The 72089-nt window shown below is 40.0% G+C and overlaps 1 protein-coding gene across 1 annotated transcript; it reads left to right on the plus strand.

Annotated features, from left to right (window-relative positions):
• The first annotated feature begins 21793 nt into the window (after nt 1-21793).
• BMP2 (bone morphogenetic protein 2) lies at nt 21794-33848 on the plus strand. Its single transcript, XM_082428233.1, has 3 exons — nt 21794-22980; nt 24133-24482; nt 31873-33848. Exons 2-3 carry the CDS (start codon nt 24140-24142, stop codon nt 32715-32717), a joined length of 1188 nt encoding a protein of 395 aa, XP_082284359.1. The 5' UTR covers nt 21794-22980; nt 24133-24139; the 3' UTR covers nt 32718-33848.
• Nucleotides 33849-72089: the final 38241 nt, after the last annotated feature.

The following is a 72089-nucleotide window of genomic DNA, read 5'->3' on the forward strand; positions in this document are numbered from 1 at the left end:
GAGGTCAATGACTCTTTCCTCAACTCACTCCTTATATACAAAATTCTGTGGTTATTCACACAATTCACTAAGGATAGTATCATTTACCCTTTAAAAGCTATTTCCAGAAATTATTTTTTACAAAAATGAAAGTGGAGGCTTGATGGTTCAAATAAATCCTAATGATCTGAGTAGATAAATTCTTGAGCCCAGCCATCTCATACATTTTTATGTCTAGATCCATATGCTGTCTACAGAACAAAGATGGAAGTGATAACACTCTCCACAAGTGATCATGTATGTACCACAGATCGACCACTGTCAAACTCACTGTCATTTGCACGCTTCTAGTATAAATAAGTATAATTCAGGCTCTCAAACTCAAATGCCTACAACAGCCATGAGTGAAGTAAAACAGGTATAAGAAAACATTCCTTGGCATTCATAAAGGCTCTCGGTCTCTCTTTTTCTTACAGTTGATAGAAATGTTCATACAAAACGTATTTTACTTTTATCTTATTCTATATTTAAAAGGAACAATATGTGAGTGTGTTGATAAATGGCCACAGAGACCAAGGACAATAGGGAGTAATAGGGTCTGTGGAAAATTGGGGAACATGTATCCCCAGAGAGACACCCCACTGTGCTGGCCCAGCATGCTGGAGTTATATGGGAATGAAGACTTGGTGTTTTCAAATCTCTCTCTTTCAAAAAGCAGGAATTCTAAGTTTTTACGGAAATTTTTCCAAATTTTAGATATTGGCAACAAATTTGCAAAAGTTATTATGTTCTTCATAGGCCAAATCTAACACTTCTTAAGCTAGATAGCACCTACTGCTACCAGTTAGCAGCTACTAGACTCAATGAGTCCATGAATGAAAAGCCACTGGGCAGAGTTTTACATGCAGTAAGAAGAGGGCTGGCTGCTCCAATTTCCTTCTACAATGATAAAAGTACAGAAACTGTAGAATGTTCTAGAAGCCACTAAGAAGTTACTCAACTGCTTTTTGGAGCAATCCTGACTCCTGATCACCTTCTTCCTATGCCTCAGGGTCCCTTCTTCCCCAACATCCTCATGCACAAATACTCCACTCTTACATACATACATACACACACACACACACACACACACACACACACACACACACACACACACAGCATGGTTATCTAAGGATACCATCCTTGACATCCAGTCTTTGTCTACACGATGTAACTCCCTTCTTGTGCGTTTTGCCATTACTATGTGAAAATATCTCTAGAATTATATTCCCATTTTGCCAAACTCTAATTTATCCTTGATTCAAAGTCGTCTAGGCACAGTCATTGAAAACCTCTGGCTCACGTGATCTGTAAGCATTTCCCAGGTGCCTCCTTACTAGCAGTATAAGTCGACGGCTGATTTATAAGCATTTGCCTGGATCTCATTGACAGCAGCATAATGTGTGCTAAACACAAAGGAGAATCTTGGGATTTCACAATCCATTGATCTGGTAAGATAATCCGTCTAAATGATTGTTTATCATTGTACAGATAAAGGCTCCTCAAATGAGGGATAAGTATAGGGGACTGTGTATGTCAGAAGACATTCTTCAGTACTTTAAGGCTTTCCACAGCAAGCCTGTGGCTCCTGCTCCTAGGAGGGACATGTCACAACCCTACAGTATCTGAGTGCCATAAGGAAACAGGATAACTCTGAAAGTAGCCCATGAGACAGTCTCTTGCCTCTATTTCCCCTCCCTCTGTCTCTAGACTGTCTGATTGGGGTTGTTACGGTTCTGGCATTGGCCTGCTGGCTGGACTCACATCCTCTGGCTTTCTGAAGTGGTCTGCGTCATGTTTGCTGCATTTGCTTTCCTCAGGTTCTGTTGTCAGTTTTTCCAACCAAAGTGCATTAACTTTGAACCCTTGACTTCTTTGCTAAGAGGATGCTGTCCTTGACAGCATGAGGCCAATTTCTCACCCCCTCCAAGAGCATCTACCTCATGGAAGGATACACAAATTTTTTCCCCTGACAACAACCCCTCTTGCCAGACTCCATGCCTTGGAAACCCTGCCTGAACATTGCCCATTATTTGCACTGAGTTACATTGGCTGACTACTTGTGCACAGGGACATACCAGAGTCACAGCATTGGAAATATTATTTTATGTCTTTCCCTTTGGTTTTAAAAAGAGATTTAAAAACAAACTGGTTCCATAATGAACAGAAAGCATGACGTTATTGACCTGAAAATAAAAAAGGCAAATGCTTATTAAGGCATGTTGGTCACTATGTGTTAGAGGACAGGAATTCCCAGTGATGCAATCTGCCTCATCCAAAAACTGAGCACAGAAAACCTTTTCATATGTGCTAAGTCTGCAGCTGCAATAAAGCCTCCATGCAAACAGTCAGCTCTGACTGCAGATCGTAGCCTCTCTACTGAGGTTCAGATCCCTGGGGGTGCAGTGGCATTTCCTGATGGAATCCAGCATGCACGTTCTATATGCAGGCCCCCAGATTGATACCTTGCAAGAAAATAAAATGGTTTATGGGGAAGTATTGCTACCAGGTCTTAGTGGTCCTGAGGTCAATAAAAAATGTTATTTGAGGAAAAGAATCATCAGTGTTAAAGATTAATTATCTGTTAAATCATGGTAGTGAGAGTAGCTTTTTCTAATGGGTGATGAGTTTTTACGCATTACATGCCATGCATGAGTTTGACGTACTGCACACTTGACAAAACAGAGAATGTACAGTGAGGACCCCATAGAAAGGTAAATTAAAGAGAATTTGATTGCATCTGAGTATATAATTCATTCTCTTGAGCAACTCAACTTTCATGTCCTCTAAATGAGCAACTAGAATTATATGTCCATGTGTATGAAAAACAGCTCATTTAGCTCAGGAGAAAATAAAAATTAACATAAGTGTCATAACATCCTTAATTTAGGCAAATGGTACAGTCTGTCTATAAAAATGCCAGGCCAATAAAACAACACTATTCCTGCAAGCTTTATATCAGAAACAATTAAAAAAAACAAACTGCTTATGGGTATCTGTGAGAATTCAGTCAGGAAAACTGGAATCATTTTAGGTGTTTCAGACAGAAGGGATTTAATAGAGGGACTCAATGACAGAGATGAGGAGGAGGTAAGAAGCCCTACAGGGGATAGTGAGGCAATCCAAAGATTAATAGCGAGAAGCAGATACGATCTCTAAGGTTAACAGAAGGAAAAGTGATTCCCAGGACCAGCATCTGGGTTCATCTATTGGAAGCTAGAATTCATGGTGAGGGTTTCCCTGTGAAAGCTGAAATCACAGAGATGATGTAGTCTGAAGCAGTGGGAGTAGGGGAGAAATATCCTGGCTTCTCGCATCTTCCATCCCCCAGTCTTCCATCAAAGCCTCCCTTTGGCTGAACCTACCAGGAAGCCAGGGTGCAAGAGAGCCTGGGAAATGTAGTTTCCAGAGCAGAGTGTGGGAAACATTGATGACTGGCAAATGACTAGTACATTTGGCATCTCTGAAGACATGTATATTTGTATATTTGCATTAGCTAATTGATCTATATCTTAAGTGGGCTTTGATGAGCAAATTTTAGCTCCCCTTTCATTCATTTTCATTCTGAAAAATGAATGAAGGAAAACCACACACGATCAGGCTGTGATGTGTTTGCCAGTAATTTACCCTGCGAGATATCTAGTGAGGTCTCTCTGTACCCATATATCTTCATTTCTCCTTAAATGTTCCTTGCTGTCTCCCCAGTTACTTTTTTTATTTTAGCTTTGGGATTATCCAGTAAACAAGAATGATGATTTCATTCGTTTTTATAACCTAATCCCTCACAGGGAGAGGCAAGCTGCGGAGTGGGGGAGTACATGCTGGTAACTATATTAGACTTGTAAATTTTATAAGTTCAAATATCTTACTCAGTGCTAGAACATGAGTAGGGAAATGCCTGGTTCAATGATGTAAACACAGCAAACATCAGTCTAGAATGTAAGAAGGGAAATACAAGCTAAAGAGTTTTTCAGAAGCATCCCTGCTTTTCAGACACTAGCATTTTCTTTGGCCTCAATTGCTCAAGTTCATTAGAGCTTTGAACAACCTTTTTACTTGCTACCATGGGGATCCATTCTCTGAAATCCAAAATGCAGAACGGTTTGCTTTTGAACTGTATTGAGTACAATCTGCTTCTAAACCTATAAGGCACATTCAAAAGGACGTGTGTGTTTTATTTAACAAATGCTACCATTTTTGTCTATTATTTGCCAGCACTATTCTAAGCTATTAAGACATTTGACCCTTTAAACAATTGCATAAGGTACAGGTAAGAAGACAGGTGTTTGACCCTAGACTATTATTTCTCCTCATTTTATGAATGAGGAAACTGAGACACAGAGAGATTAAGTAATAATCCTGAGGTTAAACAGCCAGGAAGAGCCAGGATTTTCAGAGTTACTGCTTGGCAATTCTGGGCTCCAGGAATGAGTGTTTCAGTGAACAAGGTGGAAGCTACCTGGTCTTTTAGGATTTGGCAACAGAAGTCACCTAGTGTAACTTCTTCTGTATCTTGTTTGGAGCAGTGACAAGTCCAATCAGATCCAGCAGTGCAGGAGGGGTATCCAAGTGTCAAAGTATTTGCAACCATGCTTTGAAGCCATCACAGTGAGCAAAGTACCAGCAGCAATGACCACAATATATGATACCCAGATGGTGGGTTGGTTTTTATTTGCTGAAATGACCTTATGGTTTCCTATATTTGGTCCTCATTTATCTACAACAGGAAATGGAAGGAAATAGAGTCTTTCCTTAAGGCAGTTTTCTGTTCCAATTGGTATTCTTCTAACGCCTCCCTCTGCTCTGACAACTTTCTAAATGGCATCGGACAAGACTTCCACTGACTCAAGTTTCATTGATGTAGTTGTACCCAAATAGAAAATGTTCTGTTGCCTATATTCAAAACACATTGCTAAGCCAATTTTCTTTAAATTCTCCTGAATTTCCTCCCCTGAGAGGATCAAACAACTGCCAAGTTTGAGTTTTAAACTTTCAGATACTTTTGAGTAATACTCAGTGGAGAGAAAAAAAAAGCATTTCGGTAAGGTGATGTTGGTGTGTGTGCGAGTGTGCTGTACTCAGAGAAAAACTCAGGTTTTCTATTTTAACTTAACTGTAAAATGCTGAACTAATTTAGCTCAAATCTTTTGAAAATACGTTCGATTTATGGGGCCAGTGACTATCAAAATTTCTAAGCTGAAAAATATTGGAAAAACCACTCAACTCACCAGAATTCTGTTTTTGATTAAAATCTGAGTTTGTGACCAAGTGTTGCTTTTTAAAAAATAGCTCTGGTGAATGCCTCAATTAGAGTATTCAATGACGTTTCTTTATGATGTGTCCCGAGGGAACAATTTGATTGGTATACAGAGAAAATTTTCAGAAGAGGAACATTTCCTTCTGTGCCATGGTCTAAGACAGGAATTGCACATGCAAAGAGGCAAACGTTGGAGTGATCTGGCTGGGTCATCTGTTGTGCCTTCACGGCCAATGTTAATTCTAATTACATGGCTGGCTGCCAAATCTGTCCTTTTCTCCCTCACCAAGGCATAAGTAGACAAAAGATGGCTCACTGCAACCTAACAGTTCACTGTTACATTTTCTTTGTCAACCTCTAAATGTGCAGACAAAAAGGAGCTATCAATAAAATTGTTTTTATTGATTAAGGATGAACCAATATGAAGTCGAATCATCCAAACAATTCAATAAGAACTTTGTAAACCCAGTCACCAGGAGTATTGTACATGGAGTATCTAAATGAATGGACGGAGTTGACTTAATTAGAAAGCTAACACAGTCTTCTTAGGACAACCAAACTTTTTTTAGGGTCACATGTGCAATACAGAAAGCCTCATGTGACTTGGCAGTATAAAGTAAGGGTTAAAATCACCACTTCTGGGACTGGACCCCCAAGATTTGAGTACTATTTCTACTACTTGGAGCTGGGTAGCTTTGGAAAAATTACTTTACCATCCTGTACCTTTTATTTTCCCTCTATAAAAAAAGGATAACTAAAGTACATATTTTATGGTGCTACTGTGAGGAGCAAATGAGTTCATTCATGCTCAGTGCCCAGTCGGGTATCTGGCACATTGTACATGCTCAATAAATATGGCTATCATTTATGCTATTGTCTGCTTCTGATATTCTTACCAATTTATCGACATGCTTTCTCTAGCCACCAAAACTGAAAAAGTAGGATAAGTCCTACCTTCAACATAATCATCTGGTGGCCATGGGGAAGTTATTTATTGTCAATGAACTTCGTGGGATTTTAAGGCTATTCTTACACAGTGGCATCTGCTTTTAAATCAAGCAAATTAAAACACATGACATAGCACATGGTAAATAAATAGTTGATATGCAGAATCTAAAGTAAAATGGCAGAGTGAAACAGAAAAATAATAAGTTAAAAAAAAGGAAAAGAATTAGAAAAAAAAAAGAAGGAAAGAAATATACCAATAGGGATCAATAAAAGGAAAAGGCACACTACCTAAAGGAACACCTTTGAAATGTAACAGTCAGAATCAGAAAGAAACGAGAAACTCTGGCATCCCCCCACCTCCCAAATGGACACTTAACTTCTACCCAAGCTCAAACAGATGGAAGAAAGACTGAGAGTGGACATCTATCTCAAATTTGTAGTGATGTGCACTCAGAGGGTGTGAAGGCAGTCCATGGAAAATGTGAAGAAAACTTCTCATAAAGAAGTCATGGGTTGAGGGTCTTGAGCATCACCTTCTGGGGAACCCAAAGATCCAGGAGGAGTCAAGCTGTGACTAGACTTCTGATAGACTCATCACAGAAGCTGAACCCAACCTGGATCCTGTCTTCTCAGATGCCCAGTGAAGAAGATTCCTGGGAAGGTTCCTCACAACATATCTCAGGAGTATTAATAAAGAACCTTAGTAACTTTACTCTCAAAAAAAAAAAAAAAATTCCAATTACAAACTCCCAAGAGATAAACAGGGGGAGCTCCATGTATCAAAGCCCATAGCCTAGTCACTTTTCAGAAGAATGTCTGTGAACTTCAGTTCATTTTAAACAAAAGGCTGAAAGCAAGCAAACCATATGCAACTCAAGAAACTAGAAGAAATGAAGATGAACAGCACTTGATCAATAAAAACAAAAAATGGCTGTTAAAAAGGGATGTTTGCTCAAAGAAAAGATACCAATAGGCCAGGGTTTTGAATCTCGCCACTACAACCATTTGGGGCCAAGTGATTCTTTGCTGTGCCCTGTCCTGTGCACGTAAGATGTTTAGCAGCATCCCTGACCCTTTCCACTAGATGCCAGTAGCACCTTCCTCCCCAGTTCTGAGAGTCAAAAATGTCTTCAGATATTACCAAATGTCCTGGGGGAAGGGGGATAAAATTGTACCTGGTTGAGAACCATTTTAATAGACATTGGAAAGGAGAAAGGGGACAACAAATAGACAAACTCAATCATGATTATTAAGTAGGACTTTACCCCAATCAATTTAGAAGACTCAATAAAATGGTGATCATCCAGGAAGATATAAAATTACAGTCTGAATCATGAAAGAAAACGGAGCAATAACAATTTAGAAAAACTGCTATGTCAGAGACGTACCCCAAGGTAAATTGTTTATTGTTCAAATATGCACTGTCCTTCCCAGAAGAATTATGCTGCATGGTCCCTTCACTGCAGGCTTGGACGTGTGACTGGCTCTGCCCAATGGAAGAGGAGCAAAACTGATGAGTCACTGTTAGGCAAATGCTTTTAAGAACCAGTGCCTTGGGAATTCCCTGGTGGTCCAATGGTTAGGACTCCTGTTCGATCCCTGGTACAGGAACTAAGATCCTGTAAGCCACTCGGTGTGGCCAAAACAAAACAAAAACAAACAACAACAAAAAAAAGCCAGTGTCTGGTTGGCTACACTGGCTTCTCTTGCCCAAGATGACCTGTAACGTTCCAGATCAGGGGTTGTTTGGTTTTTTGTTTTTTTTTTTTTAAGTATACTTGATGTACAATATTATATATTTCAGGTGTACAACATAGTGATTCACACTTTTTAAAGGTTATATTCCACTTATAGTTATTATAAAATATTGGCTTTATTCCCTGTGAAGAGCAGGGGCTCTTTTTTTTAAAATAAATTTACTTTATTTATTAAAAAAAAAAAAAAGTCATGGGGATGTAATGTACAGCAAGGTGACCATAGTTATAGTACTGTATTACAAATTTGAAAGTTACCAAGACAGTAGATCTTAAAAGTCCTCATCATAAGGAAAAAAAAATTGTAACTGTGTAAGTAACAGATGTTAACTAGACTTATTGTGGTGATCATTTTGCGATATATACAAATATTGAATCATTATGTGGTATACCTGAAACTAACCTCAATTATACCTCAATTATACTTTAATTTAAAAAGTTTAAATTTTTTTTTAAATAAAGAACCTGACAAGTAATCCTAACAGATGGAAGAGAGAAGGGGATTAAGACATACACAGGAGAAAATGTCACCTAAATGAAAATGATTTAAATTAACAAATTTATTAAAGGGGTTATGTAGTGTGTTCTAAGATAAACTAATAAATAATGACAAACACAGGCACGTCAGCTAAAATTTGAACGTCAAGGATCAAGATGATTTTCTTCAGGAATACAGATAGAAAAAGCAAGTAAAGTATAAGGGTAAAAGTCAGCTGGCTTCAGACTTCTTTACAGCAATATCTGTTGTCTTCAAGTTATTTGGGTTGGAGGAGTTGATACAAAAATCCTAAACCAAGCCAAGAGGGTATATAAATTTAAGGTCAATTAAATTATATGCAAAAGTTCAAGAACAATACCTTTTTGTGATTAAGTTACTTAATATCTACAAAGCACATAGAACACTGCCAGGCAGATAGAAAGTACTATGTAAGCGTTAGTTAATTCATTAAACAAGAATAAAATAAATCTCATGAAACCCATGAGCTCTTTTTAATAAAATCTACCTTAGGAGAAGCCCTGATCAGACTACAGGTGGGTGCACTGAACCTATTTACACATAGAACAAAAATTAAATCAACGTGGGAAATATGATTTCAGAAAGTCCATATTCTAAATATTGAAATTTAAAAAATAATAATAGAGCAACAGGAAATCCGGAGATGAAAGGCAAAGCTAAGGAGATGTGTCTGTGTACTAATCTCCCATTTTTATATGGACAATCAAAAGATTATATCTAAAGTTGATGAATGAAGAAATAGAGCTTTTTATTATTCATGTGTTAAACTAGTATTTTTGAAAACCTACTATGTGTCAGCAACTGTTCTAAGTGGTATGGATTTAACTGCAAACAAGGCATATAAGATCCCTGCTCCTTCACAATTTAGTAGGAAAAGACTAAGCCATGCAATTAGATAAGAAAAAAAGAAGAGGGTGAACAGATCAATGAAAGATTCTTAAATATAAATGAGAAATTACATGATAAAGATGTCATTTCAAACCAGTAACAATAGATGGATAACAATAAATGTTATGGGAAACTGAGAAGTCAAAAAAAATTCCAGATGAGTCAAAGATTTAAAGATAAATATTGAAATCCATTAAAATATTATAAGAAAGCATTGGTGAATCTATGATCTTGCAGTATGAAAAGTCCTTTTGAAGTAAGACATACAACACAAAAGTCACAAAATTAAAGTTTAATTCATTTAATTACAAAAATATTTGAACTTTCTCTACATAAAAAAAAATGCATCATAAAATCATAAGCCATCAACAGATGGAATAAATATTTATAACACATTTCTGACAAAAGACTAATTTCTTTAATATGTAAAGAACATGTAAAAATTAATTTAAAAATTTAAGTGTGATAATAGTATTATAATATTTTTCTGTTTGCTTGTTTACGTCAATGAGAAAGAGACAAGCAACCTAGAAAAATAGGTAAAGAATGTGACCAAACATTGAAATATAATAGCCAGTAGCATAAGGTAAGACTTTCAACCATGCATAATAAGAAATACAAATTGTAATATAGTGTTTGTACCTAATCATTTTACCAACAGTTGATGACACACAAGATTGACGAGGATTCTGTTGATGGTAGAATAAATCAGTATATACTTTTTTGAAGGACAGTTCAGCTACACTCTTTCAATTTTTTTTTTAATAAACATATTCTGACCCAGAAAATTTATTGTTAGAAATGTACCCTCTGAATATACTTGCCAACTTTTACATGAATGTCTTATTAAACCATTCTTATAAGAGCAAACAAAACAAAACAAAACCTGAAAATATCTAAAATATCAGGAGGGGGAGATTAAAGAAATCATGGCAATAATACTACCTTTATAGTAAGACAGATCTGTGTGGTCTGTCTTATATATATACATATATCTCCATGATATATGTATTTTAAAAATCAAAAGATGTGGATATCAGTGTGTAGGATATCAGTCCTTTGTGCAAAATATTTTCACACAAATACACATACATGCATACATGCAAATGTGTATGTATATGTGTAATGTCTTGATTTCCATAAGATTACATATGCATCCATTAACCCTTGTTACCTTTAGGAAAAGTCATTTTGGAGTAGAAAAGGAGGAGGGAGACCTTTATTTTCAGTTTATGCATTTTGGTAATGTTTAATATTTTTATATACATGTGGATCATTTTTTAAGTTAACAGCAGTTATCTGGGTAACAGAATCATGAGTCATCATAAATTTTTTTCTCTGCTTTTCTCTATTAAAAATGCTTTAAAATATTATTTAAAATAAAATGTGGCATCATCATTATTCAATTTTTAATAGTTTATAAACTTCTCTTATGTTAAAAAGAAAGTGAATTCTGTAAAGTATTCAGGTATTTTGTAAACCGGGAGCAATGCTTTCAGTTTATAGTGCGAGGAGTGATCTGGGGGTTAAACAAGGCTATCATTGGCCCTTGGTATTCTCTTTCTCCCCTGGTGGTAACCTGGTCCATATGGCAAGACAATGGCTTCTTCCCCTAGTTCTCCTTCTCCAAAGTGAAATCTTTAAACTCCATTAAAAACAGATATCCCTGGAGGCTTTCCTAGTATGTGGACTTGGAGGAGAGACCACAGAGCTCTGAAAACAGTATGAAGCAGAAAAGGAAAAGCAAGTTAGAATACACTTCTGAAAGTGTTCATTAAAGCAGGATTTCATGAAAGAATTAATTAGTCATTCATTTTTAAGATCCGCTCACCTTACTCAAGTTATTTCAAAAAGAGAAAGATAACTGAGGAGCTGGTACCATTCAATTTCCATTGTGACTTAACTGAAGGTAGAAGCCAAATTGACAAAATGGGAAAAGCATCCAGTTTTGATTTTTAATTACTGACATAGGACATGAAGCAAGAGTCAGCTGATCTGAAAGTTTCTTCCTATCTAAAAGTGCTTCATTTGTTGAGTGTTGAAAATGAAGGAGGACATATGGGGATGTAATTCAGACATCTCTTGGTAGTGCCATAATGAAAATCACTCAGTATACATAAATGAAATAAATTATAGTAAATACACTTATACTGAAAATGGCCAAATAGTTCTGGTTCTGTCTGATTCTATGTTTGGCACTTCGGGACACTGTATTAACTCTTTAGCTAAAGTCAAGCAAACTTAAATTTACCCTGAATTCAAATAACAAGAACACTCAAACAACCAGAGATCTTTATTCCTTTATACTACTTTCATGACAAATGAACGAATAGCAGGTAGAACTAATTTCTTACCCCCTCCCTCCCTCCTTCCTTCCCTCCCTCCCTTCCTTCCTTTCTTCCTACCTCCCATTTATTCTTCTTTCTTTGAAACACCCACTCCATAGTGTCTCAAATGATTAAGACAAATATGATGTAATTTCTATATATTATTTTTAGATTAACAGCTGGTACAAGGATAATACTTGGTCATTATCAAATATTATGGTACTGAGGTTTTCATTATAGAAAACTAAGCAAACTTAAAATTTTCAAAAATAGATTAAATTGTGCTCAGAGACATTTTCTTATAATTATATGTAATGTATAAATAAGTAAAATGTAAAATTGCATTTTGATTTCACTTTTGAAACATTACATATGATAGGTCCATTCATCTGCATATTAAAATAACTAAGTCACCTAAGTCCCCATCTTTTCTGTATGCATTTTCTGTTTACTTGCCTAATAAGATGTTTAAACAGTAATTTGCTGAGTTAGCAAAAATTAATTGTTAGAAAAGGAGGAGGACTACTGTTAACATTAATTTTCAAGGCATGGAATGTAATGATGGCTGATTTCCTTAATTGTCTTACAACTTTTCTACCCTGGATTAGACCAAATATTGCCCATCTTTTAGCTACTTCATGAATGCCAATTGGTCTTTTATTAATTGTTCACACACAAAATGGCACACTAGTAACTTAAATTTACAAGTTTCAGACTGTAAGTAGACTTAGTTTACTGCTGGATATATACTTACTGGAATGAATGACCTTGAGGGAATAATCTTAAGAACACAATCACTGATAGTTGAATCTTAAGGACACAATCATTGATAGTTTAAAATTGAAATTTTGGATTCTGGACGCCACATGAGTTTTTTCAAGAATTTTCTCAATCTCTATATATTTGTAAGTTGAGCCCTTCCTACACTTTCTACATCTCCTTTTTCATTCCTCGTGGGCAGTTAAGTGCCATCAGATCTTATCTTTTCAATCTCCTATAACCTTCTCATTCACCCCATGCATCTGCTGAGTTCAAGGACGCCCCTTCTCTTGCTTAAATAATTATAGCAGCCTTTTAATTTGTTCAGAAGAAAAAATAGCACCTTCAGTCTGGCGCTACTCCAAGGCATCATGCTCCCTTCTACCAAAAAGCTTTTTCTCAAAGTAGATTCTATGGGGAAAAGTACAAATTCCTTTGCCCAGCAAAGTGTTGGCACCCCTCTCTCCTCTTCTGTCCAGCCACAGTAAATTGTCAACCATTTCTTTAATGCATCTTGATGTTTTATGCTTTCCTGCCTTTACCCCTACTGTTCCTCCTGTCTGGAATTCCCTTCCCCCTTTCCTATCTGCTCAACACCTGCTCAGTTTTCATGATTCAACTCAAGTATTATGTCCTCCCAGCAAACCTCTGACCTACAAGGGTAGGTGGTAACTCTATTATTAGTTAACATTCTGGACCTTGTGTAAGCTTCTATTTGATCAATTTGCATAATTCACTGTATTCATCTTTGTAGCCAGAGAAACTTAGCAGTCTGGAAAAGTAAAAGTCACTGAATGAGTAAAAGTAAAAGTCATTGAACAAAATGCAGGAGGTAGGTTGCTAAAGCTAACCATTTTATTTCATTCTTGGAATAGTGCAATCTGAATTTGAGGTGCTATCTTAGGTCAGTAGAATACCCAGGGTTTATTTGAAGTTCCTCTAGAAGCTGACACTAAGACAAGGGTTTTAGTACAGGTAGGTTACAGCGAGGTGGAGAAAACACAATTAGGGAAATGGGGAAGTGAGGAGGGAAAGGGAAGGCCAGTAAAGGATGCATTATCAAGCCACTTACACTGGGGGTGACAGGGGCTGTGGGAGTTCAGATCACCATGCACCCCAGAGTTATCCCTCCCAGAGATGTGAGGGAGGTGAGGTACTCACTCACTAAGTCCCATTGGTCATTGATTGAGGGCTGTTCCTGGGAGGTATTAACTCCCTGGCACATCTGGCCAGCAGCACATGTGGGCAAAGCAAACTCCACCAAATGGGGGAAATTGGCAATCAGGTGTGTACTGGTGTGGTCAGGGCATTGACATATGGGCTGCATCTGGTCTTTGGTGACACTGAGTGGTCATTGTAAATATGAGAGGAGGAAATATGATATGATTTCTCAAAATCTCTTAGCCGCATACACCCCACATTATTTGCTCAGCAAACAAGTTCTACAGTAGTTAGGGCAGGAAGCAAAATCTTTTGTGTCTAATTAAGACAATTTGTGAAATATGCCCAGGATGAGAATATCCCTTAAGAGTCACCAGTCAGAGTGATTCTCTTGGATTGCTACTATTCATAGCAAAATGAATTTTATCATAATTCTAAAGTCACAGCCCTCAAACCCCTTTTGCCTTTGCAAAATTCTCTTACTGAACTCCTAGGTAACCAAGATGAAAAGGATTTGCGGTCGAGCCCATGAGAACACTGTGGAGAGATGAACATGACTGACAGTTCAGTGATAACTGTGCCAGGCTTCTCAGGCTTCCTGCACTCCCAGAAACTGTGAAAGGTGCAGAAATACGCAAATAAAGTTTTAAGTAGACGAAGAAGCTCTAGGTATTAATTACAATGTTAAAATATACTATTACGCTAGGAGATTCCTTCTTATAAAAAACAAATGACCACACAAAACTTCTCCAACAAAGCCAATTATACAAACTTGTTATTGATTTTGGTAAGGCTCCCAGAGAACTTCTACTATTTCATGAACTATTTGGAGATACTTTTCACATACTGATAATTCCTTCTCTTTCACTCATTTACTCAACCTCCTCAGTACTCCTACCTCAGTTCCATGCAGCCCCCTCCCCACTTCACTCTTCTTTTATATCTGTCATCTAGAAACATCGCCAAGGAGCTCTTGTTAATTCTGTCTCTCAGTTGTCCCCCAGACCTCACAAGCATTAGGACTGTGGACATGATTCCTCTTCTGAAAGCGCCTCTCTGATGAATTCTAAGACAAATTACCATTGTCTGTTTTTCACTTCTCTGAAACTTTTCCTTCAACATCTATGCCCTTCCTTGGCAATCTTTTCCTCTCCAAATGGTTAAGCCTTAGCTCAGAAATCTGCAATGCACCTAATCCTTTTCCTGAACTACAGGCCCACCTGCTCTAGACTTCCACGAGGATATTTGACCAGAGCCTCATAGGTAATTCCAAAAAGAACCACCCCTGCATCTCCCATCTGGCTTCTGCACACACTCCGCTCTGTTAAGGGCACCACTAGGTTTTTGTCACCTGGGCTCCAAACCCTATAGATATTGTTGATTCTTCCCCTACCCAACGACATTGTCTTGTTCTTCACGTGGACTTCAGGCCCCCATTACCGCCTGAGTGTATAATTACAGAAGCTACTATCCAGTTCCTTCATCTCCAGTCTCTGTACTCTCTACTCCTACCACTATACTCCACAAAATATGACATTGGTTTTCCTAACATGCATCTCCAACCAGAGCACTCCTCTGGTAAAATCACTTCACAGTGATCCATTTACATGGGATAGAGTTCAAACTCCTTAGACTAGCACTCAAGAGTCTTGAGGTCCTGAAGTTTGCTTATGTTTCAAAATATACTAAATATCTGTACCCAGATCCACTCTTCACCTTGTTCTATGCCTGAGAGGCTGATCTCTATGGCTGCATGGACTGACATTCCCAGCCTCTACAGGATCCCCTCCCCTTGAGTATGATCTGGATCTACAGATATAATGGAGGGATATTACTCCCCTTATTAGGTTATGTTATATGGCAATGAGTGATGGGATTTTTGCAGACGTAATTAAGGTCCCTAATCAATTTAATTTGAGCTAATCAATGGGGAGATTATGCTGGGTAGGCCTAGTATAATCAGGTAAGTCTTTTATTTATTTTTTTTTAACTTTTTATTTTATATTGGAGTACAGCCGATTAACAATGTTGTAATAGTTTCAGGTGCACAGCAAAGGGACTCAGCCATACATATACATGTATCCATTCTCCTCCAAACTCCCCTTCCATCCAGGCTGCCACATAACATTGAGCAGAGTTCCCTGTTCTATACAGTAGGTCCTTGTTGGTTATCCATTTTAAATATAGCAGTGTGTACACACTGATCCCTTTTAGAAGACAGTCTAGTAGTCAGAGATTTCTCCTGCTGGCATTGATGATCATGAGTGAGTTCTGCTGCTGCAAGGTCATGAATTCTGCCAACAACCCTATAAGCTTAAATGAGTACTCTGAGCCTTAAATGAGGCTGCATTCCTGGCCACCATCTTAACTGTAGCCTTGTGAGATCCTTGGTAGAGAACCAGCTAAGTTGCTCCTGGATTGCTGACCCACATGAGATAAGAAATGGGCATGAAGCCACTAAGTCTGTGGTAACCTGTTACACAGCAATAGCTAACTAATACACTTGTCCTTCTGGGCAAATTAGGTCAATGGAATATATCAAGATTGTTCAGAGAGTAGGAGGAAATAGATCTTGAGATACTTATTCTCCCTGACAGCTCCTTGTCAGCTGACACCCTACCAGAGCTCCCCACTGCCCCCAACTTCTGCCAATGGCTTCTCTTTAGCTGCAGCCATCTCAGGGAGCTAGTAACTGTCCCTCCTGTGCCCCTGTAGACTTAAGGTTGGTAAAGCCTCTGGTTTGGATTCCTAATATAGGGCCAGAGTACTTCATTATCCCTGGTTATTTTTCCTCAACTCTTCCCACACCTTGGGTAAATGTCCCTTTGCTAAACTTTGTTAAATTCTTTTTTAAAGAATGTTATTACTATTACTTTCCTGCTGGGATCTTACCTAAAGAATAAACTTACCTCCTAGTATCCTATCCAAACCCACCTCCAAATCTGAACTACCAGCCATGCTCCACAGAACACAATCCGACATTTTCCCACCTGATGTCTTGCCTTTGGGTTGCTTCTACTGTCTAGAATCTAGAGACTGTTGGCATGATGGGGGAAGAAAATCCAAACAAACAAAAACATGAGTTCTAGAACAAACTACTGACTGTTCTCCTTGCTACCTGTGTGACCTTGGGAAACTGTCTTAACCTCTCTAGGCAGTTTCTTCATCTGTAAGATGGGCGTAATAATACCCACTGAGCAAGGGTCTTGTGATGATTAAATGAAAAAAATAAGTGGAAAGCATCTAGTACATGAAACTCAGTAACTAAAGGTGTTGGTGGAAATTCTGCTGCTGCTAATGCTTTCATTCATAAAGACACCTACTGATCCTACTGAAATTTTACACACCCTGAATTTTTCTCTAAAGTTCTCTCACATCTATGAATTTAGTGAGTCCACATTTCAGAAATGAGATTGCTCTCCATTAAAACTATAGAAATTGTTTCTCACTTCTCTTAAAGTTCTTACTTCATATGTCTTATATTCATTTACCTGCAAACATGTCCCACTGTTAGGGGAAACACTGACTGAAACTGCCTACCCTGGCCAGGCACCACAGTAACCATTTTCATGAGATATTTTACAATAGGAGGTCCTGGTAAGGAATAGGGAACTAATAAGCCACCACAAACTGGAAGAATTCAGGAAAGGTCAAAAGGAGATGCAAGTCCATATGTCTTACCAACCTCCTGTGTTAATTATATTATGAAGAGTCAAAGATAATATTTCTCATTATCATCCTCGCTGGAATCCATGTTGGCTGGGCCATGCGTGCGCCACCAGGAAGGACCCTGAGTCAGAACAACTGACAAGAGACAACTCAGAAACTAATCTCATCACCATAAAACCTGAGACTGCAAACCACATGGCAGAGCAGTCCTCCTGGTTTCACTTCCCCTGCTGCTCTCTGCCCCCCAGGTGCCCCTTCCCAATAAAGTCTCTTGCTTTGTCAGCATGAGTGTCTCCTCAGACAATTCATTTCTGAGTGTTAGACAAGATCCCACTCTCGGGCCCTGGAAGGGGTCCCCCTTCCTGCAACACCATCTCTTCTGCTGAATTCTAAATGCATTATGGGCAGAGATTTTATATCTTTGTATTTCCTGGGCCCGAAGTGGACAGTGCCATGGCCATAATAGCTGCTCAAGAATATTTTCAGACTGGATATGTAAAGAGAAATATTATCATTGACTCTTCACAATATAATTAACACAGATTTTAATATCATTGACAAGATATGCAAATATATTGATATGACTATAATAAAATAATATTTAATGGATATCTAAAACAACATATTAGGAAGCTTATAATTATTTTTCAGAAGCGTGTGCTCATTTAACATTGATTTTTGCTGTCTACCAAGTACAAAAGAAAATAACATGAAACAAAATGAATCGTCCAAGAACCACTGACGTTAATTTGCATGTGTGTAGTAATTCAAATTGGGCAAATTTTGTTGTCTTGACACATGTCTTCTCACTTATTTTTCACTACAGCTCTGTGAGGAGATAAGCAGTTAATCTCTACATATTATTCATGAGGGAGCTGAGACTATCAGAATTTGTTATTGGCTTAATCAACCTCAGTGGTAAACTTTCTGATGAAATACCCACTGCTAGGCAACATGATAAAAGCTGTTAGAAAAGAAAAAGAAGAAAAGCATACGAAGTCTATCTCAAAATCAGGCCATAATATTTCAGGCAGAAGGCCAAGAAATACATTTAAAGATACATAGAGTAAATAGCAATCAAAACCTTGTGTTTGTATGGCATTTTTTACTTCTCCAAGTCCACACATGCTAAGCATTTGACCTTTATCATTCCATCTGAGGCAGGTAGAACATATCTATTTACCTCGATTAACAGATGAGGCCAAGAGATGGCCATTTTAAATTCAGCCATCCATAGCCAAACCAGAATTAGAATGTAAGTCAGCCAACTATGTCTTGGGCCGTAAGCAACGTGTGTATAGAGCACCTACTATGTGTATCCTACAATACAATACAATCTAGTTAAATGCATAAAATTTATTGTCTCTTAATTTTTAAGGAGTAGTCAGTATTTGCCTGAAAGGAATAACCCAGACTCAGAATACTAGGCCTACTAGTTGGCAAATAAGTCGCTTTACCCCACCCATCCTTCCACCACATCTAATTATACATCACATAGGTAAAAGTTTGATTTACCAGATGCTGCTCTTTGCTGTGGCTCCTGGTTCCTGTGAAAGAACCTCATCCAGGTGAAGTGGAATTGCTGTTAAGTGTCACACTAGTTACAAGGTGACAGGTATGCTACCAAGCCTAGAGGTTTCCCTGAGGAGTTGATGCAGGTTTCAGTGGAATAACAATTACAAGGTAAATGCATCATTTCGTGCCTTCTGTGACCTTTACAATATGTGAGAGTCATTATTTTAATGTTAATTTGCATAATGGTAGGTCTGAAAGAACAATGGTGAATGCTAATAGCTGCAGGATGCAATAAAATTAAACATCATCTGGGCTGAACTGCTAAAGGAAAAGTTGCCAAAGTATGACTGTTCAAGCACTTAATTTCATCCCAGGTCATGTCCACATTCAATCAAATGCGATTTCTGGTATCTCTTGAAAAACTGGCAATAAGTGACTGGAAGGGAATAGCAGCAACCTCCTTTATGTAGAATCCTAACCTGGTAGGCTTTGCTTTTTTACATAACTTGTGTGTCCCCTCTGAGGAAGTTGAATTTGCAACTACCATCACCTTCCCCAAATGACACCTGACCCCAACTCTCACCACTCCCCACATCTAGCACATACACTAAATTTGATACACCCAGAAAGAAAGACTCTTACCTTATGGGCTGAAAAACTTGCAATAAACCTTTGAAGAAGGTAGCATGGACCATGGCTAGCAGCAAGTGATATTTTCAAGGGAAATAGACACTGTCACCTCAAAGTAATAACCCTGCATTCTGAGCTGCAGGTGGGAAGGTGGCTGTGCACAAAGAGAATAAAAAGAGGTCATCTCCATTTAGATTTATTGTTTCAAACTATTCCTAATGCCTAGAAAATGGGTAGGTTCGATCATCCTGTACTTCGCACCCCAAATCAGTCTTTGGAGATTATTTATTTACTTACATATTTACTTCTTTATTTATTGACTTCTTTCTCCCAAGCGTTCAAACTCATTTCGACCACAAGAGGGCAGCCATCTCTAAAAAACAGCCAGAGAGCCTGGATCTTAAGAGAAATAGGGCCAACATTTAGGAAGTTGTGCGTGGGCAGGGCATTCAGCAGACCCTGGGTAGTCACATATCACACACAAGAGGTTCTGTGATGGGCAACACTGAAATGGGATAGAGTGCCCAGAAGTGCCAATTTTCCCTCCGATTCTTGATGATCAAAGATTATTTCACAGACTGACAAGGCTCCCAAGTTATGAAGGCCTGCAGCTGTGAGACATCCTTGATGTCAACACCAAAGATTTATTTTTCATCCTTACTTGAGGCACATTCAATAGCTGTCAGCTTTCTCCTCCTCTTTAAAAGCTACACACTGATTTAGGTTTCATATAAGTTTTGTTTTGTTTTTTAAATCTCACTGATGACAGAAACTATTGTTAACTCCTCAATTAAACTTGATAGGGAAGGAAATTGTTTCAGAAGCACAATAAACACTTTCTGACTTAAAGTGTCTGTGAAGAGAATATCTTCTCTTGCCAACTTGTTTGGTCTCCAATGATTCAGAGTGGCAAACAGCTTCCATAGTGCATTTTCAGGGAAAAATAGTACCATGTTCCTGAATATTTTGTCCCTCCTCCTCCCCATTTATTTTCCTAGTAGGCAGGCTTCCTCATAAATACCTTATTTGACCTTTATACTTGCAGAAACAGCGAGTGCCTAATTCCCCTCTGTGAGTTGCTAATCCGATTTACGTGAGCGGAACCTAGAATTATTTTAGCTTTCCAACTGAAAAAATAATACACATGGATAATAGATTGTTATGAGTTCCTGCTTCAGGCTTTTCTCTTTCTGCTCTGCAGGCTGAAGGTTCTGTGCAAGCGAATTTGATTTTGCCCATCTGGCCTTTTCCAAAAATTTTCTCCCCTTGGGTAAACTTGTTGAGCTGTGCATGGGGGATCCTGGAATCCTGGAAAGGATTGAAAGCCTTAGCCTTGAAATTTGTGGTGCAGCAAATTTGGGGACTCTCTCAGCTGAGGAAGACAAGTCACTTGACCACATGTCACAGATCAGCTGCTGGGGCCTGGTGTAAGTGGGTGGGGCAGAAGGTTCTAAGGTCTCAGACCAGAATTGTCCTGTCTGCTTGGCTCACACTGTGCGTTATTTTACCTTCCTCTGAGTTGCCTCTGAGCTGGGCAAGATAAATATCACAAGGCATGAAGTGATTGCTACCATAAGAAGAAATAAAATCCCTCTCATCCTCTCTTCTCTCTCTCACACACACACACAGTCCATTATGCGCATGTCACATATAGCAGGACATCCATTTCACAGACATATATTTACAGAAATGTGCGCTTTCGTTAGCACATATTTACATATATGGATATATTTAGAGACATACACGTGTATATTTGTGTATTACATATATACTTATTGGAGTAATAGTGCACATTTATATAAATACATTTACATATGTAAATAAATATATCTCTCTGTGTTAAAGTTTAAGTAACACCCAATATCCAATCTCTAGTTTTCTTTTAATTCTCCTCCCACCCCGGGGAAACACAGAAGTGTGTACCCCAAGCCTATGCCAAGATGCCTTGTAACTTGGTTGAGTTCTTCTTTTAATCGACTATTATTGAACATCTTCAAACTGAAAGTTGAATAACGGGCCGGGAGGGGCAATAAGGCCCGACCCAGCATTCGTCCGGGATTTCGCTCCCGGAGTCCTAGCCAGGGGCCGCCGCTCCGACGGATCTCCCCTCCGAGGGTAGGGGCTGGAGGCGCGAGCGCCCCCTCTGCGGCCGCGAGTCCCCGCCCTCGGCCCCACCCCGCCGCGGCTGCCCCGGCGCGCCGTCCACACCCCTGCGCGCTGCTCCCGCCCGCTCGGGGATCCCCGGCGAGCCGCGCCACCGAGGGGGAGGTGTTCGGCCTGGGCCGGGAGGGAGACGGCAGGCGGCGTCCCCTTTAAAAGCCGCGAGCGCCGCGCCACGGCGCCGCCGCCGCCGCCGTCGCCGCCGGAGTCCTCGCCCCGCCGCGCCGCGCTGCGCCCGGCTCGCGCTGCGCCCGCCGCTCCGCTTCCCACACCCGGCCGGGGATTGGCAGCCGCCGCCGGACATCGGCTGCCACAGGCTCCGCCGCCCACCCGAACGACCTCGGGGCGAGCGCTTCGCGGATTACTGCGGGCTCCGAGGCACCCGCGCCCGCAGACCCTGCGCGGGTTGGAGCACCCGGCCGTGCGCGCCGCTGCGCCGTGGCCTCGGCTGCCCGGGCCGCGCCGGAGCCGAAGACCGGCGTGCAGAGCACCGGGGAGCCGGGAGCCGAGCCCGAGCGCCGCGATGCCGATCACCTCCCGCCGGAGCTCGGGGGCCTGGGACATGCCGGCCGAGGTGTGATCGGACCCCAGGCTGGCCACAAAGGGCACAGCGGCTTGGCCCGGGGACGAGGAGAGCGAGGGGAGAGCGCGGCCACCCGCTTCGGCGGCCCGAGACTCGGCTCGACTCGCTGGAGAATGCGCCCGAGGACGCCGGAGCGCCGGAGCCGCGGTGGTTTCAACTGGCTAGCGCTAATGGGGGTGCGCTGGAGGAAGGCAGAGTGATGCGGGGGGGCAACTCGCCCGGCACCGAGATCGCCGCTGTGCCCTTCCCCGGACCCGGCGTCTCCCAGGATGTCTGGCCCGAGCCATGGGCCCCGGCGGAGCTAGCGCCGAGCGCCCGACCCCCGCCCCCAGAGTCCCGGAGCCAGCCCCCCGCGGGGCCACGCGTCCCGCGGGCTCTGGTTCCTAAGGACGACGACAGCACCAGCTTTTACTTTCTCCCTTCCCTTCCCTGCTCCGCACTCCTCCCCCTGCTCGCTGTTGTTGTGTGTCAGCACTTGGCTGGAGACTTCTTGAACTTGCAGGGAGAGTAACTTGCGCTCCCCACTTCGCGCCGGTGCCTCTGCCCCAGCGGACCCAGCCTCGCCGCCTGCGAACCCCGCCGCCCCTCCACTCCACCGCTGGGCCCGACCCGAGACGCCGTTCCCTGCGTTCGGAGAGAGACTGCCCGGCCGGCACCCGGGAGGAGAAGGAGGAGGCGAAGGAAGGGAACCCGGTCCCTGCGCCAGGTCCTTCAGCCAGAGCTTTTTCCATGTGGAGGCTCTTTCAATGGACGTGTCCCCGCGTGCTTCTTAGACGGTCTGCGGTCTCCTAAAGGTAGACACCGTGGCCCGGGGCCGAGGCCGGGGCTGTGGGTGGGCGCGGGGCCCCGGCGGATGAGCCCCTCCCGGGGCCAGGTTGGGCCGGACGTAAACAGAGCAGGTCCACGTGCAGCCGAGCTCCTGCGGGGATGCCCCCATCCTACCGCCGCCGGGCGACCGTCGGCTTTGCACTCCCGGCTCGCACTCTTCCGCCCCTCCTCCCTCCCTTCTTTTCGGCATTTTATTAGGGCTGTTAACACTTAGATGATTTTTTTTTTTTTTTAAGTCAAAGAAATCCCTTGGAGAGGGTGGCCCCTGGATTTCACCCGTTAGCTGCCAACCTATACGCCTTGCCGTGGCGATCCCTTCTGACTTTTTCAAGTTTCTCCGGGAGACCTGCTCTCTGTACTCAGAGCAGCGTCCCATTTGGGAAAATATTAGAAGTTGGGATTCTCCCTGTTTGTTTCCAGGAATGCGAGGGGGCAGTTCTTTCGTGCCACCTTGTGCTGACACGGGAATTAATAGATATTAGCCATCTACGTAATCCTATGAAGATACCTGCGTATTTTGACTGCATTGGGGGGAGGGGGTTCGGGGATGGAGTGGCCTGCCCTGACACCTCTAAGGTTAGAGACGTGGGCCACAGGTTGCAAGTGACTTCGGAAGTTGTGCCCTTGAGTTTACTGGCTCTGGAAGTTATAGACCGTGTGTGTGTATCAGGAAGTTCTATACAGTGCCTCTAAGGAAGTCACATGCACCATTTGCGAGTGTTTATATGCAAGCGAGCGCTGTGTGATTGGGTTAGTTTAGGGGACGGAGGGGTGTGAGACCAAACGGTGGTTTCCCCAGGTTCCCTGCACAGGCTGTCAGCGTGTCACAGAAAGAAAAGGTGACAGTCACTGACGCGGGGTGGGGTGGGGGCAAATCTTGTCAGACGGATTGAGAATGGAATGGGAGGGGGAAATCCATCTGGCTCAGGAACTAAGGGTCTTCCGTTCTCCCAAACGTTTGAGCTTCAGCTCCTCTGAAGTGTCTCCGCGAGTGTTGTCAGCCGGGTGGGCACCCTGGAGGAGGAAGCAAGGGGACCGAGCGGGAGCCGGGACCGCGGGGGCGGAAGGGGGGAGGGCTGGGCGGAGAACTCCGTGACTCACGTCGGCCCTGTCCTCAGGTCGACCATGGTGGCCGGGACCCGCTGTCTTCTAGCGTTGCTGCTTCCCCAGGTCCTCCTGGGCGTTGCGGCCGGCCTCATTCCCGAGCTGGGCCGGAGGAAGTTCGCGGTGTCTGCTGGCCGGTCTTCGTCCCAGCCCTCGGACGACGTCCTGAGTGAGTTCGAGTTGCGGCTGCTTAGCATGTTCGGCCTGAAGCAGAGACCCACCCCCAGCAGGGGTGCCGTGGTGCCCCCCTACATGCTGGACCTGTACCGCCGGCACTCGGGCCAGCCTGGCGCGCCCGCCCCGGACCACCGGCTGGAGAGGGCAGCCAGCCTCGCCAACACCGTGCGCAGCTTCCACCACGAAGGTGAGGCTTGGAGCCGGGGCGCGGGGGCGGAGACGGGGGCGGGGAGTCGTCCAGCCAAGCGCCCCACAGTGGGCAGACAGCAGGCGTCCCTGGAAGGGCAGCTTGGCCGGGGCGCTGCAGACGTTTCCATGTTTGCCTCTGTAAGAACCTTTACGAACCTGGCATTCACTCACTGCCTGTGTGGCGGGAGAGCCAGGGATTCCCCTTTGGTAAATCTGCACCCTTTTCCTGGCTTGCAGCCAGAAGAGCGACTCCTCCTCCAGGAACTGGAGAGAAATCAAGTGATGGGGAAGATGAGGGCAAAAGACTTGCCCCTAGTCAGCTAAACGTGCAAGAATTCCATAGGAGAAGAATGAGAAGGAGGGGGGCAGATTGGGATCTCTTTAGGTCTGTTTGGAAGCCTTTGCTCTATAAATCTGCTTCTCTTGCTTAAGCCAGGGTTTCAAGCATGACAGAGCCAAGGGCAGAATTTTCAGAGATAGTATTGAAAAATCAAAGCCCAGGGCTCCAATGTCTTTCTAATTTACAGTAGATCTGGACCTGGTTTGGAATATTTCAAATCCCTATCTAATCCTCGTGGGAGATCAATTCCACAATCAATCTTATTGTTTCCACAATGACTTTCTTGTCTTGTGCTTAAATCTGAGATGAACTCCGGAGTAGAGACAAGGCTAGCCTTCAGATAAAAGCTTTTGCAGCAACTGCCTGTTTTCCTTCATGTGCATTGAAATGTGGGTTTTTTTTTTCTTTAATGATACTGGATGTGGTTTTTCTAAGGTAGGATATTTATGCTTGTTTCATCAGAAAGGCATTTAGTGGATTTGAAATGTCTTAGAGCAGCTAGTGAGATCTGTTGTACCCAAGTTCTTAGGGCAATTGGTCAAAAATATTTTCCACTTCAATTCTTTTTCTACGCTTTTAAATGTTCCTTTGGCTTAACACTTTCTAAACGAGCCCAAGTTCGTTCAAGTTCTAGAGAATGGTCCAAAGTTGTATATCACAGAGCAGCCACTTGTAGGATATCAGGGAACTGGGATATTGTTCCAGTTTTCTTGCCTTGCCTTGCTGAGGTGGTCAATTTCAAGTGGAAATCTACCCTTTGATATAAACAAATCAGTAGTGTCACAGCCAGGCATTTTCTGCCAGTGTGAAAGAGAACTTATACTTGTGAGAACAGCAGTCGATAGTGGGAAGGGGTCCTAAAGGCCGGTCACATAACAAAAGGGACTTCATCAAGGCAGCTATACATAATGAAGGGGACATGAATTGAAAAATCAATTCATTTTTCAGCACATTTCTAAGTGAGGTGCTCTCTGCTAGCAGAAATCATATTTGAAAGGAAATAAGATCCCATTTTACTCCTTCAGGATTCATCCACTGAAAGCAGAAGTTGTCTGTTGTCATGCAGAAATGTTCTTGTTCCTGTACATTCTGTCATCACCACCTTGGGGAGATTATAGATCCAGCTCATCATTCCCAGCTGCTGCTGATTAGAATTGTTTTTCTGGATAGAAAAGTAATAAGAATTGCTATTTCAGCCACCTCTCCTGGAGATATAGCATGGAAACCATTCTGAACTTTATTTTTAAGTCCAAGAAGGCACTGCGTATGTCTCTTAGAACTTTAAAGGAAGATAGATCATTTAAGGCATTTGACACCTAAAAACGTTCAGTTGCATGAGGGTTCCATCAGTGAAGTCTGCATATTTCTCCTTCCTCTGGAAGTGGCTCGACCAAAACTAAACAGGCTAGAACTTATTGGAGTGTATGATTTTAACTTAAATAGCATGCTTGAGTTTATAAGTCAGAATTTATGTCTTTAAACGTGTAAATGTTATGCACCAAATAGTGCAGAAGTTACCAACTTGCTTAAAATCAACTTGCAATAACTTCAGATCTTTATGCAGTTAGATAATAAAAAAAAGCTATGTAATGTTTGCCCCAAGTTTCAACAAACCCATTTCTTTTCTTCTTAAGACTAGCATATAATCATTAAGCTACAAATTACCCTTTTTTGAAGACCATTGCATTTTTACGTAAACCAGAATTTGGTTTTTGTAAACATTCTTGTTTATAAAACATCCATGCATGACACTAAAAAACCTTTTAATAAACCATGTGATTAAGGCTGCAGGTTTAAGAGCAGAATTTGGTTCCTAGAGCCTTTGTGGACGTTTATTTGGTAAAGGACCAAAGGACCTGATTACGAGAATTACCTGTTGGTTTTATTTGCGGGTGGGATCTGGGTAATTTGGCGTAATACAAGACAAGAAGTATCATGATGGCATTCTTTCAACCGATGTGTGAAGATAATGGGTCCACATCATAGGTGATCTGACACAGAAATTATCAGATGTCATTTCTCCTATTAAGCTTTGTCTAGTCCTTTCTCCAGTGGCTTTTATTCGGGAGAGCCCAAGCGCTGGAAAAATTTTCTTTTTTCAGAGTTGTTAAAAAGTGCTTCGGAACGGCCACTGAGGATAGAAAAATCACTTCTTCAACTGGAAACAGTGTTTTGTGTTTTGCTTGTAGTTAAAAACACATTGAAATTGGTTGACTTTATTGGCCTTGCAAAAAATCTTCATTCTTTCCTGTCAGATTGGAATATGGAAGGACCACGTGCTCGCTCTCCAGACTCTGAAGGACACAGTTCTCTTTTTGCCCAAAATAACTGAATTATTTGCCTCTATGACTGAAGCTTTGAAATAGAGATTAACCCTGTTCCCACAAATGTAATTTTCTTGAAAATATCCATTTAAAAAGAAAGTTCAAGAAACAACCACTGCTCTGTGATGGAGCACTGGTATCACAAATTCCCAGTGCAACCAAAGGATTTGGACACATACACCCTCCCAAACCAGTGCTCACTTGGGGTGCTTCCCCAGTGTCCCCAGGTATTTCATTGTGATTGTGAAAGGCCCCCTTTAGGTAGAACAGGCGTTCTATTTGGAAATGCTCATAGAGATTGAGGCTTTGGTGCCCAGAGATAGTTCTTGCACTTATGTTTTCCATTCTGCCTCTTTTTTACTGGTTCCTCTCTGTTCCCCCTTGATCCCTCCTCATGGAGCTATTTTGTCTTTTTTTAAGATTTGCCCCTTTGTGTATTTCACCAAATAAGCAACAATAAGAGGGCCCTGGATCATTCCAAAGGTGATGGAGCTAAGAGAGTGGGTAGAGGCCAAATCAGGGTTGGTGACCACGACCATGCTCTTTCTTTTAGCTGCCATCTCCTTTGTTGTCTTTGTTTTTTTAACTGATTCATTTTAACCTTTTGTATTTTATCGGTTTTTTTTCTCCTTGATACATCAATTCTCTAACCATTATTTTATATTTTGGAAAATTTTATTTATTATTCTCCACTACTTTCATTTTATTTCAGGGCAGTGATTTCCAACCTTACTGATTTGCTAGAACTTTCCCAGGTTTTTATTGTTGTTTTCTTAATGGACATTTTTTTGTCTAAAGAGTGTTGCAGAATTCTCAAAATGTAATGACAACTCACTTTTTGCTAAAACTCAGCAAAACTTGTCCTCGTCATACTGTAGGACAAACAGGCAGTCACAAAATATCAGTGGTTCCACACAAGATCTGTATGTCCCAGTGGCCCCTGCCACTTTACTTTTCTGCTTTACTTTTCTGTTCTGTCTGCTTCTTCCACCATTTCTATCCCTTTAACTGGGACAGAACTTGCCCTATGGTTATCATTGTGTTAAATATAAATCTGCCTCTAATGGTTTTGACTTTTGCTTGTGTTTTTGACTCCTCCCCTATGTTAGATGGTGCCGTCTAGTGGCCAGAAACTTGGGAGCTGCAGTAGACTCAAGTTCATAGCTATGTTCTTAGTTTACTAGCTCTGTGACCTTAGGAAAGTCACATAACCTCTCTGAGCTCCAACTATTTCATTTACAAGATGGAGCTAGTAACAGTTCCTCTCTAACTGATTTGTCATAAGGTAATTCATATAAAGTTCTTAGTGCCAGACCTGGCACAAACAACCATTCAGCACACTTGCTGTCATTATCGTGATGACTTGTTTCTTTATGTCCTATTCTCTGCTGGTCTAGGGAAGAGGAGGCCAAAGTGGACCTAGGCTAGCTGAGGGAATTCAATCTCATCTTTTCGAATGTAGATGAATAATTGACAGCGTAGATGATTAAGTTAGAACTTCACTTTTTGGAGGAGAGGTCAAATGTCATTGTTGCCTTATTTTTCTTTACTTTCCCACATTTTTGCAGCCATAGCTCCATCTATTTGGATAAGAACTTAGAGGTTCAAGAACCCATGTCTAAGATAGGCTGGAATCCTCAGATCCCTTGGCAAGTGCAGCTTATTCAATAAGGGTTATTTATTTACAGAGAATTAATAATTGTATATACCTCTAGAAAAGCATACATTACCTACTTAGGTAAATGCTCCATATTTTCAGAATCCCTAGGCTTGATGTGGTGATTTGCAGATTCTTTACTTCATTTCAAAAGGTTCAGATTTTTTTCTACCTTCTAGAAAAAATTCATGTTCCCTTGAAGATCAAAGGAGAGGGTAGTAGGTGCCCTAACCTTGGTCAGTTGTTTTCCTGGGTTTGGGGGTTCCTGTGACCTTCTGACTTATCTCTGTGACCAGAGTCTGCAGTCAGGGGTCTTGTCATGGAGGCCTTTGTATTAAGGAGGGATAGTGGTCCTTCAGGGATTAGGCTGACTGAGATGAAACTGCGAAGTTGGAGAGGGATCTTCACATTACTTGTTAATGTTTAATAGTGTAATTTTTTCCTTTGCTAAGTGATTATCCTTTTGGCCACTTACCTCCAATGAGATTTTGAAGCACATGAAACTGCTTTTTTATAGGTTAAATCCAGTTGAATGATGGCAGTTTTATATAATTCAGTCTCATATTAGTCTTTTGGAGGGTTATTGTTCTATTTAATGCCCCTTTTATAACCATCCTCTTTACTTGTCTCTCGTGCTTACCTGGGAGATTGTTCCTTCATCCTCCTCCTGGGTGTGTGTGTGTGTGTGTGTGTGTGTGTGTGTGTGTGTGTGTGTGTATGATTTCTCTGGGCACCTTTGTTAATACAGCTGTTCCCCAAAGGCCCTGGATAATGTGCCGTTCCTTCCTCTCCTTAAAAGAAGAGAGAGCGCTTTTAGGTGTGCTGGGATCAGCGAAGTCAGTTGCCCGGGTCCAGGCCTTGGCTTTGTGTCATTGTGTCTGAAGGATGTGCTGATTTCTAGGTCACTCTTCTTTTCTCTGGTAGCTGGTGGCTTCTCTGCTGAAAGAATGCCTTCAGGGGAAACATCAGAGGGCTCCTGAATTGCAGGGAGGAAAGGAAAGAAGGGGCTAAACACAACCCTTGATACTTGTCGGAGCCACAGAGGAGAGTTCTGGTTGATTGGTGGGAGGGTTATTTTAAAAATAGTGCCTGGCCCGAAGTACCATTAGCCAGCAGTGGGGTTTAGAGCGGCTCTCCAAAGGTATCCGTACGGGTGCGGGTTAGCAGGCTTGAGGGGACCGTGGGGAACTCCCTTCTTGGCCTGATGGTCTCCCTGTCCAAGGAGAGGAGCTTTAGATCTTTCTGTTCTGAGTCTGGCTGCTCACCCCTGGCCTCAAGTCTTACTCCTTGGCCAACGCTAATGGTTCGTCTATTCATTTCTATATTATTTAACAAAAAGGCACTTTAAAATATGTTCCTGGCAATTTATACTTGCATGTGAAAAACATTCTTTAAAACCTTTAGCCTCGAAGGGCAGTTCACCAGCTTCCAGCATTACCTCACCTGGGAGCTGCTAGAAATGCTACATCTCAGGCCCTACCCCAGACTCACCCACTGAATCAGAATCTGCATTTGAAGAGTTAAGGTGTCCTATAGGTGTTTTGCACACAGGTTGAAGTTTGAGAAACGTCTCATTAAAGCATTCCTCCATAATTTGGTATAAACCACCCCTGTTGACCTTAGCTTGCAGTGATGACTGTTGCTTTGATGATGAAGGTTTACACAGGTAGAACCTTTGAGTGAGCGATCTGAAGTGATTATCCTTTGCTAAGGTGTCTAAATTTTGTGAACAATGAATAGCTGTTTGGTTCAGGAGAAATACAACCAGAAAATTAATGAAAACATGGTTTCCTCTTATGGTGATGACATGGCCAAATAGATTTTGTTAGCACTCAGGTTGGATCCTGAATGAAGCAGGTAAAATTTGTTGACAGTGAAATAACAGGATGTGGTAAAGCTAGAAGAAAGTAAACCCAAATATCCCAAATTCTAGTGCTGTTTACTGTCAATTTAATAATAATGTGTACCTTTGATGATTTGCAGACTATACATTCAAGGTGCTATGTTATATTTTATTGTTTGCTCGAAAAGCAGTACTCCTTAAAATTGAAATTCTGGAATTTTAAATAAGGAAAAACTTTTATGAATAGCCCACTTAAATGGCTATTTTAAAATAATGATAATAGATATAAAATGATTATTCTGTGATTAGATTATCCCTTACATCATGAATGTCATAATGGCATTTCTGTAGATTTTTATAAAGTGGGGGGAGGGTTATCTGTATCCTGTAGCCTATTATTGGGTAGGTGTATATTTTTAATATGGTTTATTTTTTTTTTTGAGATAAAGGAATTATAAACAGAAGAGAATTATTTTTTTCCCAAAAGCATCTGAAATGAGATTTTGATTTTTGAGGTCATAAAGAGGTGAGAGAACAGACAAAGTTGGGAAGTTATTTCTCTTGAAATCATCCAGCCTTAATTACTACAGTGTCCTAGTACCACCCTTACGTTTCCAAAGAAGTAGATCCCTGTAAATGCCTTTGTCTCTGGACTTTTGAGTAAAATAGTAGGGTGTACTTTGCAAAATGTCATCGTTGATGTTGAGTTTCAGAGTCTTTAATTAGGAAACTGAAATCTGTATATCGAGATTTGTAAGTCATCTAAATTGCAGAGTAATGTTTTAGAATACTGCTTAAGGGATTGACATTAAAGCCTTTTTCTTTTTAAGAAATGCAATAATTTCCTCAAATCCTTACTCATTAGACCTCTACTAACTATAGTGCTGACTTTTTTTTGCCCTAAAGTCTGTGAATTCCAAAGAAATGCTTCACCATTTCCCCCATTATTATAGCCACCTGGAAGCAGTATTCACGTATTAGATTAAACACGTAACAGTGAATTGTGAAATTTTGTTTCATGGTGTGCATATTGACATAAATGTATAGAAAAGGGAGGATCATTTCTTTATCTAAAGGGGAAATTTTAACTTTCTGGCTGCAGATTTTTACATATGTTAAATCAAACCCTGAAGTGATGTATATAAATCCTTATATACAATCAAATTGTCTTACTTGCCTTACTGAATGATTTTTCTTTTTTTCCACTTTTTTATATTAAATTAGAATCTTTGGAAGAATTGCCAGAAATGAGTGGAAAAACAACCCGTAGATTCTTCTTTAATTTAACTTCTATCCCCACTGAGGAGTTTATCACCTCAGCAGAACTTCAGGTCTTTCGGGAACAGATGCAGGAAACTTTGGAAAACAATAGCAGTTTCCATCACCGAATTAATATTTATGAAATTATAAAACCTGCCACAGCCAACTCCGAGTTCCCCGTGACCAGACTTCTGGACACCAGGTTGGTGACTCAGAATGCCAGCAGGTGGGAGAGCTTTGATGTCACCCCTGCCGTGATGAGGTGGACAGCGCAGGGGCTCGCCAACCACGGGTTTGTGGTGGAGGTGGCCCACCCAGAGGACAGCCACGGGGTCTCCAAGAGGCACGTGCGGATTAGCAGGTCTTTGCACCAAGATGAGCACAGCTGGTCACAGAGAAGGCCCTTGCTGGTCACTTTTGGCCACGATGGGAAAGGACACCCTCTCCACAAAAGAGAAAAGCGTCAGGCGAAACACAAACAGCGGAAACGCCTCAAGTCCAGTTGTAAGAGACACCCTTTGTACGTGGACTTCAGTGACGTGGGGTGGAATGACTGGATCGTCGCCCCCCCGGGGTATCATGCCTTTTACTGCCACGGGGAGTGCCCTTTCCCCCTGGCCGATCACCTGAACTCCACGAACCATGCCATCGTCCAGACGCTGGTCAACTCAGTTAACTCTAAGATTCCCAAGGCGTGCTGTGTCCCAACGGAACTCAGTGCCATCTCCATGTTGTACCTTGACGAGAATGAAAAGGTGGTATTAAAGAACTATCAGGACATGGTTGTCGAGGGTTGTGGGTGTCGTTAGCACAGCAAAATAAAATAAAATAAATATATATATATATTTTAGAAAAAAGCAAAAAAAAAAAAAATCAAGTTGACACTTTAATATTTCCCAATGAAGACTTTATTTATGGAATGGAATGGAGAAAAAAAAACACAGCTATTTTGAAAATATATTTATATCTACGAAAAGAAGTTGGGAAAACAAATATTTTAATCAGAGAATTATTCCTTAAAGATTTTAAAATGTATTTAGTTGTACATTTTATATGGGTTCAACCCCAGCACATGAAGTATAATGGTCAGATTTATTTTGTATTTATTTACTATTATAACCACTTTTTAGGAAAAATAGCTAATTTGTATTTATATGTAATCAAAAGAAGTATTGGGTTTGTACATAATTTTCCAAAAATTGTAGTTGTTTTCAGTCGTGTGTATTTAAGATGAAAAGTCTACATGGAAGGTTACTCTGGCAAAGTGCTTAGCACATTTGCTTTTTTTTTGCAGTGCTACTGTTAAGGTCACAAGTTCATGTCCAGAAAAAAAAAAAAAAAAGTGGATAATCCACTCTGCTGACTTTCAAGATTATTATATTATTCAATTCTCAGGAATGTTGCAGAGTGGTTGTCCAGTCCATGAGAACTTACGTCCTTATTAGGTGGAATATTTGGATGAGAACCAGACATTGCTGATCTAATATAGAAACCCCCCACCCCTTAGTTTGCAGAAAGAATAAAGCAGGACCAATAGAAATAATTAAGAAAACGATGAACCTGCAGGAAAGTGAATGATGGTTTGTTGTTCTTCTTTCCTAAACTAGTGATCCCTTCAAAGGGGCTGGTCTGGCCAAAGTATTAAATAAAACATAAGATTTCTTCATTATTGATATTGTGGTCATGTATATTTAAAATTGATATCTAGTGGCCCTCATGAAGAGTTGAAAATTGATTTGTATTTTACTTTTACCTCACCTGAGAGCTCTTTACGCTCAAAGGACTCAATTTTCTAACTTTGCCCCTCCACAGCAAAATTGTTTTCTGCCTACCCCTGTTCTCCGTTCCATCAGCTTGCTTTTCTTTCCAAGGTTATGTGTTTGAACACATTTCTCCAAATGTTAAACCTATTTCAGATAATAAATATCAAAGCTCTGGCATTTCATTCTATAAAGGCCAACCTGTAAGAGAAAATGGTGCATTTGTACAGCGTTCACAAAGATTACCTTGTGTTTGCATTTTTGCTTCTGAGGCTACTCATTTTGGAGGGAGGTAGGGAGAAGGCAAGGAATGGTTGGAAATTTGCAGGCAAGTCATTGGCTAATTCCTAGGAATTAATCAATGATTTAGTATTTCACATGAACCTCTTTGGGGCAGGAAAATTTAAGAGAAAACCAAAGCAACAAAAATCAAGCAAAACCTGGGGAACCCAAGATAAAGTTTCAGAGATGATATCCCATGCAATAGAGGCAATGGTGCCAAAAAATTAGAAAGGGAAAGTGTCTGAGATCAAGCTTCTACAAGGACATCTGCCAGTTGGACTGAAGCCCAAGCAGAATGAAGTCAAATTAGGCCGCTCAGAATGAACACATACCAGTGGCAGGGCTTCTGTGCTCTGGGTTGAAATCAGACCCAAGGAAGGGTTTGGTAGGTATGCTTGTATGGCCAGGGGACCCACAACCCCACAATTTTACTGGAAGTATTTTAAGGTCAATTTCTAGGACTTTGTGTCACCTCTGATCGTGCTGTGATTGGTGAGGCCTAGTTCTAATTTCCTTTCCTAGCCCTGCCTTGATTTGGCCGAAAAAAAGTGTGTTAGTAAAGGAACAGACTGTTATCATCAGATTCTTCCCAGGAATTAACTTGCAATGACCCTGTTACATTTTGGGTTATATTTTGGGTGTGATAGGTTTAACCCTAGTTTTGAGATTACATAGATCATATTTTTCTAAAAAATTAGTACAAGTTATCTTTTATTCCTTCCACTGTTAAAATCTTTTAGTCTCTTTTTATCCCTATTCTATTGCTCTTATGTATCATTGGTGTTAGACACCCCTGTGGAGGGCGGGATCGTCTTTGTCCCTTGGCATTCTTCACCCTCTCTTGCCATGGATGTGAGGGGCAGGCTGCACAGTCGTAACATCTTAAAAAATAATAATCCATGTTTTCTCATCTCCAAATACTCCAGATAAGAGTGTAAAAGTACAGCACAAGAATTTCCATACGTTTGGCAGTTCCGTCCCTTTTTATTTCTCTGCTTCATTGGGTCTGGTTTTCTTGGTTAAAATGGTTCTCAAATGTTCTTTTCTCAAATGGTTCTCAAATGGTTCTTGCATAATATATATGTGTAAATATATAGACATATATATGTGTAATATATATATAAATATATACACAAATATATGTGTAAATCTACATACAAATATATGTGTAAATACATATAAATATATGTGTAAATATATATAGACATATGTAATATGTATAAATATACATATGAAGATATATGTGATTAGTATTACATATATATAGATGATGGCATTTTCAGTTTAGTTTCAGAGATTTTTTAATAGTTGAGGACTCTGACCCTCTTGGCAGCTCCTTTGAGAAACATAATATTCTTACATATATTCTACATTCCTACAGACATTTTGTCTCACATTCCTCATTCTGAGAAAAAAAGTGTCATAACTAACCCCATGACACTGAATGTCTTCAGTTTTCAGTCACTATTCTATAGGAAACTTTGAATCTTTTTAGAGTTGGCTTTTCAAAAAATGTAGTAAGTTTCTGAATTTGGGGAGATCACCTTTCAAAATTGATTAAGTTGTGTCATCTCGTTTTGTGCTTGTCTGGGCTGTGTGCACCTCCCTGGCACGGTTTTAACCTGTATGGCAGGTCCAGATTGCTCTGTTCATTTTTTGCCTTCAAAATTGGGGAAGAAGAAGATGATTCGTTTACATATTTCTCTGTGCTTCCATTTTTTCATAATTTCTACTCCATTTGCTGCTTTAAATTGTACCTCAAGAGGACAAGAGTGGAGAGATGATCTATCAGTCTGGTCTAGGTAGCAGGCTACATCATTACTGGATAATCTAAGTGTTCCATATTTTTTTCCTCGGTTTTTTATTGGAGGTGGAAAAATCATTTGTGCAATTCACAGCACTTTTTAAAATAGTGTATTTCTATTCTAGAGTCATATTAATGTTAAGATATTGATTCACGGAGTGTTAGATGCCACAGCCGCCCAATCTGTTATAAGGCAAAAAGAACCCAGCCTGCAGTAAAGAACAATTTAAGTGTAGAAATAAGTGTGACATGGATGGGCAATCACAAAGAAGTAGGACTGCCCTGGCACTATTCTATTCCGTTTCTGCTTTATTTTTTGCAGGGGGCAGGTAGGGTGAGATGGGATTAATGCAGGTCTGCTTCGCTCAGGTAAATTGCTTTTCCTCTTGCCTCCACCCCACTGACATAAATTACAGCCTTATGGTATTCTCCAGGGCAGAGTTTTCTCACTGTTTCCCTGCCCTGCAAACTTCAAAGTGAACTTCTACCTAACTTGGGGGACCAATGCTCTAAATAAAACTTTTTAGATTTTATTGTGCATGCGAATCACCAATACTAGCTCCAGGAGAATGCAGCCTTGATGTGTATACAGACCCCTTGGGATCACGTTATAATATAGGTTCTGTTGCCATGAGTCTGGGGTGGGGCCTGAGATTCTGCATTTCCAACACATTCCCAGGTGTAGCTGCCTTTACCCACCGGCTTAAGGTCTTACACATTGAGTAGCAAGGCTCTAAGAATTCTCAATCACAACAGCAGAAAGCGGGACTAAGTTTAGGCCCCTTGCTAAGAAGTAGCACTAAAAGGAAAAACAAAACAAAACAACAAAACCTGTGTACAGGATGGCATTTGGATAGATTTTATCTGAAATGATGCCCTACATATTTTTTTCAAAGGCATTCTTTTCCCCCACAAGATGACTGGCAATTTTGTGTTCTAGCCACCCTCAGACATGAAAACACTTGGTTGCTTATCTTGTAAAATCTGCTCAGCTTGCTTGCTTGGGCATGTATGTAGTCAGTTTAGTCAAATACGTGTCAGTACATCTATGTGGATGGGGGAGCAGGTGCAAGCCCTTAACGTACTTTTAAAAAGTTTTAACACTTAAGTCAGTCCACTGAGTTGATCCCGTGTGATCTTAGTGCCAAGCGTCTGAGTTAAAAGTTTTCCCTTTGAAGGCAGCAAATAGATGTCATACATTTGAAGCATTTGTTTATACTAAAAATGATGCTTTATTTTTTTTTCAAGTTCTAAGACAGTTCACTCTACAGCACCATTGAGCCTAGAGGGTGATATAAAGCTTCCCAAGCTAGTATTTGACATTTGATTTAATGGATATTGGAATTTGTGATGCCACGGTTGGCTTCGAAGAAGGTGCTGAAGTGAATGGGCTCTGACTAGAAAAAGTTAAAGGAATTGATTTCCATCTGCAAAGGGGGTCAGCAAAGAAAGAATTTTGTCTTGGCCCCTCTTTTGTAGCAAAATGTCTTAGGACGGTCATCTGTTTAGTAGCCTCATTTTACTTTCTAAGGGAGCACTTTGAAGGTTTCTTACAAGCAACTCAGATTTGAATATTTGTTGAAGAAATGCTGAAATGAATGAATCCTAATCTCAAATACACTCTTTATATACATATATAATGTATACATATATCGATATAGATATACACACACACACAGATATATATATATACCTATGTTTTCTCTTGCAGATATGTGTACCCCAGGGGAAAAAAATCTTGGTTTGTTCCTGTCTGGGGTCCAAATGCTGAGTGTAGGGTGCCTAATTTTGTATCCATTGGATCTATCATTTCGTTTAGGTCTCCACACTTTGGACTGAGTCCCTCTGAGGTGCGTAAGCAGTGTGCCAGATATTGACTTGAACGCCACTTCCAGCCCGTGTTTGCCCTGCCTTCTGGGCCACACTCCGAGCAGTGCCAGGACTGCATTCTCGCTGCAGTGCGTGCCGGTGAGCAGCTCTCTCTGCAAGCCGCCCATTGCTGAAAGCTCCCCTCGTGAGGGGCAGGCTCTCATCTGGTCTGCATTTACACTGGAACTGCTTGGCCACAACACGATGAGAGAATAATTATTGAACTATTTTACTGTACAACTATTTCCAAATTGTTGATTCTTTATTGATTTCAGGAGGCAAGCTAATTGCCCCATGGCAACTTGATGTGAACATTTAATGAAGATCAGGAAACAGAGTTTATGAAAAGCTTTGTATAGTCACTGCAAAGTTTCAAGAACTGTTTTATACTTCCTGACAGTGCTGGGCCGAGCTTAATGGTTTGTTTTTATTACTTAAGAGTGTAAACCTTGCTTTAGCCCGGTGTGTGGAAACTATACCCTCATCCCACATTACGCATTTTCGAGTTGCTTTTTCCTCACTCCCAACTTCCTTTCCTGCCATCTACAATCAGGACTTTTTCTGTCTTAATTGTCTGAAAGCAAGTTTCTATCTTTGCACCCTGAGAACCTTAATACACACACACTCCTAAATAAGTGTCTGCATTGTTTCACTTTGTTTTGGGTGGAGTTTCTTTTCGGCACTTGGTTGCTAGACAACCAACCAGACAAAAGTTAAAGATTGAAAAGGCATTTTTAAAGATGTCGAATCTCGGCTGTTTTATCTTTGTCTTTATATGGAAGGCTTAGTTCTCTTACCAGGTTACCCTGGTCTTTTGTTGCCGAGATGGCTGGTAGAAGATTTGTTGAAGTTGAGCTCTTAAAGCATTAGCTGTTTGAGAACTTTCTTAAGTGTTGTTCCCATTTGCTGGAACATGCTTCCCACCTGGATGGACAAAAAAAGAGCCAGCTTAGTTTCCAAGGGTGTGTTTTAAATCACTAATAAAGTGAGTTCCAGCCCCCAGCTGCTTCAATTGTTGCAAGGCAAAGAGGTAGAGAAAAGATTGCTTTTTGAGGCAACATTCAGAAACACAAGACGTCAGTTTATGGAGAATCCTATCTCCATGAAGCTGCATTTGGTTTTTGGTAGATAACATTGGAAATGTTTTCAAAAATTCTTAAAAGTCTAATTCTAAATCAAAGTCACTTAAATCATCATCATTTCAGTAAGATGTTTCAGGTGCACATTATAAATACCCAATCTTTAAACATCTGCCAAGTTGGACGTGTGTTCACAAGTTCATCTTGCATGTGTACACAATTTGTAGCTGACGTGCTTGTGCTTTGCTCACTTCAGGTCTACCCTTTTCCCTCCTCCATCCTCTGAGATGCTGTCTCTCTGCCTCTCCTCTTCACAGGGTTCCCTGTGCTGTAATTCAGTCAAATCCATGGAAAACTTTACTAGCTTTACTGAATCATTTACAGGCAGGATTTCCTGGCATGGGAATCAAACAGGGATCCCCGAAGTTTGTTCGTCGTAGACTGTCTTGGAAATTAGGACCTTCTGAAGCCCGTCTGGCCTGTACATACCGATTTGATAAAATGTTCTCCTCTAAAGAAATCTTACTACTGACTTACTTAAACATTGCTCAGTCACTTGGCTTCACCAGTAAACCTACTGTCCTCACTAGCACATTTGTCTTGTCAATATTAGGAGGCACGACAATAATGATGCTTCAACGTCAAGGCCCTGAAATGAATCAGACTGCAAACCTCATGACAATCAAAGGGTGAGCTAAGCAAAAAGAAGAAAATAGGCCCAGGAGAAAATTCCAATATTTTCTAATCTCAAAGGATTTGCTCTGTGTTTAACTACCTGAAGATCACTTGGCTGAATAAAAGAAAATGGGGAGAACTGGAGAAGTTAAGCGTTGTTTGTGGTGAAAAGAAATACATATGTGAGTGAGATCAATGCAGCTTTTATGAGCAGAGGGGTGATTTTTAAATACCACCATCGCACAATAACTCCTTCCTTGGTGATGCTACAGAGTATTTTACCTGTGTAGAGAAGGCACAGAGGTGACTTTTGATACCTCCCTTTTTATTGAACTGTGGAGAAACTGAAAAAGAGTTTCAGTTTTGTTACCTGAAAAAGAGCTGAAGACTAAGAATTCTAGAATCCTCTTACCAACAATAGCAACCCAAAGGAAAATATATTTCTGCCTTGTTGGGGAATAACATCTAAGTGAACTCTAGATCCTCTTTCTCTTTTGTGAGCACCTTTTATACCTGAATATCACTTTCACTGACTGGGTCAGGTTGAGGCCAGGATGGTCCTTTGTACCTTGGTGTACTCATGAGTTCGCTAAGATACTGTTAAGGATGTGGCATGAAGGAGCAGAGAGGGAGTTGCCAGATACTCCCAAAATACAGGTGCATTCTCATAACATGGGGGGTACAGTGTCTCAAGGATCCCCCCTTCCTAGAACCACATATTATGTACCATTTCTAGGAAGTTCAGGGAGATGGTGGTGTTTCAGCCCCAGTGGTGTAAAAATAGGAGCCTCCCTCCATAGCAGCTGTTGCCAAAACACAACTCTCTCAAAGCTCCTGCCAAGTGGATCTGTGGGGGTTTGACTTCTGGGTCCCGAAGGACATCACAGGCTGTCCAGTGATGAGGTAAGTCAAGCGGTGGTCCTTGTTTAGCAGGAGTGGAAATTGATATATTTATTTTGTCCCCATCACTTACCTAATCTTCAAAAAACCAATTAGAATTTTCCTATACTTCTATTTTACATTCAGCTCTCCCTCTGTCTCTCTTTCTCTCTCTCTCTCTCTTTCTCCCTTCCTCTGGGTACCAGGACAGTCTGGGAGATGAGGAAATGCATTTGGGAAAGAGGAGCTAGAAAAGCTAACCTGATCTGATACAAAAGGAGAAGGAATTGGTCCTATGTTGTCACCAATCTGGGAGTTTGCTGAACCGAAGTGTAACTCTGCTGAAGGTCTCTTCTGAGACGCCAGCTTGGACAGGGAACACAATCCTATCGTGATTTCCTTTTTTTCCAGGGTTGTAGGACTGAGTTTGGGGAAAGGAGTAACGCCACAGCCTTTCCTCGTGGAAAATGCTCATGGTGGGGGAGGAATTGCTCTGCTCCTCTCCATAACCCAGCCTATGGGATGCTAGGGGGAAGGGCCGCCAGTCAGGCAGGTGGGGGTGGGGTGAGGTGGGAGGGAGCTGGCAGCCAATTGCCCGTCAGCAGAGTATAAGCACAGACCAAAGTGCTTCTGCTTTGCAGGGAGAAGCCATGATTCATTTGATTTTAATTTTGACATTAGCATTTTTCTCATGACTCACTGATAATTTCATGTGAAATTTCAAAGGCTGAAACAGTTATTTACTTTTTAGGAACTTAAAACATTCACCAGGTGGAATACACTTTGCCCCCTCTGAAACGGAAGATGGACTAATGCTTCAATTAAAAAAACAAAGGCAAGGGGGCATTTTGCAGACCCTTCTCCTCCTGGGTCCCGCTGGCTCCTCTTCCCCAGCACATCTTCTCTCTAACATTGACCAACTGTCAGGCAGCTTGTCTCATCTTCATGTTTCTTTTATCTTGAATTCTTTTCACCACTATATGGAATGTTACTGTAGGTATTTTTTAAAAGATGTTTCTTTATCAAGTTGAAGAAACCCTTCTCTATTCCTGTGTTTTGAGAGTTTTTAACATGCAGAAGAGATGCATTTTATGCTTCAATTGCTGAGATCACATGATTTTTCTCCTTTCCTCTGTTAATGTGGTAGATTACACTGATTGATTTTCAAAATTTCAACCAGCCTCGCCTCGTTGGAATAATCCCTACTTGGTAATGGTATAATACTTTTTATACATTGCTGAATTCTGTCTGCTAATATATTATTAAGGATGTGTACATCCATATTCATGAGAAATATTGGTCTGCCTTTTTCTCTTTTTGGTACTATTTTTTTGTCTGGTTTTGTTATAAGGTAATACTGGCTTCATAGAATGAATTAGGAAGTGTTCTCTCTTCTTGAATTTTCTGGAAGAGATTGTATAAAATCGGCATTAATTCTCCTTTGACCATTTGGTAAAATTCTTCAGTGAAACCATCTGGGTTGAAGATTTCTTTTTTGGAGAAGTTTTAAATTATGAATTCAATTTCAATTTTTAAAATAATTATAGGGCTACTCAAATTATCTATTGCATATTGAGTGATTTATGTTAGTTTGTACTTCTCAAGGAATTGGTCCATTTAAATTGTCAACTTTATGTGTAGAGTTGCTTGTAATATTCCTTTATTATCCTTTTGAAGTCTGCAGGGTTTGCCATGATATCTTCTGTTTCATTCCAGATATTTTTAATTGTGTCTTCTCTCTTTTATTTTCTGTCAGACTTACTTTGTAGAGTTTATTGATCTTTTCAAAGAACCAAATTTTTTGTTCATTGATTCTCTATTTTTTTCCTGTTTTCAATTTTTACTAATTTCTGTTCTTTGTTATTTCCTTCCTTCTTCCTATTTGGGTTTATTTTTGCTCTTTGTTGTCTATGCTCTTGAGGTGAGAGCTTAGTTTATTGATTTGAGACTTTTCTTCGTTCTTCATGTAAGCATCTGGTGCTACAAATTTCCCTCTCAACATTTCTTTATCTGTGTCTCACAAATTTTGATATGTTTTATTTTAATTTTCATTCTACTGTTTTCAATGAGACTTCCTCGTTGACCTGTGGATTATTTAGAAGTATGTTTTTTAGTTTCCAAGTGTTTGAATATTTTCACTTTGCCTTTCTGCTATTGATTTCTAGTTTGATTGCATTATGGTCATAGAACATACTGTATTTGATTTCAAATATTTTAAATTTGTTAGCATTTGTTCTATTGCCAAAATTTGGTCTATCTTGGTATATGCTATGTGAGTACTTGAAAATGTGAATTCTGCTGTCATTGTGTGGAGTGTTCTGTGAATGTCTTTAGATCTTAAACCTTGTTGGTTGATGGTGGTGTTGAATTCTTCTCTGTCTTTGACTTTCTGTCTAGTTATTCTATCAAGTGTTGAGAGACGGGAGTTGAGATATTCAACTATAGTTGTGGATTTGTTGATTTTTCCTTTCAGGTCTATCAATTTTTGCTTCACATGTATATCATAGGCATAAAATATACTGCATCATATATCTTTTTCCATTCCTAACTAAGGTGAAGAAATCTTACCTCCCTGAATGTCACTTTACTCATCCCCATTTGTAATACAGATGTTTCAAATATTTCCTCTACAGTCATTGACAATCACATTAGACAATGTTACAATTGCTACTTTAAATATTGAACATTATTCAGAAAAATCAAGGAGAAGGAAAGTCTTGTGCTTAACCCATATATTTCCTCTTTCTGTGGACTTTCTTCCTTACTGATGTTCAAGAGTCCTTTTATCATTTCCCTTCTGTTTACAGTGCTGGCTGGGGAGGGGTCTGGATGAACCCTCACCCTGGAGCTGCTGCTGCCCATGGGGAAGGAGGAGGGGAGCTCCCTGTTGGCCTTGGCAATGGCTGCAAGTCCACCACAGAGCAGGGCAGCCAGGCCAGCACTAGTCCCACACCGCGTGAGCAGCCAGGACTCTTCTTTAGCTATTCTTTCAAAGTAGATCTGCTGGCAATAAATTCTTAGTTTTTCTTCATCTAAGAATGTCTAAAGTTTCCCCTTCATTCTTAAAGGATATTTTCACTGGGTATAAGATTCAGAGTTGGCAGTTCTTTTTCCTTCAGCACTTAAAAAAATCTTCTGCCCCTTCCTTCTGGCTTCCATAGCTTCTGGTGAGAAATATACTGCCATTTGAATTGTTTTTCTCCTCTAAGGGATACCTCATTTCTCTCCAGCTACTTTCAAGATTTTGTCTTTAGTTGTCAGAAGTTTGACTATGATGTGTCTTGGAATGGGTTTCTTTGGCTTTTTTTCTGTTTGAGTTTCACTCAGCTTCTTGAATCTACTGGATCCCACCAACCTCCCTTTTTTTGCCAGATTTAGGAAATTTTTTTGCCATTATTTGTTTGGGTACGTTTTTCAGCCTCATCTTCTTTCTCCTTTTCTTCTAGGACTTCGATGACAGGGTCTTTTGTTATAGTTCCACATACCCCTGAGACTGTTCATTTCTTCCAGTCTATTTCCTCTCTGTTTGGATTGGATAATTTCTATTGTTCTATTCAAGTTCATTGATTCTTTCCTCTGCCTTGTTTCTTCTTATGTTGAGCCCATCCACTGAGCTTTTTAATATCAGTTATTTTCGTTTTTTAGTTCTAAATTTTCCACTTGGTTTTCTCTCATGTCTTCTATTTCTTTGCTGAAATTTTCTATTAATCATTTATTTCAGGTATGTTTATAAATGTTCATTGGGGCAGCTTTATGATGGCTGTTTTAAAATCCTTGTCAGAGAATTCTAGCATCTGTATCATCTTGGGGCAGCATCTGATGACTGTATTTTCTCATTCAGTTTGAGCTCCTCCTGGTTCTTGGTATAAAAAGTGAGTTTTTAAAAATTGAAACCCAGACAGTTTCGGTGTGTTATAAGATTCTAGATCTTATTCAAATCTCGTGTTGTAGCAGCCCTCCTCTGACAGTGCTCTGGTGGGTGAAGGTGGGGGGTGCCACCACCTTACTGCTGGGTGAGGTGGGAGTCCAGGTTGTCCCCTCTGCCTCCACTGACACCCAGGGGGTGAGGGGCTCTTTGTTGTTGTTGGCTGGGGTGGGATTTCAGGGTCCCCGTATGGCTTCCACTAATGCTGTGGGTTGGGGTGTTCTTGTTACCACTTAATGTTGGTGAAAATCCTGCCTCTCCATTAGGCCTCCTCTGACAAACCCTGGGGGAGAGAGGATTGGAGGCCCTGATTTCAACCTGCCAAGGGTGGATGTCTAGGCTTTCCACTTGGCCTTCGCTGGTGGAGGTAGGGGTTGGGCTGCAGTTTTTTTCTGTGTTGCTTGGCTGGAGTAGACTGGTTGTTATCTAAAAGTCTTTTACCTTTCTAGACTACCCCATTCCTTATCCTTTGGCCAGAGAGAGCAGGCTTTCCTTTGGGTTTTTTTTTTTTTTTTTTTTTCATCTATGGTGTTGGTAGGGTGCCACTTCTCCAATATTCAGGCTGGAATACATGAAGTGCCGAGAAACCTCAGGGAACTTACCACCTACGGTCTTCAGGTCCCAAGGCCTCTAGATGGCCTGTCTTCTTCTTATCACCTTTAGGATCTTCTTTTTTTTTTTTTTAAACATCTTTATTGGAGTATAATTGCTTTACAATGGTGTGTTAGTTTCTGCTTTATAACAAAGTGAATCAGTTATACATATACATATGTTCCCATATCTCTTCCCTCTTGCATCTCCCGCCCTCCCACCCTCCCTATCCCACCCCTCTAGGTGGTCACAAAGCACAGAGCTGATCTCCCTGTGCTATGTGGTTGCTTCCCATTAGCTATCTATTTTACATTTGGTAGTGTATATATGTCCATGCCACTCTCTCACTTTGTCACATCTTACCCTTCCCCCTCCCCATATCCTCAAGTCCATTCTCTAGTAGGTCTGTGTCTTTATTCCCGTCTTGCCACTAGGTTCTTCATGACCTTTTTTTGTTTCCCCTTAGATTCTGTATATATGTGTTAGCATCCTGTATTTGTTTTTCTCTTTCTGACTTACTTCACTCTGTATGACAGACTCTAACTCCATCCACCTCACTACAAGTAACTCCATTTCGTTTCTTTTTATGGCTGAGTAATATTCCATTGTATATATGTGCCACATCTTCTTTATCCAGTCATCTGATAATGGACATTTAGGTTGCTTCCATGTCCTGGATATTGTAAATAGAGCTGCAATGAACATTGTGGTACATGACTCTTTTTGAGTTACGGTTTTTTCAGGGTATATGCCCAGTAGTGGGATTGCTGGGTCGTATGCTAGTCCTATTTTTAGTTTTTGAAGGAACCTCCATACTGTTCTCCATAGTGGTTGTATCAATTTACATTCCCACCAACAGTGCAAGAGTGTTCCCTTTTCTCCACACCCTCCCCAACATTTATTGTTTGTAGATTTTTTGATGATGGCCATTCTGACCGGTGTGAGATGATATCTCATTGTAGTTTTGATTTGCATTTCTCTAATGATTAATGATGTTGAGCATTCTTTCATGTGTTTGTTGGCAATCTGTATATCTTCTTTGGAGAAATGTCTATTTAGGTCTTCTGCCCATTTTTGGATTGGGTTGTTTGTTTTTTTGTTATTGAGCTGCATGAGCTGCTTGTAAATCCTGGAGATTAATCCTTTGTCAGTTGCTTCATTTGCAAATATTTTCTCCCATTCTGAGGATTGTATTTTGGTCTTGTTTATGGTTTCCTTTGCTGTGCAAAAGCTTTTAAGTTTCATTAGGTCCCATTTGTTTATTTTTGCTTTTATTTCCATTTCTCTAGGAAGTGGGTCAAAAAGGATCTTGCTGTGATGTATGTCATAGAGTGTTCTGCCTATGTTTTCCTCTAAGAGTTTGATAGTGTCTGACCTTACATTTAGGTCTTTAATCCATTTTGAGTTTATTTTTCTGTATGGTGTTAGGGAGTGTTCTAATTTTCATACTTTTACATGTACCAGTTTCTCCAGCACCACTTATTGAAGAGGCTGTCTTTTCTCCACTGTATATGCTTGCCTCCTTTATCAAAGATAAGGTGACCATATGAGCGTGGGTTTATCTCTGGGCTTTCTATCCTGTTCCATTGATCTATGTTTCTGTTTTTGTGCCAGTACCATATTGTCTTGATTACTGTAGCTTTGTAGTATAGTCTGAAGTCCGGGAGCCTGATTCCTCCAGCTCCATTTTTCGTTCTCAAGATTGCTTTGGCTATTTGGGGTCTTTTGTGTTTCCATACAAATTGTGAAATTTTTTGTTCTAGTTCTGTGAAAAATGCAAGTGGTAGTTTGACAGGGATTGCATTGACTCTGTAGATTGCTTTGGGTAGTAGAGTCATTTTTCACAATGTTGATTCTTCCAATCCAAGAACATGGTATATCTCTCCATCTATTTGTATCATCTTGAATTTCTTTCATCAGTGTCTTATAATTTTCTGCATACAGGTCTTTTGTCTCCTTAGGTAGGGTTTATTCCTAGATATCTTATTCTTTTTGTTGCAATGGTAAATGTGAGTGTTTTCTTAATTTCACTTTCAGATTTTTCATCATTAGTGTATAGGAATGCAAGAGATTTCTGTGCATTAATTTTGTATCCTGCTACTTTTCCAAATTCATTGATTAGCTCTAGTAGTTTTCTGGTAGCATCTTTAGGATTCTCTATGTATAGTATCATGTCATCTGCAAACAGTGACAGCTTTACTTCTTCTTTTCCGATTTGGATTCCTTTTATTTCTTTTTCTTCTCTGATTGCTGTGGCTAACATTTCCAAAACTATGTTGAATAATAGTGGTGAGAGTGGGCAACCTTGTCTTGCTCCTGATCTTAGTGGAAATAGTTTCAGTTTTTCACCATTGAGAATGATGTTGGCTGTGGGTTTGTCATATATGGCCTTTATTATGTTGAGGAAAGTTCCCTCTATGCCTACTTTCTGCAGGGCTTTTATCATAAATGGGTGTTGAATTTTGCTGAAAGCTTTCTTTGCATCTATTGAGATGATCACATAGTTTTTCTCCTTCAGTTTGTTAATATGGTGTATCACATTGATTGATTTGCGTATATTGAAGAATCCTTGCATTCCTGGAATAAACCCCACTTGATCATGGTGTATGATCCTTTTAATGTGCTGTTGGATTCTGTTTGCTAGCATTTTGTTGAGGATTTTTGCATCTATGTTTATCACTGATATTGGCCTGTAGTTTTCTTTCTTTGTGACATCCTTGTCTGGTTTTGGTATCAGGGTGATGGTGGCCTCGTAGAATGAGTTGGGGAGTGTTCCTCCCTCTGCAATATTTTGGAAGAGTTTGAGAAGTATAGGTGTTAGCTCTTCTCTAAATGCTTGATAGAATTCGCCTGTGAAGCCATCTGGTCCTGGGCTTTTGTTTGTTGTAAGATTTTTAATCACAGTTTCAATTTCAGTGCTTGTGATTGGTCTGTTCATATTTTCTATTTCTTCCTGGTTCAGTCTCAGCAGGTTGTGCATTTCTAAGAATTTGTCCATTCCTTCCAGGTTGTCCATTTTATTGGCATAGAGTTGCTTGTAGTAATCTCTCATGAACGTTTGTATTTCTGCAGTGTCAGTTGTTACTTCTCCTTTTTCATTTCTAATTCTATTGATTTGAGTCTTCTCCCTTTTTTTCTTGATGAGTCTGGCTAATGGTTTATCAATTTTGTTTACCTTCTCAAAGAACCAGCTTTTAGTTTTATTGATCTTTGCTACTGTTTCCTTCATTTCTTTTTCATTTATTTCTGATCTAATCTTTATGATTTCTTTCCTTCTGCTAACTTTGGGGTTTTTTTCTTCTTTCTCTAATTGCTTTAGGTGCAAGGTTAGGTTGTTTATTTGAGATATTTCCTGTTTCTTGAGGTAGGCTTGTATTGCTATAAACTTCCCTCTTAGAACTGCTTTTGCTGCATCCCATAGGTTTTGGGTCGTTGTGTTTCCATTGTCATTTGTTTCTAGGTATTTTTTGATTTCCCCTTTGATTTCTTGAGTGATCACTTCATTATTAAGTAGTGTATTGTGTAGCCTCCATGTGTTTGTATTTTTTACAGATCTTTTCCTGTAATTGATATCTAGTCTCATAGCATTGTGGTCGGAAAAGATACTTGACACGATTTCAATTTTCTTAAATTTACCAAGGCTTGATTTGTGACCCAAGATATGATCTATCCTGGACAATGTTCCATGAGCACTTGAGAAAAATGTGTATTCTGTTGTTTTTGGATGGAATGTCCTATAAATATCAATTAAGTCCATCTTGTTTAATGTATCATTTAAAGCTTGTGTTTCCTTATTTATTTTCATTTTGGATGATCTGTCCATTGGTGAAAGTGGGATGTTAAAGTCCCCTACTATGATTGTGTTACTGTCAATTTCCCCTTTTATGGCTGTTAGTATTTGCCTTATGTATTGAGGTGCGCCTATGTTGGGTGCATACATATTTACAGTTGTTATATCTTATTCTTTGATCGATCCCTTGATCATTATATAGTGTCCTTCTTTGTGTCTTGTAATATTCTTTATTTTAAAGTCCATTTTGTCTGATATGAGAATTGCTACTCCAGCTTTCTTTTGATTTCCATTTGCATGGAATATGTTTTTCCATCCCCTCACTTTCAGTCTGTACGTGTCCCTAGGTCTGAAGTGGGTCTCTTGTAGACAGCATATATATGGGTCTTGTTTGTGTATCCATTCAGGCAGTCTGTGTCTTTTGGTGGGAGCATTTAATCCATTTACATTTAAGGTAATTATCAATATGTATATTCCTATTCCCATTTTCTTAAATGTTTTGGGTTTGTTATTGTAGGTGTTTTCCTTCTCTTGTGTTTCTTGCCTAGAGAAGTTCCTTTAGCATTTGTTGTAAAGCTGGTTTGGTGGTGCTGAACTCTCTCAGCTTTTGCTTGTCTGTAAAGGTTTTAATTTCTCCATCACATCTGAATGAGATCCTTGCTGGGTAGAGTAATCTTGGTTGTAGGTTTTTCCCTTTCATCACTTTAAATATGTCCTGCCACTCTCTTCTGGCTTGCAGAGTTTCTGCTGAAAGATCAACTGTTAACCTTATGGGGATTCCCTTGTGTGGTATTTGTTTTTTTTCCCTTGCTGCTTTTAATATGTTTTCTTTGTATTTAATTTTTGATAGTTTGATTAATATGTGTCTTGGCATGTTTCTCCTTGGATTTATCCTGTATGGGACTCTGTGCTTCCAGGACTTGATTAACTATTTCCTTTCCCATATTAAGGAAATTTTCAACTATAATCTCTTCAAATATTTTCTCAGTCCCTTTCTTTTTCTCTTCTTCTTCTGGGACCACTATAATTCGAATGTTGGTGTGTTTAATGTTGTCCCAGAGGTCTCTGAGACTGTCCTCAGTTCTTTTCATTCTTTTTTCTTTATTCTGCTCTGCAGTAGTTATTTCCACTATTTTACCTTCCAGGTCACTTATCTGTTCTTCTGCCTCAGTTATTCTGCTATTGATCCCCTCTAGAGAATTTTTAATTTCATTTATTGTGTTTTTCATCATTCCTTGGTTCCTCTTTAGTTCTTCTAGGTCCTTGTTAAATGTTTCTTGCATTTTGTCTATTCTATTTCCAAGATTTTGGATCATCTTTACTATCATTATTCTGAATTCTTTTTCAGGTAGGCTGCTTATTTCCTCTTCATTTTTTAGGTCTGGTGTGTTTTTACCTTGCTCCTTCATCTGCTGTGTGTTTTTCTGTCTTCTTATTTTGCTTATCTTACTGTGTTTGGGGTCTCCTTTTCCCAGGCTGCAGGTTTGTAATTCCTGTTGTTTTTGGAATCTGTCCCCAGTGGCTAAGGTTGGTTCAGTGGGTTGTGTAGGCTTCCTGGTGGAAGGGACTAGTGCCTGTGTTCTGGTGGATGAGGCTGGATCTTGTCTTTCTGGTGGGCAGGTCCACATCTGGTGGTGTGTTTTGGGGTGTCTGTGGCCTTATTATGATTTTAAGCAACCTCTCTGCTAATGGATGTGGCTGTGTTCCTGTCTTGCTAGTTGTTTGGCATAAAGTGTCCAGCGCTATAGCTTGCTGGTCATTGAGTGAAGCTGGGTCTTGGTGTTGAGATGGAGATCTCTGGGAGTTTTTTGCCATTTGGTATTACGTGGAGCTGGGAGGTCTCTTGTGGATCAGTGTTCTGAAGTTGGCTCTCCCACCTCAGAGGCACAGCCCTGATGCCTGGCTGGAGCACCAAGAGTCTTTCATCCACATGGCTCAGAATAAAAGGGAGAAAAAATAGAAAGAAAAAAGAAAGAGGATAAAATAAAATAAAGTAAGATAAAATAAAATAAGGTTATTAAAATAAAAAATAATTTTTAAGAAAAAAGAGAAAAAAATATTTTTAAGTAAAAAAAAAAGCAAACAAAAACGGATGGACAGAACCCTAGGACAAATGGTGAAAGCAAAGCTATACAGACAAACTCTCACACAGAAGCATACCCATACACACTCACAAAAAGAGTAAAATGGGGAAAAATAATATATCTTGCTCCCAAAGTCCACCTCCTCAATTTGGGATGATTCGTTGTCTATTCAGGTATTCCACAGATGCAGGTACATCAAGTTGTTTGTGGAGCTTTAATCTACTGCTTCTGAGGCTGCTGGGAGAGATTTCCTTTTCTCTTCTTTTTTCATACAGCTCCTGGGTTTCAGCTTTGGATTTGGACCCGCCTCTGCGTGTAGGTCGCCTGAGGGCGTCTGTTCTTGCTCACACAGGACGGGTTTAAAGGAGCAGCTGCTTCGGGGGCTCTGGCTCACTCAGGCCGGGGGCGAGGGAGGGGTATGGATGCGGGGCGAGCCTGCAGCGTCAGAGGCCGGCGTGACGTTGCAGCAGCCTGAGGCATGCCATGCGTTCTCCAGGGGAAGTTGTCCCTGGATCACGGGAGCCTGACCGTGGCGGGCTGCACTGGCTCCTGGGAGGGGCAGTGTGGATAGTGACCTGTGCTCGCACACAGGCTTTTTGGTGGCAGCAGCAGCAGCCTTAGCGTCTCATGCCCGTCTCTGAGGTCCGCGCTGATAGCCGCGGCTCACGCCCGTCTCTGGAGCTCCTTTAGGCGGTGCTCTGAATCCCCTCTCCTTGCGCACCAGGAAACAAAGAGGCACGAAAAAGTCTCTTGCCTCTTCGGCAGCTCCAGACCTTTTCCCGGACTCCCTCCGGGCTAGCTGTAGTGCGCTAACTCCTTCAGGCTGTGTTCACGCCGCCAACCCCGGTCCTCTCCCTGGGATCTGACCTCTGAAGCCCGAGCCTCCCAGCCCCCGCCCGCCCCGGCAGGTGAGCAGACAAGCCTCTTGGGCTGGTGAGTGCTGGTCGGCACCGATCCTCTATGTGGGAAACTCTCTGCTTTGCCCTCCGCACCCCTGTTGCTGCGCTCTCCTCCGTGGCTCCGAAGCTTCACCCCTCTGCCACCCGCAGTCTCCGCCCGCGAAAGGGCTTCCTAGTGTGTGGAAATCTTTCCTCCTTCACAGCTCCCTCCCACTGGTGCAGGTCCCATCCCTATTCTTTTGTGTCTGTTGTTTCTTTTTTCTTTTCCCCTACCCAGGTACGTGTGGAGTTTCTTGCCTTTTGGGAGGTCTGACGTCTTTTGCCAGCGTTCAGTGGGTGTTCTATAGGAGCAGTTCCACGTGTAGATGTATTTCTGATGTATCTGTGGGGAGGAAGGTGATCTCTGCGTCCTACTCTTCCTCCATCTTCTCCTAAATCTAGGATCTTCATATATTTGTTTTTAGTTTAGTTGTTTTTAGTTGAACTTAGCAGAAGGACTAAGTAGAAGGATGGCTACTCCATCTTCCTGGAAACAGAAATCCCAGCAGGTAGGTTTCATTCAATCTCTAAATGCCCTTACAAATTTTCAGATCAAAGGTGATACATTATTTCAGTTTTCTAGAGGGAAAAATTGAGACACTTAGAGGTAATTTACCTGATCAAAGTTTGTTAGAAACGTGGCCTTGGCTTGAAGTAAAACCTTGGAATTTTAAACAGTTATTTTTTTGCGTTTCCTTTTTCTTTTTTTGTTTGTTAGAAAGAAAAACACTGGGAATAGGTGTGGTGGGGGTGAGGTAGGAAGGAATAGTTACCAAAGAGAAGACTAAAGGATTACTTTTTGGCTTGGAAGCAGCAACTGTTTAGAATTACAAAGGTAGGACTTTTCAGGGGGATTCAACTGAACTTTAAAATGTTGTTAATTTCCACAGATTGATTATATGATCTTCATAGTTACTCATTTATGTCTCATCTTGTAAATGAGTGACTTTGATTATTCACACTGTATCCTGACGCTTAAGAGACATTTAGTAATCACTACTACTTCCTTGATTAAAGATTTGCATAGAAATGGGAAGGATGGGGAAAATCACCACTTTGCAGTGATGAAAGTTGGTAATACTTTCGTCTGAACACTTTTGGTCCTGTAAGTTCTCTAGATTGCTTAGTATTTCAAAAACGATTTTGGACTACTCTCTTAAAACCCATTATCTAGAGTTCTTGAAAGGTTTCCAACACAGCAAAGGCAATGATGAGCTCAGAGAATTACCTTTCCTAAGCAAAATTCCCTAATTCTAATATATTTCCTATTAGAGCTTTCAGAAGCCCTCTTTCCCTATTTTAGTTTTGATTGCTACCACCATTCTTCAAAACTTCCTGAGTCTAAAGTCAAGAGGGGATAAGAGATGGGAAGGACCTTTTAAGAACAGTGAAGTGGACTATCTCCTTGATCATTTTGTGGCCATTTTGGTTCATCCAGTTCTTATGGGTTCAGATTGGCATACATTGCAGGAAGAGCAAAAATGCATAAGTAATTTTATTTTATTTTATTTTATTTGGCTGTGCCACGCGGCATGCAGGATCTTAGTTCCCTGACCAGGGATTGAACTCCTGCCTCCTGCAGTAGAAGCACGGACTCTTAACCACTGGACCGCCAGGGAAGTCCGAAAATGCATAAGTTCTTAAAAAGAATATAGGGGCACAGCAGAGGGTGGTTGGCAGGGAAGAATATGTATAGTCATTCCTATGGAAAATTCTCTTTGCTTCCAAGAATAGTCAAGAGTTATAACGGTTCTGGTTTCACCCAGAGATTTGGGGTTCTACCTGGGGTACTTACTATTTGTGTCTGTCTTCAATTCTGTCCCCTGGTCTTCCCACAGAACTTGATGGGAAAAATATCTCTCTGAAGGCAGCAATTTCTAGGCTTTTGTAGACATTTTAGCTACCGAGATTTTTTTTTTCCTAAGTTGTTCATGGTGTGTTCCAGCCCCTCAGCTATAGAACTGGCTTCATTGATGCTTTCAAAGTTGTTTCAGGTGGTGCATGATGCTCTTTTTTTCCCTTTCATTGCCAGGGAAAGCAACAGGTCTTGTTCCCTATGCTTCCTTTGTGTGAAGCACAGACCATTTTCTGCTTGAGGAAGGGAAAAATGGATGATAACATTTATCCCCTGCTTTCTCTTTTCTTATTCCTATATATCCTTCCTTCATGAAAAAATAAAACAGTCATTCATAAGCTTCCTGGCCAGAGAGAAACCTTATATCCTATGAACTTGTCAGGAGGCAGGCTTGGAGTTTAGGGGCAACTGAGAAGTCTCAGTTACAAGTTTGCATTTGTTTCCATGAGGCTAATTGTCACCTCCACAAATCAGTCCCCAGAAGGAATAAATGCATTTCCCCCTGATAAGAGAAGGGGTATAAGAAAATGGGGGTTGGGTATTAGCCCTTTCACAGGAACTGACTGGGCCTCTGACAGTCATCTGAGATCTACTACCAAGCAGGTGGGGGTACACAAAGACTTTACATTGGCATTGACTGCTGTGAGGATGGCTGTTATTCCCTCTAACTTCAGAAAAGTTGCTTCATTAGGGTATTAGAGTTGGGAAGTACCGAGGGTCACAAGTCTGAGTGGGTTTTGTTTGTGTGGTTGGTTGGTTGGTTGGTTGGTTGTTTTTATGTTTTACAGTCTTCCATTTGAAGTTTTTCATTTGGAGATAATGTTTTCTCTCAAGAGCCATCAATCTGGGTGAATGCATGGAATTCAGGAAGGCATCTATCCAAGTGGCTTCACTCCTTCTACAGAATGCAGAGCTACTGCTGAGAGCTGCAATCAGAAAGAAACACTTAGAAAGATGTAAAAATATTTCAGAATAACTTCTTAGAAAGTATTAGAAGTCCTTTCAAATCTAAATCACTTGCTCTTATATTTTCTAATGAATCAGAGTATATTGTGTTAACAAAAGAATATCTCATTTCAACATTCATTTCTGTATTTCAATATGAATTTGGATAGTTTGTGTCATTTTTACATGCCACTTACCCTTGTCCTGTACGAGAAGGCATGTTAAAAATTTGCAAAGGGATAGTCAAGAGGGCAGAGTGGAAAGACCCTGAGCTCACCTCCTCTCATGAGCCCACCAAAATCACAACTATCTGCAGATGACCATCGATGAAAAAGACCAGAACATACCAGAATCTACAACTAAAGACATAAAGATGGAACCACAACGAGATGGGTAGGAGGGGCGGACTCATGATAGAATCAAATCCCATACCCACAGGTGGGCAACATACAAACTGGAGACTAATTACAGAGGTTCTCCCACAGGAGAGAGAGTTCAGAGCCCCACGTTGGGCTCCCCAGCCCAGGGGTTCTGCACTGGGAAGACAAGCCCCCATTTGGCTTTGAAGACCTGTGGGGTTTAATTTTGGGAGTCCCAAAGGACTGGGGGAAATAAAGACTTCACTCTTAAAGTGTGCACACAGAATCTCATGCCCACTGGGACCCAGTACAAAAACAGTAATTTGATAGGAGCCTGGGCCGGACCTACCTGCTGGTCTTGGAGAGTCTCCCAGAGGGACGGAGTTGGGGGAGGTGGCTGAGACTCACCCTGGTGACGTAGACATTGGTGTCAACCATATTTGGGAGGTTTCTACTGTGTGAACACTGGTGCAGTTATGCACCATCGTGGGATCCACCCTCTAGTTCATTAGCACCAAGACCTGGCCCTACTCAACAGCCTATAGGCACCAGTGTTGGGATGCCTCAGGCCATACAACTAATTGGGTAGGGACACAGCCCAACCCATCAGCAGACAGGTTGCCTAAAGACTTCCTAAGCCCACAACCACGTCTAGACATGCCCCTACCCACCAGAGGGCCAAGACCCAGCCCCATCCACCAGGGGACAGGCACTGACCCTGCCCTCCAGAAAGCCTGCACTAGCCTCTAGACCAACCTCATCCACCAGGGGGCAGACACCAGATGCAAGAAAACCACAATCCCACAGCCTACGGATCCAGCACACCCACAGCAGGCCAGAGCTTACCCTGGGACCAACTGGGCCCCAGCCCTTCCCACTAGCCAGCCAACACAAGCTTTGGGACACCTAAGACCCCATACCCAACTGTGTCAAGAGCTGGGCTCTGTCCTCCCCACCCTCCCACCCCCATTGATCTGACACCAGCTCTAAGAACCCTGGGCCTTGCAGCCAGACTCCAAGACCCAGTTCTACCTTCTAGTAGTCTGCCACTAACCCCAGGACCTGCCTCCACCCACCAGTGGGAGGGCAACAGCCCTGGAGTCTTCTGGACCCTGACTCAACCCACCAGTGAGCCAGCACTAGCCCTGGAGTCCCCTGGGGTTCTGCAATCAGCCATTCATGACCAGGCCTTGCTAACCAACAGCCAGCAGCATCAACATAAGGCACGGCCTGGCAACCAACCAGACTATGGTCCAAATAAGCCTACCAGATCATGCCCGTAGTCAGCTTGCTACAATAGAAGGACCCATACAGCCCTCTTAGGGGAACCCCTAGAGCATATAGCTTGGATGACAAGAGGGGAGTGCACTGCTAGGACACATAGGACATCTCCTATAGCAGGCCACTTCTACTCTCCTTCTCAAACTATTACAAAAAAATTACAGAGGAATATTTCCAAACTCATTATACGAGGCCAGAATCACCCTGATACCAAAAGCAGACAAAGATATCATAAAAAAAAATTACAGGCCAATATCACTGATCAATATAGATGCAAAAAGTTCTCAACAAAATATTATCAAACCAAATCCAACAATACAGTGAAAGGATCATACACCATGATCAAGTGGGATTTATCCCAGGGATATAAGGATTTTTCAATATCCGCAAATCAATCAACACGATACACCACGTTAACAAATTGAAGAATAAAAACCATATGATCATCTCAATAGATGCAGAAGATTTTGACAAAATTCAACATCCATTTACGATAAAAACTCTCCAGAAAAGTGGGCATAGAAGGAAAATACCTCAACATAATAAAGGCAATGTATGACAAACCCACAGCTAACATCATACTCAATGGTGAAAAGCTGAAATCATGTCCTCTAAGATCAGGAACAAGACAAGAATACCCACTCTCGCCACTTATATTCAACATAGTTTTGGAAGTCCTAGCCATAGCAATTAGAGAAGAAAAAGAAATAAAAGGAATCCAAATTAGAAAGAAGTAAAACTGTCAATGTTTGCAGATGACATGATACTATACATAGACAATCCTAAAGACACCGGCAGAAAACTACTAGAGCTCATCAATGAATTCTGTAAAGTTACAGGATATAACATTAATATACAGAAATGTGTTGCATTTCTATACACTAACAACAAACTATTAGAAGGAGAAATTGAGGAAACAACCCCATTTGTCATCACATCAAAAAGAATACAATACCTAGGAATAAACCTACCTAAGGAGATAAAAGACCTGTACTCAGAAAACTACAAGATCCTGATGAAAGAAATTGAAGATGACACAAACAGACGGAAAGATATACCATGTTCTTAGAATGGAAGAATTAATATTGTTAAACTCACCATACTACCCAAAGCAATCCCTATCAAAATACCAATGGCATTTTTCACAGAACTAGAACAAATAATTTTAAAATTTGTATGGAAACACAAAAGACACCAAATAGCCAAAACAATCTTGAGAAAGAAGAACAGAGCTGGACGAATCATGCTCCCTGACTTCAGACTATGCTACAAAGCTACAGTAATCAAGAAAATATGGTACTGGCACGAAAACAGACACATAGATCAATGGAACAGAATAGAAAGCCCAGAAATAAACTGACACACTTATGATCAATTAATCTATGACAAAGGAGGCAAGAATATAAAGTGGAGAAAAGACAGCCTCTTCAATAAGTGGTGCTGGGAAAACTGGACAGCTACATGTAAAAGAATGAAATTAGAACACTCTTTAACACCATGCACAAAAATAAACTCAAAATGGATTAAAGACCAAAAGATAAGACTGGATACTATAAAACTCTTAGAGGAAAACATAGGCAGAACACTCCACGACATAAATCACAGCAAGATCCCTTTTGACCCACCTCCTAGAGGAAATAAAAACAAAAATAAACAAATGGGACCTAATTAAACTTAAAAGCTTTTGCACAGCAAAGGAAACCATCAACCTACTGAATGGGAGAAAATATTTGCAAATGACATGATCAATAAGGGGTTAATATCTAACATATATAAACAATTCATTCAACTCAACATCAAAAAGACAAACAACCTGATTTAAAAATGGGCAAAATAACTGAATAGACATTTTTCCAAAGAAGAAATGTAGATGGCCAACAGGCACATGAAAAGATGCTCAACATCACTAATCATTAGGGAAATGCAAATCAAAACCACAATGAGATATCCCCTCATACCTGTCAGAATGGCTTTCATCAAAAAGAACACAAATAACAAATATTGGCAAGGATGTGGAAAAAAGGGAACCCTTGCACACTGTTGGTGGGAAGGTAAATTGGTGCAGTCACTGTGGAACAGTATGGAGGTTTTCCAAAAACTAAAAATAGAACTACCGTATGACCCAGCAATTCCATTCCTGGATATATAGCCAAAAAAACCCAAAAACACTAATTTGAAAAGATACGTGCACTCCAATGTTCATAATAGCGTTATCTATGACTGCCAGGATATGGAAGAAACCTAAGTGTCTACCAACAGATGAATGAATAAAGAAGATTTGGTATGTATATACAATGGAATACTACTCAGCCATAAAAAGGAATGAAATTTTACCATTTGCAACAACCTGAATGGACTTGGAGGGCATTATGCTAAGTAAAATAAGTCCGACAGAGAAAGACAAATATTGTGTGATATCAGTTGTATGTGGAATCTAAAAAATACAACAAACTAGTGAATATAACACAAAAGAAGCAGACTCACAGATATGGAGAACAAACTAGTGGTTACCAGTGGGGAGAAGGAAAGGGGGAGGGGCAATATAGGGGTAGGGGATTAAGAGGTGCAAACTATTAGGTATAAAGTAAGCCATAAGGATATATTGTACAATATAGCCAATATTTTATAATAACTATAAATGGAGTATAACCTTTAAAACCTGTGGATCATGTGTTACAGGTGTATGTGTATACCTGTAACTCATATAATATTGTACAATAACTATACTTCAATTTTTAAAAAGTTTGCAAAAAATAAAGCAATTTTCTTGGAGGCTCAAACATTCAATAATCTTTGTATATAATACTTCTAATTGTAAAATTTTGTGCACCTGGAAAATAGATCCCTCTGTCTAAATATTGATGTCTCAATGGGGTTATTGAGCTGTTCTTACCAAAGTTCTCAAGGAAAGGAGACTTTTGTAACTTTCCAATTTCAAAGTGCAAGTGGTGTATCACTTATTCATTCTGGGCTTTCAGAATATATTGGGTGTTTTAAATAATATTGGAAAAGCTCAAAGGTTGACAGTTGTGCTTGGAGAGGGTTAATGGATTAGGAAGATCTGTTACCTGCCTAGCCATCAATTTCCCAGTTTTTTGGAAGATAATTCTTCAAAACTCAACAAATATTTATAGGATACCTATTATGTACTTGGTAGTGTTATAGGCCCTGGGAATTCAATGGTGAATAAAAGCAAAGTTGCCATCTTCAGGAAGCTTACAGCCCTTCTATATCTAGTCCACATAGCCACTATTCCTCTGTACTCAGAATGTAGGCCTTCAGTGTTTCCTGGGATGCTAGAAATGCAGAATCTCAGATTCCACTCCAAATCTCTTGATTCAGAATCTGCATTTTACCAAGATCCGCACAGGGTTCATGTGGACATGTAACTTTGAGAAGTTTGCCAAGGGTCAGTTTAAAAACCCAGGTTATAGCCAATCAGCATATGGCATTCCTCTGACCAAAGGAATTGGCTCAGAAATGGGTATGTTTTCAAGGAAATGTGGTAATGGGAGTTTTTTCATTAGTGAGAGAGCCAGAGGAAGTAATAGTCCTTTTCTCCCTCTCACTGAGATGCTGTGCAGGTATGATTCTTGAAACTGCTGCAGCCTGATGATGAAGGTAAGGATGGGCAGAGGCAAGAACCTCATAGGAGGCCTGATTGAACCACATCTGATCCTCACCCTGACTTTGTCAGTTATAAGAGCCAATATATCCCTTAACATCATGATTCACTTGGAGAGGCTATTTCCTAGAGCCTTGGTAGAAAGGCACACATATCAACAAACAGTGTACACCAGAGTGGGTAAACTTGGCCAGCAACACGTCAGCCTGGGGAGCACCCTTAGTGCCACCTGCCAAAGTGGATAAATGAGACACAGTTTTGGGAAATCTCTGGGCTTAGGACCAACTTGGGAGGCAAGGTGGAGGAGTGAAACTGCATATTTTGCTGATAGAGAAGAGAGAACAGTGAGTCATAGAGATATATAGATGCTTGGGGTTATTGTGAAAGAGAGAAGGGAGAAGCCCTTGGGTTCCTGAAATGAGATCCATGATGTGGCCTTAGGCAGAATCAGTCTTCTGTGCTCCCTGCCTGCTTCTTGTCACCCTCACGGGTTCTCACCTTGTTTTTTCTACCACTAGAAGCAAATCAGAAGCCTTCTGTGACCTTCTGTTCAATGGTCCCTTCTTTGTCATCTTTCCTATTTCCCACCTCATCCCATTGCACCTTCTCAATTCCACATTAAAGGTTTGTGAGGCTTATAGCAGGTACTGATATTTATTTTACGGAGGGCTTTCCTAGCATGACCTATCCCAACAGCAATCTAGGAAAGGGGAGAGAGATCTGGTGTGGATTCCCACCTTTATGCACACAGCCACTTCCACTGCCAGTTCAGTACTACTCCTGGAGATATGAAATAATTATACCTACTACCGTTTATGGAGAATTTATGTGCCACACTCTGTGCTGTGAACTTGAAATGCCATATCTGTTTTAATCCTCTTAGCTGTCAAAGTGATACATGATTTTCTACTCATTTTTCAGATGAAAAACTTGAGGCCTAGAATGGTTAAGGATTCTCACCCACAGTTACTAAGCAGGGAGCAGAGATTTGAAGTTTTTTCTTTAGGTGAACAAACAGCATGTTATACTTGTCATCTGGGGTGCTTAGGCCTTGGTTATCTAATTATTACTTATATTATCGAGCAGGATATTGTATGTTTTGATTATATGAGCATGTCAAAGTTCTAGTGACACATTCACATTCTCTGAGTGTGTGCTGAGCCAAGTCCATGTTCACCAGTGGGCTTTACCAAGGAAGTGGCTCTGGGTATTTTATTTAGTGCAGCAGATTTTCATTGTTTACTTTCATTGTTACTGTGGTCTTTTAAGCATCTTTCAGCCATTTTTTGCTGTTTTCATTTGAAGTGCAAATATTAGACCTAGAAAGACTCTTATGGGGACTTTTGTTTGACAGCTGAGAAATATGAGGCTCAGCTGGATGAAGCAGTACACTAGGATTGGCAGCTCATGAACAGCAGCATCAGAACCAGAGCCCAGTTATCTTAATTCCCAGATGAAAATATTTTTTGACTATTCCGTTTTGATGCTATTCAGTCAAAATGTCCAAACTCCAGGTTGTTGATTTTTATTTTATTTTGTAATGAAGTGATATTTTCTAGATTTCTTCCCATCAGTAATCTCTTTGCTGGGATTCCAAAGACACACAATTTTATTCTAGAGTTCAGGGATTCCAGACAGAAGAAGTAAGAAGCAAGGCAAATCCCCTTCCCAGAAAGCAATGATAAAATAGGGCAAAATTGTGAAAACAACTATTTAGAACCCTTGAAATAAATCTACCAAAGATATAAAAACAAATTTAGAACTTTGGGGTAGAACAGTGAAAATTGATGGCATTTCAGCCTGGGGATGCTTCCATTTCAGTTAATACAGAAGTTCTGTTGTGGCATGGTAAGATAAAAAGACCAGCAGCTTCACTGCTGGAAGGAATGACTTGATTTGGAACAGAGTGCAAAAAAAATCACATCCCTAAGTGTTATTGAAAATAGTGTGATCTCAGTGGCAAACAAAGAAGGCCAATAATTCAACTAGCCTGAAGCTGTGATCTTGCTTGGGGGAAATTTTTACAGGGAGAGCCAGGGAATAATATAGGCTTGATGGACCTTGATAAGCTCCAAGATATTTCTGGTCATCTGGAAAGCTGTCTGCATGGTTTGGCTATACACATACTCAGGAGAGGTTGGAAAGATCCCTAGCTATATATTTTGGCTGATTGTGAGGTTTTGAACACACAGACAGTAAGTCAGGGCAGTTTTTTAAACCACCTGAACTTTAAATACATTTCCCAGTCTACACATAGCTCTATTGTCAAGTGGTAGAATGGCTCAAGGTGTTTGAGTACAACCCCTGACCAATCATTGGCTGACCATTAAGCCACGCTTACACAAGAGCAAATCAAAGGAAGCCAAACTCAACAAATTAAAGCAAGAATGAAGAAAAATCTGAGCAAAGACATTAGTGGTCAAATGCTATGGGGGAGGCAGACTCCACAGAATTAGTTCAAGCAAATTACTAAACAAATAAAGAAACAAACAAAACAGCAGCAACAATAATAGCTCCCAGGAAAGAAAAATAGGAAACCTTGAGTTGTTGTATCATGTTACATAAAATGTCCAGTTTTCAACAAAGTGTTCAGTTTTTGACAAAAAAAAAAAAAAAAAATTGTAAAGCATACAAAGAAATAGGAAACTATGACCCATGCTCAGGAAAAAAAGTGAATACCTATTATCTCTGAGGAGTCCAGTTGTTGGGCTAAACAAAGACTTAAAAACAGCTATTATATATACATTCAAGAAACTAAAAGTAACTTTCAAGGAATTAAAGGACACTATGATAACAATGATTAATCAAATTGAGACTCAATAAAGTCTTGATTAATAAAATCTCAATAAATACAAAATAATTAAGTGGAGATTCTTCATTTGAAAAGTAAAATAACTGAAGTGAAGAATCACCATAGGGGCTCTATAACAGATTTGAGATTGTAGGAGAAAGAGTCAGCAAATTTGAAGATGAATGAGTAGAAATTATTTAAGCTGGAGAAGAAAGAAAAAAAATCAAGAAAAATGAGGATAACCTCAGAGACCTATGGGATGCTATCAATCATACTAGTATATGTATATTGGGAGTCTCAGAAAAAGAGGAGAGAGAAAAGGTCAGAAAAATTTTTTTGAAGAAATAATTACCATTTTCCAAATTTTATTAAAAACTAGTCCACAGATCCAACAAACTCAATGAGTTCCAAGGAAGATAAACACAAAGAGAGTCACACATGGAGGCGTCATAGTCAAATGGTGGTTATAAACCAATGACAAAGAAAATCTTGAAAAGAATAAGAGAAAAATGACTCATCACATACAGGGGAACAACACTATGATTAACAGCAGACTTATTGAAAACAAAGGAAACAAGAAGACAATGGGATGATGTTTTCAAAATGCTGAAAGAGTATGACTGTTAACTAAGAATTCTAAATCCATTACAATTATACTTCAAAACTGACATTCCAAAATTAAAGACATTACCAGATAAATAAAGAATGAATGAATTTGTTGCTATCAGACTTATCTTACAACAAATACTAAAGGAATTACTTCAGGCTGAAAGGAAATTATACTAGATATATTATACTAGATGGTAGCCAGAACCCATGTGAAGAAATAAATAACACTGCAAAATTAAATATACAGGAAAATACATGAAATTGTATAAATATAATTTCTTCTCTTTTCTCCTCTTAACTGGTTGAAAATATATAATATTGCATAAAACAATACTCATAAAACTGCATTACTAATCTTATAACATAAAGATATAATATATATGAAAATAATAGCAAAAAGGAGGGAGGAAGAAATGGAGCTATATTGGACTAAGTGTATATATTTTATAAAACGTAAGTTAGTATTAATTTGAAATAGGTTGAAATAAGCTAAGATCTGTAGTGCAAGTCTTAAACCAACCACTTAAAAAACCCCAAACTATTTAAGAAAGAAAATAACAAAGGAATTAAAATGATGCACTAGAAATATCTACTTACCACAAAAGAACGTAGTAATGCAGGAACAGAGGAACAAAAGAGACATGAAACAGAAAATAAAAAGTATAATGGAAGATATATATCAAACCATATCAATAACTACATTAGGGGCTTCCCTGGTGGCACAGTGGTTGAGAATCTGCCTGCCAATGCAGGGGACACGGGTTCGAGCCCTGGTCTGGGAAGATCCCACATGCCACGGAGCAACTAGGCCTGTGAGCCACAACTACTGAGCCTGCGCGTCTGGAGCCTGTGCTCCGCAACAAGAGAGGCCGCAATAGTGAGAGGCCCACACACCACGATGAAGAGTGGCCCCTGCTTGCCGCAACTAGAGAAAAGCCCTCGCACAGAAACAAAGACCCAATACAGCCCAAAATAAATAAATAAACAAATAAATAAAAAATAAAAATAAAAATAACTACATTAAATGTGAATGGATTAAAAACTAATCAAATACAAAGATTATTAGACTGGATAAAACTTCAAGCTCCAACTGTCTATAAAAGAAACACTTTTGATCCAAATAGGTTAAAATTAAAAGCATGACAATGATATTTTATGCAAACAATAACCTTAAGAGAGTTTGAATGGCTCTATTAATATCAGAAAAAAATAGACTTTAAAAATGTTGCTAGAGACAAAATTTCACTCTTTATAATGTAAAAGGGCCAATTAATTAGGAAGATGTAATGCATATCAACCAACTTCAACTAACAATCTGTAGAATACTCCACCCAACAACAGAGCACATGGAATATTTTCCAAGAAAGACCATATGTTATGCCATAAAACAAGACTCACTAAATTTATAAGAATTGAAATCATACAAATTATTTTCTATGACCATAACATAATTAAATTAGAAATCAACAACAGAAACAAATTTAGAAAACCCCCAATTTGGAAATTAACACATTTCCAAATAATATATGGGTCAAGGAAGAAATCACATGGAAATTAGAAAATACTTTAAATAGAATGAAAACCAAAACTTTGTGGGATGCGACCACAGAAGTGCTTAGAGGGAAATTTAAAACTATATTAGAAGTGAAGAAAGATCTCAGATCAATAACTGAGGCTTCTACCTTAAGAAACTATGAAAAGAAGAGCAAACTAAACACAAGGCAAGCAGAATAATGGAAGCAATAAAGACTGAAGTAGAAATCAGTAAAACATAAAACAGAAGAGCAATAGAGAATATTAATGAAGCCAAAGGTTGAAAAATCAACAAAATTAACAATTATTTAGCTAGGCTGACTGAGAGAAAAAGAGACAAGACGCACTACTTATCGAAATCAGGAATGAAAGAGAAGATATTAGTACTAACCCTGAAGAAATAAAAAAGGCTTATAAGGGGAAATATTAGGAAGAATTTTACATAACACATTGGACAACTTAGATGAAATGAAAAATCCTAGAAAGACAGAAATTACCAAAACTGACTCAAGAAGCAATAGAAAATCAGACTAGCACTCTGACAAGTAGAGAAATTGAATTGGTTATTAAAACTCTCCTATGTAGAAAAGTCCAGGCTCACATGTCTTCTATGGTGAATGCTATCAAATGTTTAAAGAGCCAACATTACCAACCCTTCACAAACTCTTCAAGAAAATAGGGGAAGGAACGCTTTTCACCTCATTCTATGAGGCCATTATTACCCTGATAATAAAGCCAGACAAGGCATTACAAGAAATCTATAGACCAATATCCCTTGAGAATACAGATGAAAAGTTCTAAAATATTAGAAAACCAAATCCAGCAACATATATAAATGATTATACACCATGACCAACTGGCATTTTTTCTAAGAAAGCAAAGTTGGTTTAATACCTGGAAATAGATTAATGTACCACACCATCTAAATGTAAAAAGCTATAAAAATTCCAGAAGAAAACATTCAAGAAAATCTTTTTGATGTTAGGATAGGCAAAGAGTTCTTAGATATGTCACCAAAATCAAGATCCATAAAGAAAAAATTTCATAAATCTCAATGAAAAGCTTTTACACTTCAAAGACACAGTTAAGAAAATGAAAAGACAAATCACAACTGGATAAAAATATTTGCAAACTATATATCTGATAAAGGATTTGCATCCATAACACTGAAAGCATTCTTACAGTTCAATACTAGGAACAACAAGCAAATTTAAAATTGAACAAATTATTGGATTAGGTATTTTACCAAGAAGATATACAAATAGCTGATAACACATGAAAAGATGTTCACCATCATTAGTCATTTAGCAAATTCAAATCAAAGCCACAATACGACAGTCCTGGAAAGTCTATAATAAAAAAAAAAAATCAGACTATAGCAAATATTGTTAAGGATGTAGAAAAACTGGAACCCTCATACATTGCTGATGAAAATGTAAATTGGTACAGCCACTTTGGAAAACATTTTGACAGTTTCTTAAAAAGTTAAACATAAGTTTGTCATACAACCCAGTAATTCTATTCCTAAGTATTTACTCAAAAGAAATTAAAACTTGTGTTCTCCCAAAGACTTTTATGTGAATGTTTATAGTAGCTTTATGCATAATAGCCCCAAGTGGAAACCACCCAAGTGCCATCAACTATTGAATGGATAACAAAATGCAGTATATTCATACAATGGAATACTTTTCAGCAATAAAACTACTGATACATGCTACAGCATGGATCAATTTAAAAAATATTGTGCTAAATGAAAGAAGCCAGAGCCAAAAGACAATATTTATAGTATGATTCCCTTTATATGAAATGCCCAGTAAAGGAAAATCGATAGTGACAGAAAGCAGTTCATTGGTTGTCTGGGGTACACACTGACTGCAAATGGACCTGAAGGATCTTTTCGGGGTGATGGAATTATGCTGACACTGGATTGTGGTGATGGTAGCACAACTCTATAAATTTACTGAAATTCATTGAATTACTTAAAATGGGCAGTTTATGGTATGTAAGTTATACTTCAATAAAACTGTTAAAAAAGATATTCTACGTAAAACCAATCAACCATCAAGCAAGCAAACCAGATACAAAAAATAGATATTATACCTCCAATTTTTTAATACCAACTTGGCCTTGAGCCTCTTGGTCAATTTTGAAATAGTGTCCCAGAAACAAGGCTAATTTTGCTGCTTAAAAGTAACACAAGTGCCCTTTGAATATATTAGGTGCATCATATACTGTGTATTCCTAAACAGTTGTAAACTTCTTTAGGTACTTTCTTCTATTTATTTGCTATCACCTTCCTATGGCCCCCTCAGTAATCCACAAACAGAACTCAGTCAAAGTTGACTGGTGCCCTCTCAGTTGGAGCAGAACTTCACGTAATCTTTTCTCAACCTAAGTTTTTACGGGAGGAGAGGGAGGGCACAGAGCCACGTAGCCGATCAGGACTGAGCTTCACATATGGGTCGGCAGAGACAATTCTGGTCTGTAACTACAATTGTCACACATTCTTACTTCAGAAGGGGTTTTCAGAGGTCACCTGGCTGTGCTCACTGCTTCCCAGCTGGTGACCACCTGTCTTAGTGACTTTAACACTCTGGATTCAAAGTTGTAGAAATATGTGCTCTTAATTCTCTGGCTCAAGGCAGATTTCAAAGATTTAAAGGGCTCTGGGGTCTTTGGGTAAGGATTTCTCTCTGTAAATATAAAGGATTCTTATCATTACCAAAACATTCTGAAAACAATACTGTTCCTGGCTTTTGACCCAATTTCATATCTGTACACAAAATAACTATGCACTGAAGCCTTGCTATCTTATGTTTTCAAGGTTCCAGAAAGCACGAAAGTGGTAAATAAAGGGGATATTACAAATGGAATTTCTCTACAGCCTCACAATTAGGCTTCTGAGAACACTGTAAGTGAAAATGCTAAGTAAAAGAAGCCTATCAAATCTGCACTGTCTCCACTTTTCTCCTCCCTGTTTCCTCACAGTCCTCAGGCTTAGAGACCCCAGGGAACTGGCAGGTGCAGATTTCCATGGAAACCAACCCCCCTAAAAGAATGAAAACCCAAAGAGAGATTGTGTGAAGTACCCTGGCTCCTGTGTAATTTCCTTGCCAACGGTTTTTGAGGTCAACTTGGCTTATTTCATGAAATTAGAGGCCCTGCTGTCAGGATTTCCCCAGGCAAGGAGGGTTTGCTCAGCTCCATTGGTTAGAGGTCCACAGATTATGGCTATTTCTCTGCTTCTAGAGGAACGGCCCTTACTACTTGGCCTGATTTTCAAACACCTTTTATTCTGGTCTCATTCTAGTTAATCAGAACCATGCTTTTTTCACATTTAGAATGCATGTGCTTATTTACTTTAAAATAATTGTTAAAAAATAAAGAGGAATAGTTTTTAAAAACCACATGACAAGATTTATATATATGCATATATATACATATATATGCACATATGTATGTATATGAATGGTTAAAAAAATTCTAACAGTATAGAAAGTCAAAATGGAAAAAGGAAAATCTTTAAGAGCTCCCCTCCCCAGAGGCGAAATGGGTACAAGTCTGAGGAGTGAGACTAGTTCCTCCATCCCTGGCCAGAGCAATACCATCATTAATGTCTCCAGAGTGGAGAAATGGGCTTCAATTTTGGAAAATCTCTGGGCTTGAAATCAGTTTGGGAACACTTCTGCACCTTGCTTTGTAATTTAATACAAATATAGCATAGAAGACTTTCGTCGTCAGCTCACAGACCCAACTCATGTAGTAGATCAGTGGTTCTCAAACCTGAGAGCGTATTGGAATCACCCGGAGGCTTGGCACACCCAATGCACCACCCCCCAGAGTTCCTGATTTAGGAGGTCTGGGCTGGGGTCCATGAATTTGCATTTCTAACTAGCTCTCAGGTACTGCTGATGTTGCTAATTGGTGTACCATCGATAGAGTGCTCTGGACACACCACTGTATGAACTTCCCATATGATTTTCAACCAACCCCACAGCATTGAATATTGTGAAGTTCTTTCTATTATCTCACAGTAATCCTCACAGCAACCTTATAATGCAATAATATGAACAACCACTATTCTTAAGTACTCACTATGGGCCAAACACTGTAAAATTAATTTATCCTCACAGCAATCCTTTCCTCTTTCATTTTGCAGATGAGAAAACTGAGTTTCAGGGAAATTAATTAATGTGGTTAAGTTCATGCAACTAAAAACTGGTGGAGGCTGGAAATGTAAAGGCAGATTTGTCTGATTCCAGAGTCTGTGTTCTTTTCAGAGTCCCTGCCCACAAGGAATGTCCAGACCAGAGGGAGAATTAAGGATGAGACTCAAAGGACTAAGAATAATAGAAAGTGATAGGTGCTACAAGAAATGCAGAGGAGAGGTGTTCATTTAATCAAAGAAAGGGTCTGGGTGTGCAACTTATGTAGTCACACAGGGCCCTGTGCTCAGAAGGGCTTGCACTTGGTTTAATGCTCTACTGACACCATCTTGAAGTTCTTAATATTTTTTTTCTTTAATTTTTAAATGTTTTATTTATTTTTTATTGACGTATAGTTGACTTACAATGTATTAGTTTCAGATTACAGCAAAGTGATTCAGTTATACATATATATATATAGTTTTCCAGATTCTTTTCAATTATAGGTTATTACAAGATATTGAATATAGTTCCCTGTGCCATAGGTCTTTGTTGTTTATCTGTTTGAAGTTCTTAATAATATTTGTAACATGGGCCTCATATTTTTATTTTGCACTGGGTCCCACAAATGATACAGCCACTCCTGGAAAGGTTAATTTACTCTTCAAAAGCTTCTGCAATTCCTTAATAACCACTAAACTGCTGTGTCTACACAGTTCACTCTTCACTGTTCACTCACAGTTTACTGAAACTTCAGGGGCATTTTATAAATGATTTGTGCACCTTTTTAACCTATACTGCTTTGTTTTTAATCTCCAAGTGGACACACTCCTGGGATACTTCTTAACCTTGAGTACATTTGGAGAGGCATTCATTTATCAAGAATAAACATCATTAGGAAGATAAAGCTAAAGGAAAATAATGCCTTACACAGCTTTCCAAAATTGGCCAAAATTTTTTTCTTTTTTTTTTGGTGGGAGGTAGGAATTATTTGTTATTCCCCATCTCCTGCCCCACATTAGTTTATTAATACATGGTTATCTTAACTATAGTTTGTAGCCTCAGACGTGTATCCTTCCTATGTAAAGCAGAGATTCTGAAATTTTGCTACATTAGCTAATTTTCATATTAGTTTTCCAGGGAGAAAGAATTATTTACACTCTTATCCTCTGAAGGTGGGAAAATTCCATTGTGAACACAGTGCACATCAACTGTGCCCCAGGGGAGTGCTACCTTGTGTATTTCATATTTCACACCATAACAATGTTATCTGATTTTATAATTAACATTAAACTTTTATAGGAAAAAGTACCTTGTTATACTAGTTGTTAACCTTTCGATGTATTTAAAGCTCATTTCATAAGGAGCCATATGCTTCTTCATCACCACCCTAAACGGGCTCTGTTGCTAAGTGTTATGGGATCTGGTAATGAAAGATACATACACAGTGCATTTGCCCAACACCAGGGGCAGAATTAAGGGAGCAGTGGGAACCTTAACTCTTGAATTTCCTGACTTCTGTAGGTTTCATTTGCAATCTCAACATTCCATTGATATTTCCTTTCTCACACCCATTCTTTTTTATTCTTTCTTCCTCAACATCCTCACCTCCTCTCCAACCCAGTTAAGACCTATTTAAACATTCATACTCATTTTCCTTCCATACTTGAGTCGTCTGTTTAGTTTATAATGCATTAGTGTCATCTCTCATGGAGCTTAATTATTGCTTCCATGTTTCCAAACTATTATCAGTGACACACTCAACCTAGGACAAGACATGTAATAAGAAAGCACTGGTAAACCTATAGGTATTTGTATAATTCTCCAAAAATGTAAGTAGATAACAGCTTACATAGAATTAGGTTCTCAAGTTTGTATTTAAAGTAAAAATAGAGAATGGTAAAAATGGCCATTGAAAATCTCTTACATCATTCCTCAAGAATATGTGTATGTGTGTGTTTAATACACAATAATCTTTACTACAGCTAAACTTAAAGGACAACTAAGACCAAAAGAAGAGGTTAAAGAAGAATCTTCACACAGACAATCTTGCAGCCAAACCATCTGTGTTTTAACACATCACTAGCGGTGAAAGTGGAATGGTGGATGAGGCTAATGTGCTCTTCTTGTCTGCTGGTTTACTTCTTTCTATTTTAATATTAAGCATCTTCTATGTTAATTGATTGCTTGCTCATGAGGATTCAGAGAAATAAATGGGAGTCTCATCTTACAGAGAGTGAGGTTTTAAAGTCAACACCTGAGTTAAATTTGCATAAGGTATAAACTTATACTTCTGGCACTAACTTGCATTTTTGTAACATCCATACTTGGAGAGGTGATAGATTCTCACTGCATTATCACCCAGCTTCTAGGAGAATGTGGTGATTCAATTAGGTGTTGGTGCATCCTGAAGGAGTACTTCTCAAACTTCACTGAGTCTATGAATCCCCTGGGGGATCCTGTAGATTTAGTAGGTTTGAGGTGGGGGGCCTGAGATTCTGTATTTCCAAGTTCCCAAGTCATGCTGCTGCCGTTGGTCTGCAGATATACATTGAGAAGCCAGAGTGTAATGCAATCAGTATTGGGAACCAAAAAAGGAGTGGTCATGACATGGAATTTCCCCTCTGCCTTTTTGTGCTAATAGCTGAAAATACCTTTATTCCAGTTTCTTCACGAAAATAAAGTGTCAGGGGGTGGTGGGAAACTTCATGTTAATAAGTTTCTTCAATAAATAGGTTTAAGCTAGTTGGAACAGATGCACAGAATACTTTTATGGTGAAAATACTTATGTTGCTCTTTATAATGTATACATGTATATTTTCTGGTTTGACATTAAAAAAAACCCACAGTGCTGAAACTATTCATATCAAGGTTTGAGATCTGAGTTGCAGATCTAGAATACTAAACAAACACAGGTGAAAGCATCTCTAGTGAGGAAATCACCTCCTGCTTGGGCATTTTTTATGACTGATGGCTGGTGCCTTGACTTTAAAAGAGGTCCCCCAACCTGAAATTATATAACTTTATTTAACATAGCCTGTTCAGTATTTAATTGCTCTTTTGATTAAAAACCAATTCTTTGGGACTTCCCTGCTGGCGCAGTGGTTGGGAATCCACCTGCCAATGCAGGGGACACAGGTTTGATCCCTGGTCTGGGAAGATCCCACATGCCGTGGAGCAGCTAAGCCCATGCACCACAACTACTGAGCCTGCGCTCTAGAGCCTGAGAGCCACAACTACTGAGCCCACATGCCTAGAGCCCATGCTCTGCAAAAAGAGAGGCCACTGCAATGAGAAGCCCACGTACCACAACAAAGAGTAGCCCCTGCTCGCCGCAACTAGAGAAAGCCCACACACAGCAA

This window comes from Balaenoptera physalus (assembly GCF_965194825.1).
Source record: "Balaenoptera physalus genome assembly, chromosome: 16".
Classification (NCBI taxonomy): domain Eukaryota; kingdom Metazoa; phylum Chordata; class Mammalia; order Artiodactyla; family Balaenopteridae; genus Balaenoptera; species Balaenoptera physalus.

What these genes read in the sequence shown, in the direction of transcription:
- BMP2 (XM_082428233.1), top strand. Translation starts at nt 24,140, where the DNA reads ATGGTGGCCGGGACCCGCTGTCTTCTAGCGTTGCTGCTTCCCCAGGTC. An exon ending in GCGCAGCTTCCACCACGAAG is followed by an intron (nt 24,483 to 31,872) that starts GTGAGGCTTGGA and finishes ATATTAAATTAG; the next exon opens with AATCTTTGGAAGAATTGCCA.